At 44.7% G+C, this 72,089-nt stretch overlaps 2 protein-coding genes, 2 long non-coding RNA genes and 2 pseudogenes across 4 annotated transcripts in view; 1 reads left to right on the top strand and 5 right to left on the bottom strand.

The window, feature by feature from the left end:
* Position 1, top strand: part of LOC117857450 (phenylacetaldehyde reductase) — a 24,375-nt gene extending 24,374 nt beyond the window's left edge. Inside the window, exon 6 of the mRNA XM_034740105.2 lies at position 1. This exon is cut by the window's left edge and continues 303 nt beyond it. The gene's annotated coding sequence lies outside the window, so the exon portion shown is untranslated.
* Positions 2-24,529: 24,528 nt separating this feature from the next.
* LOC117859171 (uncharacterized) lies at positions 24,530-25,599 on the bottom strand. The gene is made up of 3 exons (XR_011898385.1): positions 25,540-25,599; positions 24,895-24,966; positions 24,530-24,802 (listed from the first exon to the last, which is right to left on the bottom strand). It is a non-coding gene; the product is annotated as an uncharacterized lncRNA (long non-coding RNA).
* Positions 25,600-39,935: 14,336 nt separating this feature from the next.
* Positions 39,936-41,368, bottom strand: LOC117858980 (adenylate isopentenyltransferase 3, chloroplastic). Its single transcript, XM_034742141.1, has one exon. It carries the CDS (start codon positions 41,190-41,192, stop codon positions 40,155-40,157), a length of 1,038 nt encoding a protein of 345 aa, XP_034598032.1. The 5' UTR covers positions 41,193-41,368; the 3' UTR covers positions 39,936-40,154.
* Positions 41,369-44,915: 3,547 nt separating this feature from the next.
* Positions 44,916-46,975, bottom strand: LOC117855071 (uncharacterized). The gene is made up of 4 exons (XR_004640437.2): positions 46,803-46,975; positions 46,313-46,406; positions 45,380-45,476; positions 44,916-45,289 (listed from the first exon to the last, which is right to left on the bottom strand). It is a non-coding gene; the product is annotated as an uncharacterized lncRNA (long non-coding RNA).
* Positions 46,976-51,436: 4,461 nt separating this feature from the next.
* On the bottom strand, positions 51,437-54,006 carry LOC140222818 (uncharacterized; annotated as a pseudogene).
* On the bottom strand, positions 53,585-55,156 carry LOC140222973 (uncharacterized; annotated as a pseudogene).
* Positions 55,157-72,089: the final 16,933 nt, after the last annotated feature.

Raw genomic sequence — 72,089 nt, 5'->3', positions numbered from 1 at the left:
CTGTTATATGTTTAGAGGCGGATGGATAACTCGATTTGGGGATGGAAATGATGTTTCCAGCCTGACTATAGCTATTCAAGGACGCTATGCCTTAGCAACCGATACATCACCTCACGATCTTATGGAGCACGATCAATCGAATCAATAGAGTAATTCCTGCAAGCAATCGAGGAACAAGTAGAACAAGCAACTCAATTGAGGAGTCGAGTAGAACAGATGGTCTAGTCGACATACGCGTTTACAAGTAAGTAGAAATGGCTAAACTTACATCTAAACAAAACTCAATATGTATGTTTGTGGCGGTTCTAATCCTTATTAATACCTAGGAGGATGATAAGGGGTCCTGGTGTCGTGCTCCAACCCTAGGACGCTTCCTTATTGGACCCGACTTGATACAAGGCTTATTGGGCCAAAATAGGGTGACGCAGCACCATAGGTAAAAAATATCTCTGGAACAAATTGACGATTGTGACCGTCTTTGAAAAGATATGGCCATGAGTCCGGATCCATATAAAAATAGACTTGATAAGGATTCCATGAAATACTTAAACGTCCCAATTCGAGTCTATATGCGACCGCGGTGACCGTCATAAGTTGGTGCTATTTTGTAGTTCGAATCCAGCCCTGAAACATGTTGGATTTCCTTGGGCAAAAAGTGACGTGGTGGCCTGGTGGAGGACATTGGGAATACTTGGACTTGGCCCCAATCAACTTCTTTGGTCCTCCATGCCTTCCATGTGTGTTTAACACTCTTTTTGATCCACGTGGTGCAGCATAAATACACATCATGGTGCAACATCAATTCATTAAATGTATCAAATACAATCATGACAAAGAATTGTTTCACCTTTGAATCAAAAGCTGCTGATGTGGTTGTATCCAAGCAAGTGATGTTCTCACCATTCTCCCTTTCTTGGCTACAAGTCGTCCTCGACTTGCTCCAATGGTATTCAGAAGTGCTTGCTTTGATGTTGGAACATGGAGCGACGGCTATACTGCACGGCCACAACTAGCAATGCTCCCCTTCTTCGAGCTTACCCTGTTGCATAAGGGAAAAACTAGAAAAAATTAGCAAAACATTATTAGTGTTAGTGCAGGCCCCTATTTGATCATGGTATTGTAGGTCAAAAGGATATTTTAGATTAGAGCAAATATAAATTTTATGCACCAAATATTCTCCTTTACTGTCATATTTGCCAATTGCATGAAGTGAACAATGATTAAAACTTGGCAAACCATAATCGAATTTAAATTTCTCTTTTAAACAATTTAGATTACAAAGAATTTCAAATTCAATATAACCTAATGTATTAAAACAGGACAGGAGTTTCAGCTCTTCCTTCTTGCTAGGCAATGAATATGTTTAGAAATGACATGTACATCATTCAAAATAGATTTAACATGTTCGTGCTTGAGTTGTGTTTGTGGTATACAAGAAATATTTTTAAACAACTCCTTATCATTATGAGAAAAGTGTTCTATTCGTGACAAGGCATCAGTAGGAAGTTGCACTAAAACCCGTGCGAGGCTAGCATCAGTAGTGGGCAATTGCAGAGTATTATAAGCATACTCACAAGGAGTGTTTTTTAGCATCGAATGTGTTGCTTTGCTCGCTCTCCTCAGATGTGGTAGGTGCTGCACAGTCATTCTTTTCGCAGTTTAGTAGTGGGTGTAGTTGCTCAATTTGCTCAATGCACACAATGGAATTGTTACCATCCTCCTGCAAAATGTCATGGACAACAAGAGAAACAAGAGAGTGCTCTATCTCTAGTTGTGGTGATGAAATCAGAGAAGACATATCACCCAATTCTTCGTTGTCACAAGGTACAAAAAGCAAATCACGTTGCAACATAGGCAAATTAGTAGCAAATTCCACTATTTTATGCTCTTGGTTAGGATGTGTAGTGGAGGAAAAATGATTACCATGAGTCACATTGTTCTTTCAAGTATTCCTAGATAATAAATTTGATTTTTAGCTTTACGAGCAAGCAAAAATAAGATAGAGAGGTGGTTATAAGTTTTAGAAATCAGCATGGTTTGAATTTCAGAACTAAGCCCTCTCATGAACCTACTCATTATATCTTATCTTACACTCGTCTAAACCACCAAACATGGCACAAATCTTAAAGACATGATGGTATTCTTTCACAGTCCTACTACCCTTCTTCAAGTTGTCTAATTTTGCAAGCAAATAATCAGCATAATATGCAGGAATGAATCCATCTCTAAAAAGAAATTTGAAATCTTCTCAAGATTCTGGAACTTTGTTGTGCCTACAAATGTGTTTCCATTCTAGCAAAGCATTTTCAGTCAAAACATTAGAGGCAATATAAATCTTTTGTTTCTCGGACAGGCCATGCTCATCAAATTCATTATCTACTTTTAGCTCCCAATCAATGTAAGCTTTAGGATCAAATTTAGCATCATATAACAACAAGTGTTGAATGATATCCTTACTATAAGGGTCTAGTTTCAACAGCTCAAAAATCTCCGTATCACCTATCATGATTAATAGAAAACAAGAAACACAAAAATAATGTGTATCCTCCTGTCAACTATTAGGATGTGTCGGTTATAATTTTCTCAAACTCAACTTGTTTAAAACAAGCCCTTACAAGTTCTTACCAAGCCAAACAGGAGGTTACGACAATCAACAAGTCTGGAACCGTGGAGCGAAGTATATCGGTGCTGCAGCAATAAACACATGTCAAGCTGTAAGTCGAATATGTGGAGCTGTAGGTGGGCTAGAGTAAGGGATAATACTAGCACCACGTTAGTCACAAAAGCAAGCTAAGTAATCGCTCAACGGCGGTACTGCGCTGGTCCTAGCGTAGACCGTGCTACAGGCGTGAGCTGGACACAAAGGAACTCGCAAAACACCACCAAAAATAAGAGAGGCGCCACGTGTTCCTTCTCGGGAGAGGATACTGTAGCGGCCCTGAGGATGCTTTGCTCTTGAGCCCTTTGGGCCTTGGATCCACCCCTTTTACCTGGGCCTTTTTAGACGGAAATCCCCAGGCATTAAGAGGCCTATCTTTTTAGCACCTCCTCAGGGAACCCCGGTTTCCTTGGTGCTGACAGTAGCCCCTGACCCATTTTTCGGCCATCCTACTCTGGTCGAGCGTGGGGCCCAGTAGATGAGGCATTGGTCCTTGATGCTTTGACTTCCTTGGATGCACTCCCAATCCATTTCGAGTCGGTTGGGATTCCCCTAGATTCCAGGCCCGCCACCCTTTTCTCACAGTGGTCGTTCCTTGAAACCGAGGCATAGCACCCGTCACCTTTAAGATCGCACAGGCGAGCCCCTAGGGCTTCCTGTTCCTCCACTTGTCACCTTTGCCTATTCGCCGTGCTCCTCTCGCTGCCTCTCCACCCATCGCCATGGCAAGGAGTGATCGATCCAGCCATTGCACCCCTTCGTCTCCATCGTGTGACCCCTGAATCACCCATCTCACGCGCTCCATTGTCGTGGCTGTGGATGCCCTAGAGCGCATCCGAGCGATGCTAGCTCCAGTGGGGCTGGACGGCAGCGGCACGGTGATCCACGGGGCAAAAGATCCGGCGAGCCCTGATGAGCCAAGGGTGGTGGTCATGTTCCTCCCCTTCTTCTTTTGTGGGTTCATCCCCCCATCCTTCGCCTTCTTCGTCTGCGTGCTGGAGGAGTACCAGGTGCATCTCATGCATCTCACGCCCAACGCCATCCTCACGCTGGCCATCGTCACATATCTATGCGAGATGTTCATAGGCATGTGGCCCTGCGTCGAGGCATGTGGCCCTGCGTCGAGGCATGTGGCCCTGCGTCGAGCTCTTCCGTCACTTCTTCTACCTCTAGTGTCCTAGCCCTGCCAGCAGTCCCCACGTAGTGTTGAAAATGTCCTGAAAAGCACTAATTTGGGGGTAGAAGTGGAAAACCAAATTTTATATAAGAACTCAACTTTTGGTCAATATGAAAGTTGTAGAACACTTGAAAAACAAACAACTTTTGTTATTTGCACATCTTCTAATTTTTAGTGGAAGGCCTTCAAATTTTAAATCCAAAACAGACAAATTTGGGGCAAATTTCAAACTAAGCCATGTTCGCCATTCTACCAAAGTTTGATCAGCTTTATCTCAAAAACTAGCCAGATTTTGCACCATAGGTTTTTGAAAAAGTTGTAGAGTATAGTGTGGACAACAACTTTAATATTTGAAAATTTTCAAGTTTCGTTCAAATTTTTGGAGAGTTTTCAGCTCAAACTCACTGCCACACATATACCCCCGCGACGCGCTCCCACCCGGTGCGCGGTCACCACGCGCTCGTGCATGATGTCGTGACGTTGTGGCCCTCCGTTCACGTAGTGTCGCTAGCCTATCGCTGTCGATGATGGGACAAGACGTCCCCCGCCACTGCTCACTCACCGCGCGCGCAATCCTCCCCTCCCCACGCCAAATCCTTGCTGCCCTACCATCGCCCGCGCGTGCGATGTCAACGGCGCCACATCACGTCGTGCCCATGGCCAGCACCGCCTGGCCAGTGGCCACTAGCGATGTGACCTGTCGGAGCGCCAGACTACCCACTCCCCGACTGTGACAACCCTGCTTCTCCGCACCAAAATCTTGCCCGACCAATCCAAGCATGGTGCCCATGCATGCCCGTGGCCCGCACGCCACCGGCGGCCAACCGCTGCAACTACCGCACCTGCGCCACTCCTTGGCCGACTTCGTGCCTGCCCCAGGCCCGCCAGCCTTATCCTGGGCCCCTTGCTCACCCACGCTGCTGAGCAGCTATAAAAAGTGGCCCTCCAGAGCTCGATGGCACTGCCCCTTTACCCGTCTCACCTGCGCAAGAGCTCCCCTGCGCCCACCTTTGTCCTCACCGCGGAGCACCACCCTCCGGCCACCCTCGTAGCCTCCTAGTCCCTCCCCTAGCTCACCCACACCCCACCGCAGCTCACAGAGCTCTCCTCCGGCCAGCTTCACCACTGTTGTCGCCGGACTAGAGGCCGCACCACCACGCCCGGAGCCTTACCATCGAGCCTCACCGCCAGCCACCCTCCGCCCTCGCAGTCTTTAGCTCTCAGCCCCAAGGTGAGCCACTCCTCGCACCCGTGCCCCTTCTTCACACCTTCGCCGCCATCACTCGTCGGAATCGCACTAACAAGCCGCCGGCCGAGCCTCGGGGGCCACATTGCAAGTCCCCTTTTTGTTTTAGGGTCTAAACCATAAAATAGTAGGGCTATTCTATGAAAGTTTAAAAGTTCCAGGGACCCCTTTGTAAAGTGCTTTTTCCTTTTTCTATTTTAAAACAAGTTAAAAGGCTGAAACTTTGAAAATGTGTAGGAATCTGTAGAAAAATGCTAAAAATGTGAAATCAATTTAGTACTGCTTTAATTTTAATAATTTTTGTAGAAGTCAAATGTATCCCAAGATCTTACAGTAGGTCACTAATGTGATTAGGAAGCCTGTGTAAAATTTTCAGAACCATATCTTATTTGATGCTGCCAGAAACAATTATTGAAGTTAATGGCTAGTTAAAGGGAAAAATAACAAATGTTAAATAGGAAGGGTAAAATGCTAAATGCTAAATTAAGTTGTTTAAAATTCAGAAACAGGATAACTTTCCAAATGAATGTTGAGCAACCCCAAAATTACCCCCACCTTTCTTTGTGAAGTCTAAAGTTGTTAAAACCTTATATGTGTACACAACCACCATCAAGTCAAGCCCGAGTTTTGAATCGCAACACACTTTACTTTACAAAGAAATCAAAGATTAGATCTTGTCTAGGTGAAATGTGGCCGAAAATACACCTATGCTTTTGTAATTAATAACAAAATGAAACCTACATCGTGAAAGTTTATGAACAAAATCTTATGCATATGCATCTCGTGTAGAAGCTAACCTCGCCGACGGAACGTACGAGCTCGGCCCGAAACGTGAAGAAGGACACCCTCTTGATGAGCTGAACGTGATCAAGGCAAACTAAGGCCCGAACCAAAGTTCGGAAGAGCCTAAGGCTGGTTTAAGGCAAGAAGGCAAGCTCCGGAGCATAACCCTAGTTTCCAAATTATGCAATAATTATGTTATTTATGTTTGTGCATTAAGTTTATAGGAGTTGCTTGAAACCTTAGTTGCATGCTCCTTGTACCCATGACTTGAATACTAGCATGATAAGTCGAGTAGTTGCTATGCTAAATAGGGACACAGTAAAAGTTGAGTGATTTTCTATCACTCGTGAGCTATAGGAGTTGCCTGTTTACTTATGTTGGAATCATAAGGTTGACGGGCGGGGCTGTTGGAATACGAGGTAGGCTACACTAGCGCAATTCAAAAATTCTACCGCGTATAACCAGGAAGAACTGTCGTATAAGGATCACGGGATTACCACTCGACGCACTACTGGTGCGGAAGATGTAGATATGCGTCGATGCAGTGAAGACGATCACGTAGTCGTACGTAGTCGATCATGTACAGCAGCTCCTCAGCAGCTCGTCCACGTGCAGCAAGATCGCCTCCGGTGCCGCGGCTCGTCGTGGCTCGTCGGCGGCTCGTCCAAGTGCTGCAGGCGCAACACCTCCAAAGTATCCACACGTGCAGGGAGGAAGCGTTGCAAGCTGGACTGCTAGATCCGCGAGTTGCAACAGGCGAGGGCGTGGGAGGCGCGGCAGGTGTGTTTCGCCAAAAAGGTGTAAACCCTAGGGCGCCCCCACCCCTCTATTTATAGAGGTTCCTGACGGGCCTCTGGATCCGAGACCCATTAGTACTTCTAAACCTAATCCAACTCGGATCAGATCCGAATTGGGCTTCCAGCCCCTTAAGTGTGTGACCCTATGGGTTCGGATACGTATAGACATGGCCCGAGTACTCCTACTCGGCCCAATAGTCGGTAGCGGCCTCTAGCAAGACGTGCCAACTCCTATACGCACACGAAGATCATATCAGACGAACCATCACAACATAATATACATGCTATTCCCTTTGCCTCACGATATTTGGTCTAGCTTCAAACCGACCGCTCTTTCTCGATCCTGTGATTCGGAATCCCTTTGTAGGTTAACTCTTAACCGTACGTAGTATGGCCATGCATTTTCGGATCCGATCACTCGAGGGGCCCAGAGATATCACTCTCAATCAGAGAGGGGCAAATCCCATCTTGATTGACCATGTCTCATAGCATGCTTCTTGACAAACCCGAAAGCTACCTTTATAACTACCCTGTTACAGCGTAGCGTTTGATAGCCCCTAAGTAGGTCGATCCACATCTAGAATACATGCGACAATCTCAGGTCTAAGGACAAAGCGTATATGTTGTTTAAAGAGAGAACTACTTCTTGTGTTGGGTCAGTCCTAGCACATGTCTCCACATGTGTCCACATTATTAGTTCAACATCTCCATGTCCATGACTTGTGAAACATAGTCATCAACTAATACATGTGCTAGTCTAATATTCATGTGTGTCCTCACATGAACTCTGACTAGGGACAACTTTAGAATAACCATACAAGTAAAGAGTTTCACATACAATTCACATAATTGCAAATCAATTCAAGTAGCCTTCAATGGATATTCAATGAACACAACATACAAATCATGGATACAAATGGAATATCATCATCTCTATGATTGCCTCTAGGGCATACCTCCAACAGTCTCCCACTTGCACTAGAGTCAATCTAGAAGGTACCTAATACCCATAGCTCTTACATGTGCATCATGCTTAGCCTGCGGGAGTGGTTTTGTCAACGGATCAGAAATGTTCAGATCCGTGTGTATTTTGCATATCTTGATCTCACCCCGGTTAACGAAGTCTCGAATGAGATGAAATCGCCGCATTACGTGTTTGTTCTTCTGGTGGTTCCTTGGCTCCTTTGCTTGCGCAATTGCCCCATTGTTATCACAGTAGAGATTCAATGGGCTGGACGCATTCGGGAACACACCAAGCTCAATGAGGAAATTCCTTATCCAAACACCTTCCTTCGCGGCTTCCGAAGCCGCGATGTACTCGGCTTCTGTCGTAGAATCGGCCACCGTCTCCTGCTTGGAACTCTTCCAACTAACAGCACCACCATTTAGCGTGAACACAAATCCTGATTGTTACTTTGAATCATCTCTGTCGGTTTGGAAACTAGCATCGGTGTAACCTGTTACAACGAGCTCCTCCTCACCTCCATAGATGAGGAACATATCTTTAGTCCTTCTCAAGTACTTAAGAATGTTTTTCACCATTGTCCAGTGACTCTCACCTGGATCAGATTGGTGTCTGCTTGTCATACTTAGCGCATATGAAACATCTGGGCGAGTACTTATCATTGCATACATGATAGATCCAATAGCCGAGGCATATGACACTCTACTCATGCGATCCTGCTCATCAGCAGTCGAAGGACACTGAGTCTTGCTGAGATGTATGCCATGTGACATAGGCAAGAACCCTTTCTTTGCCTCTTCCATGCTGAACCGCTTCAACACTTTGTCAATGTAAGTATCTTGGCTTAAACCTATAAGCCTTCTCGATCTATCTCTATAGATCTTAATGCCCAGAATATATGCCGCTTCCCCTAAGTCCTTCATCGAAAAACTATTTTTCAGTGAAGTCTTTACGGACTCAAGCATAGGAATGTTATTTCCAATCAGTAATATGTCATCCACATATAAGATTAGAAATACTACAGAGCTCCCACTAACCTTCTTGTAAACACAAGACTCTTCTTCGTTCTTGGTGAAGTCAAACCCTTTGCCACTTCATCAAAACGAATGTTCCAACTCCTAGATGCTTGCTTTAATCCATAAATGGATCTCTGAAGCTTGCATACCTTTCCAGCATTTTTCGGATCGACAAAACCCTTGGGCTGTATCATATACACGTCCTTAGCTAGGTTTCCATTCAGGAAAGCTGTCTTGACATCCATCTGCCATATCTCATAATCGAAATATGCAGCTATAGCTAGAATAATCCGAATGGACTTAAGCATCACTACGGGCGAGAAGGTCTCGTCGTAGTCAACTCCTTGAACTTGTCGAAAACTTTTTGCGACAAGTCGTGCTTTATAGATGTGAACATTTCCATCCATGTCCTTTTTCTTCTTATAGATCCACTTGCACTCTATGGCTTTAACACCATCAGGCGGGTCAACCAAGTTCCAAACTTGATTGTCTCCCATGGACTCTATTTTGGATTGCATGGCATTCTGCCATTTTTCGGAGTCTGGGTCCATCATTGCTTCTGCATATGTCGCAGGCTCATCATTGTCCAACAATAATATTTCCCGCATTTCGCGGAGCCTTGCCGACCTTCGTGGTTGTGGCGGTGCTTCTCTTGCCATGGGTATCTCAACTTATTCTGCTACGTTAGCATCACTCATTGATTCTTGCCCGATCGGCTCATCTTGAACTTCTTCAAGATGCACTGTCTTTCCACTCTTTTCTCCTTTGAGAAACTCTTTCTCTAGGAAAACCCCGTTCCGAGCGACAAACACTTTGCCTTCTGATCGGTTGTAGAAATAATATCCCAAAGTTTCCTTTGGATATCCCACGAAAATCCACTTATCCGACTTGGGTGTGATCTTGTCCGACTGAAGTCGCTTGACAAACACTTCACATCCCCAAATCTTTAGAAAAGATAAACTAGGAACCTTTCCAGTCCATATCTCATATGGTGTCTTAACTACGGATTTAGATGGTACCCTATTAAGTGTGAAAGCTGCTGTTTCTAGAGCGTATCCCCAAAATGACAACGGTAGGTCCGACTGGCTCATCATTGATCGAACCATGTCTAACAAAGTTCGATTACGTCGCTCGAACACATCGTTTCTCTGAGGTGTTCCAGGCGGCGTAAGTTGTGGAACAATTCCGCAACTCTTTAGATGATTGCTAAACTCGTGGCTCAAATACTCGCCTCCACGATCAGATCATAAGGCCTTAATTTTCTTGCCACGCTGATTTTTAACTTCATTCTGAAATTCCTTGAACTTTTCAAAGGTTTCAGACTTGTGCCTCATCAAGTAGACATAGCCATATCTACTAAAATCATCAGTGAAAGTTATGAAGTATTGGAATCCTCCTCTAGCCGTCGTGCTCATTGGTCCGCATACGTCACTATGTACGAGTTTCAACAAGTCTACTGCTCTCTCAGGAAATCCTGTGAAAGGCGTCTTGGTCATCTTGCCTAGCAAGCAAGCCTCGCATGTCTCGTATGATTCAAAATCAAACGAAGTTAGAAGTCCATCAGAATGGAGCTTCTTCATGCGCTTTTCACTTATATGACCCAAACGACAATGCCACAAGTAGGTAGGACTCAAATCATTAGGCCAAGGCCTTTTAGCACTTACATTACAGACAGGTGAACCATCAAGATTTAAAACAAATAATCCATTCACAATGGGTGCAAAAGCCATAAACATATCATTCTTATAGATCACACAACCATTGTTTTCACTCGCAAATGAATAACCATCCTTCATCAAGCATGAAGGAGACAAAATGTTTCGACTTAAACTAGGAACAAAATAACAATTATTCAACTCCATAATAAATCCTGACGGGAGGTGGAGTTGCATCGTCCCGACGGTCAACGCAGCAACTCTTGCATTATTGCCCACGCGGAAATCAACTTCTCCTCTTTCCACGCTTCTACTTCTTATCATTCCTTGCATCGAATTGCAAATATGAGCAACCGATCCGGTATCAAATACCCAAGAATTAATAATTGTATCAGCGAGAAATATGTTGTCTATAATATTAACAACAAGCGTACCTGAGGTAGAAGTACTCTTACTTCCGCCATTCTTCAACGAAGCTAGGTACTGCTTGCAGTTTCTCTTCCAGTGACCAAGTTCATGACAGTAAAAGCACTCTCTGTCTGGAGCAGGTCCAGGTCCAACTTTAACCTTGGGCGCTGGGTTTGGCTTGGACGTTCCAACCTTGCCCTTCTTCTTCCAAAAATTGCCCTTCTTCTTAAAGCTAGGCTTGTTCTGTATAGCCATCACATGACTGGTACTAGCGCTTTTCTTGATGTCTACCTCTGCTGTCTTGAGCATACCACACAGTTCATTCAAACCCTTCTCCGTCCCATGCATATGGTAGTTCGAGATGAAGTTCCCATAGTTAGGCGGAAGAGATGAAAGAATGAAGTCAGTGGCCAACTCTTTGCCCATTGGGAAGCCCACCTTCTCCAATCGCTGAGTGTAACCAACCATCTTGATTACATGTGGTCCTACTGCTGCGCCTTCTGCTAACTTGCACTCCAGAAAGGCTTTGGACACATTGAACCTTTCGGTCCTAGCCTGTGTCTGGAACATGTCCTTGAGCGCCACGATCATATCGTGTGCCTCATGATTTGTTTCAAACTGCATCTGCAGCTCGGGTTCCATGCAAGCAAGCATAAGGCAGCTTACCTCAAGATTAGCATCAAATGCCTTCTTGTAAGCAGCCTTAACGGCAGCAGATGCATCATCAGCAGGTAATGGTGGTAGTGGGGTGTCTAGAACATCTTCCTTTTATCAGCCCTGAGAACAATTCTCAGGTTACGGATCCAATCCGAGTAGTTTGTTCCATTCAACTTGTCCTTCTCAAGGACCGAACGCAAAGCAAACGATGTGGTGGTGTTGCTAGGTGCCATTTAATCTATAACAAAAGTAATGCAAAATACACTAAGACAAACGTATCCATGATAGAGCAAATTACATTAAACTATTTTAACAGAATCTACTCCCACTAAAATCAATATCCCTCTATTGAAACTTAGTGATTCAGGATCCACACCTAACAAGTCTACTAGTGAGCTTTAGCATCACCGCTAGCAAACGAGGTAGATCGGTAAGCAACTTTTGCTAATCATATCACATATGACTCCTGTTGTTGGGTGACATCTGTCTCGGTGCCCAACCTTTATGCCCCAAGGTCCTTAACCGTTAAGATAACCTTGTTAAGCAAACCAACCCTTATGCGTGTAAGTGTCCGACACAAACCCGTCTAGTCAAGGAAAACTAGTGGCACCCTAATTTCATAGACCCACCACTAATTGTACAAGACATGGGACGGTGCAAGTTTTAGTTGGGAGGGCATACTAACTTAAACTTTGTGAGGGATCGTTCTACTTCTAACATCACAGCATGCAGAAAGTAAAACATAAATAGAATAGCATTCACACAGCTGTGACACAGTATGACCTATTTTCATATGGTGATCTCCATCTCCATAGAACCTGTTCACCATGGTGATCTCCATCTCCATGTTCCATGTGCGCCATCCTCCTGGTGATGAGTCCTCCAAGAACTAGAACATGCTATTACGCCTAATAGCTAGTAAAGAATCTAGTAATGAAGATTACATAGTTGCTTGGATCATCACAGATTGGTACGCAGACCATTAAATACAATAAAGTGACAACACATATGGCTCCTGCCGTGTTGCCGTACGCGCGACACGCAGGTCACGAATGAGTTACACACATGCATCACATACACAAGGGGGCCATACTGATCACAAGATACATACATACATCCTGCAAAACAGAGTTAGGCGTCCTAACGTTCCAAACTTCGGAGGCCCGAAACTCCATCTTCCAAGCCGAATTTGGGAAATCTAATTTCGCCGAAAACGGCAAAGCGGTTGAATTTCATGTGTAACTTTTCCTGTAGATCAATTTTCATATAAAATTCGCCCCGATCCGAGATCGTACCGAAAAGTTACAGCTGATTTACCGAAGCATACGCATACGGCAAAATCCCGACCCCGGCAGTAGATCTCATCTACTATTGCACATCTAATGCGCCTGGCGTATGACCCTGGATTTCGATTCGACCAATCATATTGATCTTCGCTCACTGCAACTGGATTTACGTGTATCACTTAACTCCGATGGCGAAAACCGACCGGTAGGAGTATGTCGTTACACTACCATTGCAGCAAGGGCACGAAACCAGGACATAGATCAAACTGAAATCTCGCATATCTCCATATGCACACATCCCGAATCCAAAACTAAGCAGCTACGGCTCTGATACCACTGTTGGAATACGAGGTAGGCTACACTAGTGAAATTCAAAAATTCTACCGCGTATAACCAGGAAGAACTGCCGTATAAGGATCACGGGATTACCACTCGACGCACTACTGGTGCAAAAGATGTAGATATGCGTCGATGCAGTGAAGACGATCACATAGTCGTACGTAGTCGATCAATGTAGTCGTACGTAGTCGATCACGTACAGCAGCTCGTCCACGTGCAGCAAGATCGTCTCCGGTGCCGCGGCTCGTCGTGGCTCGTCGGCGGCTCGTCCAAGTGCTGCAGGCGCAACACCTCCAAGGTATCCACACGTGCAGGGAGGAAGCGTCGCAAGCTAGACTGCTAGATCCGCGAGTTGCAACAGGCGAGGGCGTGGGAGGCGCGGCAGGTGTGTTTCGCCAAAAAGGTGTAAACCCTAGGGCGCCCCCACCCCTCTATTTATAGAGGTTCCTGACGGGCCTCTGGATTCGAGGCCCATTAGTACTTCTAAACCTAATCCAACTCGGATCAGATCCGAATTGGGCTTCCAGCCCCTTAAGTGTGTGACCCTATGGGTTCGGATACGTATAGACATGGCCCGAGTACTCCTACTCGGCCCAATAGTCGGTAGCGGCCTCTAGCAAGACGTGCCAACTCCTATACGCACACGAAGATCATATCAGACGAACCATCACAACATAATATACATGCTATTCCCTTTGCCTCACGATATTTGGTCTAGCTTCAAGCCGACCGCTCTTTCTCGATCCTGTGATTCGGAATCCCTTTGTAGGTTAACTCTTAACCGTACGTAGTATGGCCATGCATTTTCGGATCCGATCACTCGAGGGGCCCAGAGATATCACTCTCAATCAGAGAGGGGCAAATCCCATCTTGATTGACCATGTCTCATAGCATGCTTCTTGACAAACCCGAAAGCTACCTTTATAACTACCCTGTTACGGCGTAGCGTTTGATAGCCCCTAAGTAGGTCGATCCACATCTAGAATACATGCGACAATCTCAGGTCTAAGGACAAAGCGTATATGTTGTTTAAAGAGAGAACTACTTCTTGTGTTGGGTCAGTCCTAGCACATGTCTCCACATGTGTCCACATTATTAGTTCAACATCTCCATGTCCATGACTTGTGAAACATAGTCATCAACTAATACATGTGCTAGTCTAATATTCATGTGTGTCCTCACATGAACTCCGACTAGGGACAACTTTAGAATAACCATACAAGTAAAGAGTTTCACATACAATTCACATAATTGCAAATCAATTCAAGTAGCCTTCAATGGATATTCAATGAACACAACATACAAATCATGGATACAAATGGAATATCATCATCTCTATGATTGCCTCTAGGGCATACCTCCAACAGGGGCTTGGTACTATGTTATGCAATTATTGATGCCCCATTTGTATAGAGGAAAAACTTCTAAGGTCGAAACATGTGGGAGTCTTGGTCAAGTTTTTGAACGTACTAAACACATGCTGAGAGTATGGGGAGTCAGTAAATCTCGTACCTAATTGAACTGGCGTGGACCTTTCCCCCGCTCCCTCTGGAACTGGTTCCCCTACGGCTGCATGTGGGTATAAGTGCAGTCACAGTACGATGTCGTTCCAGGACCGGTGGGGCCTTGTATCCAAGGGAAGTGGGATCTGGATAAACACCGCAAATTGACGGGAACCGTTGATATATGCGAACCCATCGCAGCAGTAGCATATGTTGTGTGTTTAGGTCCACCTTGCAAGGTTAAGAAATTCGATTCGGATCGTCTGCTTCTCACAGTTTGGGACTGCTTGATGTCTATTCGTATTTAAGGTGATGTTGAGTACACTTTAGCCGGGTTAACTTGGGTGGTTCTGCCACAGCTAGTATTAGTGCCGAAAAAGCATACCTTAGAGAAAGCAACAAGCCCTAAACACTCTTTTCAATAAAACTTGCAAGAAATCTGTGTTTGGAAAATGCGTGAGTTCGTTAAGGATGAAAGTTAGTACGTGAAGCCCTAGGGGATTATGGGTTGATCAGGTGGCTAATTAACTATTGGTTATCTTATATTGACTCTTAGCACATTTACTTTCTGTCAAAACTTACTTTCTTGCACAACGGTTGGCGCAAGGGTACGGTGATTTCTATAACATACCCATGGCATCATATGATAATATGATGGCAGGACATAAAAGTGAATACGCTATTTTAGCATATGAACGTTGCCCGTACAACAAAAATCGTGCGGGTGCCATTTCTATAGTGAACGATAATGAATGTGGATACTTTCGTGAGTGCTGGCACGAAAGGTTCAGTTTGTACATGTGATCTTCTGCAGTTACACTAACCGCACTTACATTACGTTAACGAACGGTTAGAAATGTGACTGGTTATTATAGGGAGAGTCGTATATTGTTGCCTTGCCACCGGCACTAACCCCGTAAGTCCAAGAAATTGACAGTTGTTTTGATTTGTGAGGACGAATAGATCATGCATGCATCATTTTAAAACTTGCAAAATGGAAATGAACAACATCCTTTGCATGAATAACATGTTAACGTAATGAAGTTCTCACAAAAATTCTTGCCAAATCACTTAAGGATTTTCTAGCTGCCATGAACTTCAGCTACCTACTGTTAGAATTTTTCGAGCTCTTAATTGATCCTTGTTCTAGAAAAATTCTATAAGAAAGTTGTTCAGTAGTTCCTAAATGAGGTACTGTAAAAAAACTTTCATAAAATTTGGCCAAGTGGAACTCGAGTTGTGATCAAAATAGTAACCTACTACTGCTGAAAATTCCAGAATGCGCAACTTACAAAGATTGAATTTTTCAACCTCCTATGGATAAGTTTCTGTCTAGTGTCATAAAAACAAAGTTGTAGACCACATAGCAGAGAACCTTCTGGTAAAGTTTCATGACTTTTAGATGAGTATCTTAAGGGCTATGGACAGATTAGTGATGCACGATTACAGAAAATTTCAGACTAGACCACAGTAGGGAAATCTGAGTTTAGGATCATCTTAGAGGCTGTTTGAGAAAACGTTCTGAATACACAAGTTGTAGCCAAATATCTTAGAAACATTCTGGTAAAATTTGAAAATTTTTGGATGGGTACTTCTCGAGTTATGAGCCAAACATCACAGCTTGGCCTGCTGAAAAACAGCCAGGACAGAGGTGCAAGGATGGAATTTTTCGGTTTAGAAAACACTTGAATTGGTCTCTGAGTTGAATACCAAAGTTGTAGTACACTAAATTCCTACTCACTGACCAAAGATGAGAATTTATGAGTTAGGAGATATGAATTTTCTCCTAAGGGACTTTCTGCCCACATTATTTAACTGCATTTTAAACTTTAACATTCCACACATATTTTACCTTGTTCATCTTCTTGTGAGCAAGCTTAAAAATTATGTGCCTAATGGAAAAAATTCACCCTTGAAGATGGTGCAGGGAATGCATCAAAACCCTGGTGGTTTTGCACCTAGCGGCAGTAGGCAACAAACACCACCACTACCACCCCTGCCTTCTATGGAGGTAATACTGGCTGCCCAAATAGAATTGCTGCGGCATCTTGTTCTGCAGCAGCAGCAACAGCGTCAGGGTGGGAGGAACGTCCACCAGCCCTGAGTCGCAAGTTACAAGGACTTCCTGGGCACTCAACCCTCTTTGTTTCAGAAAATAGAGGAGCCCTTAGATGCGGACGCTTGGGTTCGCATTATCGAACCTAAATTTTTGCTACTCACGACACCTTGTCCTGATGAGAACAAATTGAAGTTTGCTGCACAACAACTTCGAGGCTCAGCATGTCTATGGTGGGACCATTATCATGCCATGCTCCCGGCTAATCATGTGGTTTCTTGGGACAAATTCAAAGCTGCCTACAGGGATCATCATATTCCAGAGGGCTTGATGGAGAGAAAGTTGAATGATTTTCTAGCACTAGCTCAAGGCACGCGCAATGTGCTCCAATATGCTCAGGCCTTCAATGACTTGTGTCAGTACGCGGGCTATCATGTTGACATAGATGAGAAGAAGAGAGACCATTTCCGTAGAGGTCTCAACACAAAGCTCAGGGAACGACTGAATCCCATCAAGGTGAATAGTTATAATGAGTTGGTGTGCTTGGCAATCTCACAGAAGGACTGTATCTTGGCTCATCGGGCAGACAAAAAGAGGAAGGTTCCAATGCCATCAGCTAGTGCCCCAACTCCAAAGTTCTGGCTGGTCCAGAATACTTCACCCCGAGTTCCTGAGGGAACCCCTCAACCTGGACGTTGGGTCATCAGACCACCTCAGCAGCAGGGAGCTCCACGATTCCCTAACTTTCAGCAACAAGGCCAAAAGGCCCAATGCTCAGCAGCCAGCTCGCACTAGCAATGGGAATTGCTGTTTTGTTTGTGGGAGTCCCAATCACCTTGTTAAAAAGTGTCCAGCGAATAGGCCCTAGAACCGGGGACAGGGCTCAAATCAGAACAAGGGCAACATGCAAAAAGTCTAGCTTAAGCAAGGGAGGCTTAACTTCACCACTCTCACCGATCTTCCCGAGGGAGCACCAATAATTATGGGCATTTTTCTCTATCCGTAACCAGCCTATGGTTATATTATTTTATTCTGGTGCATCACATAGTTTCATTGGAATGAAATTCAGTGGTAAATGTGAATTGGAATTTTGTCACACAAAAGGGGCTTACATGATTTCAACACCTGGTGGTAAAATTGCTTCCAGCCAAATAACTTGTGGTGTGCCACTCAAGTTGGGTAGAAAAGTTTTCTAAACCGACCTTATTATCTTGGGTTTGGAAGACATCGACATTATTTTGGGGATGAATTAGATGACTCAGCATAAGGTCATGATAGACATTGCAGCACGGGCCGTCCAAATAAATTCACCTACACATGGATCTTCCATACTTTACTTAGCAGCCCGAGAGTGCATAAATTCGTGCGCTTATCTAACAATAGAGTCCCAACTGGAAGATATTCCCATGGTGCGCGAGTATGCTGATGTTTTTCCAGATGACTTGCTAGGAATGCCACCGAACAAGGATATTGAATTTGCCATTGAGCTATAGCCACGCACGGCACCAATATCAAAGAGGCCTTATCGAATGCTGCCTGTGGAGTTGGTAGAAGTGAAAACCCAACTTTAGGAGCTATTAGATAAGGGTTTCATTCACCCGAGCACATCACCTTGGATCTGTCCAAATCTCTTTGCGAAGAAGAAGGATGATAGTCTAAGGATGTGTGTAGACTACTGACCTCTCAATGCGGTGACCATCAAGAATAAGTATCCCTTGCTCCGCATTGATGTTCTTTTTGATCAACTTACTGGAGCCAGAGTTTTCTCCAAGATTGATCTCCGCTCTAGCTATCATCAAATTAAGATCCGACCGAGTGACATCCTTAAGACCGCCTTCTCTATGCGGTATGGACTATACGAGTTCTTGGTCATGTCCTTCGGGCTTACAAATGCTCCAGCCTATTTTATGTTTCTCATGAATTTGGTGTTCATGCCCAAGCTTAACAAGTTCGTCGTGGTCTTCATTAATGGCATCCTCATATATTCCAAGAATGAAGAAGAGCATGTTCAACATCTCCGCATTGTGCTTCAACGCCTTAGAGATCATCAGCTTTATGCCAGGTTCTCCAAGTGCGAATTATGGCTGGATATTGTGAAATTCTTGGGGCACACCATGTCCACCGAAGGCATAGCAGTTGATCCAAGCAAAGTGCAAGAAGTGATGGACCGGAAGCCACCCACTTCGGTTCATCAAATCAGAAGTTTTCTTGGTCTAGCAGGCTACTACCGACGATTCACTCCGAATTTCTCAAAGATAGCCAAGCCAATGATCGAGTTGCTAAAGAAAGGGGTCAAGTTTGTGTGGAACGAGAAATGTGAAGAGGCTTTCCACACCTTTCTCAAGTTACTGACCTCAGCAGCAGTCCTAGCCCAACCAGACAACACCAAGCCCTTTGACGTATATTGTGATGCCTCTGGCACTAGACTCGGATGTGTTCTTATGCAAGACAATCGGGTCATTGCCTATGCCTCACGAGCACTACAGCCACACGAGTAGAATTACCCAACCCATGATCTTGAGTTAGCAGCGGTGATTCATGCTTTGAAGATATGGAGACATTATTTGATGGGTGCTCATTGCAACATCTACACCAATAATAAAAGTCTCAAGTACATCTTCACTCAAGATGATTTGAACATGTGCCAAAGAAGATGGTTGGAGTTAATAAAAGATTACGATCTAGAAGTGCATTATAACCCCAGAAAAGCAAATGTGGTTGCGGATGCTCTAAGCCGTAAAGCCCATTGCAATTGCCTTTCCATTGAAAACTTCACAAAGACCTTGTGTCATGAGATGAGGAAGCTTAACTTGAAAATTATTCCTCACGGCACACTAAGCCACATCTCTGTTGAGCCCACCTTGCATGATCAAATCATCATGGCATAGCTAGAAGATAAAGAGACAAAACTCATCAAGAAAAAGCTAGCACAAAAGGATGAAGGATCTAAACATTTCCGACAGGACTGGAAGGGAGTGGTATGGTACCATGACCGACTAGTTGTTCCCGCTAGTCCTGATCTTCGAAAGCAAAATTTGGATGAGGGACACCTCTCCAAATTCCCTATTCACCCCGGTAGCACCAAGATGTACTACGACCTCTGGCAAAATTTTTGGTGGATTGGGATGAAACCGGAGATTGTTCGATATGTGTTGGAGTGCGACACATGCCAAAGGGTGAAAGCAAGACATTTAAAGGTAGCCGACAATCTTCAATTATTACCTATACCCTCATGGAAATGGGAGGATATCAGCATGGACTTCATTGTTGGTTTGCCCCATACCTCTCAAAAGCACAAATCCATATGGGTCATAGTGGGCTCACTAAGATGGCACATTTTATTCCAGTACAAACCACCTACAAAATCAAGAAGTATGTCGAACTCTATCTGGATCGCATTGTTTGCCTACACGGAGTGCCCAAGACAATCATCTCTGATCGAGGTGCTCAGTTTGTGGCACGCTTCTGGAAACAATTGCAAGCTGCCCTCGGCACTAAACTAATCTGCAGCTCGACTTATCACCCTCAGACGGACGGACAAACTGAGAGGGTAAATCAGATTCTTGAGGATATGTTCTGAGCTTGTGTCATTCAATTTGACAAGAATTGGGACAAATGCTTACCACTAGCGGAGTTTTCTTATAACAACAGCTACCAAGCTAGCTGAAAGATGGCACCATTTGAGGCCTTGTACGGTCACAGGTGTCAAACTCCGTTAAGTTGGTCCCAGGAAAGAGAATGAAAAGTATATGGGCCAGACTTAGTAATTGAGGTGGAAGAAAAGGTGAGGATAATAAGAGAAAACCTTAAAGCCGCCCAATCAAGGCAAACGAGCTATTTCGACAAATGGAGGAAACCACTGTAATTCAAAGTTGGTGACCACATATACCTTCGGGTTTCACCAACCAAGGGTGTGCAGAGGTTCGGAGTAAAGGGAAAGTTAGCTTCTCGATATATTGGTCCTAATGAAATCATAGAAATTTGTGGACCGGTTGCCTATCGAGTAAAGCTCCCACCCAGACTCTCCACTGTCCATGACATCTTCCACGTGTCTCAACTCAAGAAGTGTGTTCAAGTCTGGACTGAGATTATCGAACACAAGGAAGTATGGGTAGAGCTAGATCTTTCCTATGTGGACTTCCTGATCAAGATTCTTGATCGCAAGGAAAGAAGAAGCTGGAGACAGGTAGTGAAAATGTTCAAGATTCAGTGGAGCCATCACATAGAGGACGAAGCTACTTGGGAAACAGAGGAGTATCTCAACAAGAATTTCCGCGGTTTTCTTTTCGATCAGGGAGGTACGTGCACAGCCACACTAGTCTTTGATCACCCGAATCTCGGGACGAGATTCTTTTTAAGGGGGTAGGCTGTAACATCCCGGGTAATTAACAAGGCAAATCAAGGGTGATCAAAGTCATTAAGCAAATAAATCACCTTTTAACTCACTTTGGTCACTTGTCAAATTTCAAATGCACCTTAATTTTCTAAGTGTTGAAAATGTCCTAAAAAGCACTAATTTGGGAGTAGAAGTGGAAAACCAAAATTTATATAAGAAACTTTTGGCCAGTATGAAAGTTGTAGAACACTTGAAAACAAACAACATTTGTTATTTGCACATCTTCTAATTTTTAGTGGAAGGCCTTCAAATTTTAAATCTAAAACAGACAAATTTGGGGGAAATTTCAAACTAAGCCATGTCCGGCGTTCTACAAAAGTTTGCCCAGCTTTATCTCAAAAACTAGCTAGATTTTGGACCAGAAGTTTTTCAAAAAGTTCTAGAGTATAGTGTGGACAACAACTTTTATAATTGAAAAATTTCAAGTTTAGTTCAAAATTTGGAGAGTTTTTAGCTCAAACTCACTACCACACACACACCCCTGCGACATGCTCCTGCCCTGTGCGTGGTCACCACACGCTCGCGCACAACATCGCCACATCGCGGCCCTCCATTCGTGCAGCACCGCTGCCCACTCACCATGCACAATCCTCCCCTCCCCATGCCAAATCCTCGCTTCCCTACCATCGCCATCGCGTGCGATGTCACCGGCGCCACGTCGTGTCATGCCCGTGGCCAGCGTCGCCCGACCAGTGGCCGCCAGCAATGCGACCTGTCGGGGTACCCCGCTGCCCACTCACCAGCTATAAAAACCCCGTATCTCCATACCAAAATCTTGCCTGGCCAATCCAAGCACGGCGCCCACGCACGCCCGTGGCCCGCACACCACCGGCGGCCAACCGCCGCGCTTGCACCACTCCTCGGCCAGCTTCATTCCCGCCAATGGTCCGTTGGCCTTATCCTGGCCCCCTTGCTCACCCACGCTGCTGAGCAGCTATAAAGTGGCCCTCCAAAGCTCGCCGGCGCTGGCCCTTCATGCCTCTCACCTGGGCTAGAGCTCCACCGCGCCCGCCTTTGCCCTCACCATGGAGCACCACCCTCAGGCCAACCTCCCAGCCTCCTAGCCCCTCCCCTAGCTCACACATACCCCACCGCAGCTCACAGAGCTCTCCTTCGGCGAGCTTCGCCATTGCCGTCGCTGGAGCAGAGGCCGCACCGCCGTGCCCGGAGCCTCATCGTCAAGCCTCACTGCCGGCCACCCTCCGCCCTCACAGTCTCAAGCTCTCAGCCCCTAGGTGAGCCACTCCTCGCACCCGTGCCCCTTCCTCACCCCTTCACCATCGCCGCTCGCCGGAATCGTGCCGGCAAGCAACCGGTCGAGCCCCAGGGCCACACTACAAGTCCCCTTTTTGTTTTAGGGTCTAAACCATAAAATGGCAGGGTTGTTCTGTGAAAGTTTAAAAGTTCCAAGCATCCCTCTGTAAAATGCTTTTTCTTTTTCTGTTTTAAAATAGGTTAAAAGGCTGAAACTTTGAAAATGTATAGGAATCTGTAGAGAAATGCTAAAAATGTGAAATTAATTTTGTTAGACTCCTAATGCACATTACTAACTAGGAAAAATACTTACTTCTATAATATACATGTTTGACCTTGCTTAAATAAATGCATGTGGTTTAATGTACTTTTTATGTGATAAGTAGTTTTCATGCTCATTAAATCCTGGAAAATTTGCAGTAACTTCTGTTAGTGTTGGTAACCCTTCTTTGTAGAACCAGACCGGTGATTAAGATCTAGTTAAAAATCATTCCTCAAGTTTTGTAATTTAGTACTGTTTTAATTTTAATAATTTTTGTAGAAGTCAAATGTATCGCAAGATCTTACAGTAGGTCACTGATGTGATTAGGAATCCTTTGTAAAATTTTCAGAACCATATCTTATTTGATGCTGCTAGAAATAATTATTGAAGTTAATGGCTAGTTAAAGGGAAAAATAACAAATGTTAAATAGGAAGGGTAAAATGCTCAATGCTAAATTAAGTTGTTTAAAATTCAGAAATAGGATAACTTTCCAAATGAATGTTGAGCAACCCCAAAATGACTCCCACCTTTCTTTGTGAAGTCTAAAGTTGTTAAAATCTTATATGTACACAATCACCATCAAGTCAAGCCTGAGTTTTAAATCGCAACACACTTTACTTTATGAAGAAATCAAAGTTTTATTCTTGTCTAGGTGAATGTGGCCGAAAATACACCCTATGCTTTTGTAATGAAAGTTTATGAATGAAATCTTATGCATATGCCATCTCGTGTAGAAGCTAACCTCACCGACGAAACGTATGAGCTTGGCCCGGAACACGAAGAAGGACACTCTCCTGCTGAGCTGAATGTGATCGAGGCAAATCAAGGTCCAAACCAATGTTCGGAAGAGCCCAAGGCTGATTTAAGGCAAGAAGGCAAGCCCCAAAACATAACCCTGGTTTCGAAATTATGCAATACTTATGTTACTTATATTTATGCATTAAGGTTATAGAAGTTGCTTGAAACCTTAGTTGCATGCTCCTAGTACCCATGACTTGAATACTAGCATGATAAGTCGAGTAGTTGCTACACTAAATAGGGTCACGGTAAAAGTCGAGTGATTTCCTGTCACTCGTGAGCTATAGGAGTTGCCTGTTTACTTATGTTGGAATCATAAGATTGACGGGCAGGGCTTGGTACTATGCTCTGCAATTATTGATGCCCCATCTGTATAGAGTAAAAACTGCTAAGCTTGAAATGTGTGGGAGTATTGGTCAAGTTTTTGAACATACTAAACATATGCTGAGAGTATGGGGAATTAGTAAATCTTGTACCTGATTGAACCGGTGTGGACCTTTCCCCCGCCCTCTCTGGAGCTAGGTTCCCCTACGGCCGCATGTAGGTACAAGTGCAGTCACGGTACGGCATCGTTTCGGGACCGGTGGGGTCCTGTATCCAAGGGATGTGGGATTTGGATAAATGCCGCAAATTGACGGGAACCGTTGATATAGGCGAACCCGTCGCGGCAGTAGCATATGTCGTGTGTTTATGTCCACTTTGCAAGGTTAAGAAATTCGATTTGAATCGTCTACTTCTCACAGTTTGGGACTGTTTGACCTCTTTTCTTGCATTGAGTAAGAAGGTGAACAAGGATGATGCTTGATTAATTTGCTTGTTCTACCATACTTGCTTAGAATAGGTGCTTACCTAGAAGAGAAAATTCCCTATTTGACATTGGGAAAATGATTTGTTCCTTTCTTCGCCCTGAAATTTTCTTCGTTCCTTATTTGACACTCCAACTTTCATCCCTAATATGACACCGTAGTCCATTCCATTAGCTTAACAGCGTTAAGTACTTGTTGAAAAGATCGTTTTGCCCCTCCTCATCACTGCTGCCGTTCAGGAGCAGAGCGCGCATGACTAAGGGCGTTCAGGAGCCCGTTAAGTGCCTTTTTTTCATGCACGCTGGGCGCATGCATGACTGCTATTCAGCTTCCTTGTTTTTTTCATTATTTTTATTTTTTTCATCATTTTTGTACAGCATTTTTATCAGGCTGTTGTTTATCATCATTTTTTCAATATTTGTACAACATTTTTTATAACATTTTTTCCCAACCTTTCTGTAATGCATACATTCAGTGTAAAACTACAGCGTCGAAACCAGTGTATGTATCTTGACCAGCTGTGGCCGACCTCTTTGCATTGGTTGGTCGGATCAGATGGATGCTAACTTACTTTTATATGTACAAAATGGTTACAAAATCTAGCTATAGCCCCCCTAAAAGAATCAACGATTGTCCTGCTAGCTCTGAATCATGTTGTGTACATATACAGTGGTTGTTTGCACAAAATGTCTAGCTGTTAGTGCGGTGGTGGTGGGGCGAAGAGATTCCCAGGAAGAAATCTGCCAATTGAATGAAATATCAATATAACTCCCTTGAACATAGAACATGCACTGAACCAACCACTAGAGTTTCTGGGTGTAATGGAACTTACCTGTAAGTCAATCCTTGCTTGTTCAGTAAATTATCTGGAACTGGTCCAGATAAAGAATTGTTGTACAAAAACCTGAGTAATCAAGAGAAAAACATCAGCTGAAAAGTGGTGCGTTGCTATAAATCAATGCAAAAGCATGTTTACAAGGTGCACGAAGAGATAAACATCAATCTAGGATGTTCCTATGTCGCAGAATCAACATCCAGAGTATAAGGTGCACGAATAGATAAACATCAATCTGGGGCGTTCCTATGTTGTAGAATCGAGATATAGTTGTGCTCTATCACCAGCATAACACCCCAATCATGTGGGCCTTGCAGGGTTATCCTTGTCATTCCACTTTATGTATAATAACAAAAAAGGGAGGACTTCAAATACAGCACTAACTCATGTAACAGGTCTGCATCAAGGGTCAACCTTCTTGTGTTCTTCAAGTATGCACCTCATATTTACTTGTCAGAATATAGTAGTGTACCAATTCAAAGCAAAAACTACTGATGCATTGGAAGATTAAATATTGGTTGTTTTATGCCATTCATAAACACACTATGCAGGTGCTGATTATTTGTTCAACAAGAAAGATATGAATACTGAATTATTGAAATGACAATAAGAAATTATAAGCACAGAGTGAAATCAACTCACAGTTCACGCAATGTGTTGATTGTCCCCAATGTCCTAGGTACTGATCCAGATAGATTATTTTCTTGCAGGTGCCTGCAAGATAGAACTTTCTCCTAAGTAATGTATAAATACACATAACTTTAACCATGATCTTGAGAATTGCATAGCTAAGGGTCTTACAGCCATTCAAGCTTGCTTAGGTTGCTAAGATCTGGAATCGGTCCAAGCAAGCCGTTGCGTGCGGTCAGATTCAATCAGTGCTATAGTCACTAAATCTACTCAATTCTAGCAAGTCACTGAATCCCCATCGAACATTTCAGCACTAGCCCACAAAGGGGCACTTGAATTGAATTGAGGCCAGCCACTAACCTCTCGATTTCGCCAGTGGAGCCAAATTTGGTGTGAGCTATAAGGCTCATAGCGCTGGTTCTGAAATCCGTGGTGTTGTACATGGAATCGTCAAGCTGGATCACCTGCAGCGCGGAGATGAACGGGCCGGTGTTGGTGTAGTCCAGGTTCACCCCGAGGCAGAAGCTCATGTTCCTGCCGCTCGCGGGGAACACACTCTCGTAGGACGATGACGCGCTGGCCAGTGTGTCATCAGTGGTGTTGAAAGCGGTCCAGAAGGTGCCATCCATGATCAGATCTAAGACGGGCCTGCGCAGCCCACACGACGGGGCTGGCGGTTGGATCCAAAGCCGCCCCAATGGGCCTCGCAGCCACCGCATCCTCCACGCCTTCCATGTGCACCACTGACGGCCACCTAGCACCATAGAATCTCCTGGTGCCGCCGATAGTCTAGGGTTGAGATGAGGGAGAGAAAGGGACGGGTGAGCGTCGCGGCTCCCGCCCAGAAGCAAGTGGTGGAGAACGTGAGGGCAATTTTGACCTCCGTCGAAATATATGACAAGTCTCCTGAGGCATCTAACAGGATTGCCTAACGGAATGGACGGCGGTGTCATATTAGGGATGAAAGTTGAAGTGAGTATCAAATAAGGAATGAAGAAAATTTCAGGGCCAAGAAAGGAATGAGTCATTTTTCCGGTGTCAAATAGGGAATTTTCTCTACCTAGAATGGTTAATCAACTAGAATTTGATGCTAAAACTTGAAAGCAAGGACCTACTTTAGAAACTTTTAGCAAAAACAAACCCCTCAGCTAAAAAGCCTTGCATGTCTAGGAGTTGGTGGATTAGATACCACCTGACGGGTAAGTCTTGCGGAGTATCAGTATACTCAGTCTTGCTTGTGGCTATATTTTTAGGTAATGAGGTGGATGTGAATGTCTTGGTTGCCAGTTTGACTTGGCCGTCTCAGATCCCTCCGGGATAGACGGTCAGCGAGCATCGTGGTGTTTGATATCATGGCCGGCTTCACCATGGTATTTGTATCAATGTTAGACTTATCTTTTTTTTGTTTTCCGCTGCTTTGAACTCTGGACACTACTTTATGCATTTGAACTCTTAAGTTTTAATAACTTAATTTGGGACCTATAATAATTTATCTGGATTGTTGTAATCTCTGGACTCGTCTTCGTGCGAGTATGCTTTGTTTCGATCCGAAACTCATGGTTGCATCGGATGAAACCCGACAGACTGTCATTTTAATTCGATTAAAGTGTCAATTCGTATTTAAGGTGATCTTGAGTACACTTTATCCGGGTTAACTTGGGTGGTTCTGCCATATGCCCGCCCCTCTAGCGGCATTTGCATCGAAGGGAGCTCAGATGGGCTTCCATGAGCGGCAGTGTTGAGAGGCGAGTTGAAGTGCCGGCGGTGTTCTTCCCTGATCCTGGTGGGATCCTCCTCGTCATCTCTACAAACTTCTCCTTCGCGTGCTCTGCCTGCCCCAGGGCAAGGGTTGTCATCCGTGGTGGTAGTGAGACCATTCAAGCGCCCGAGGACGGGGGTGGCCATGGTGGCCTACACGTTGTGATGGCTCTACACAGGGCCCAAGCGCAGGTTCGGTTCTTCCACCTTCTCTCTTTTTCTCTTTTTTTGGTTTTTTACATTGCTTCTTCCTAGGGGCACCAGCAGTTCACTGGGGCTGACCTCGCCTAGGGAGACTGGAGACAGGGCCCCACCGTCTTCGCTCCATTCTGTCCGGTGATCCGTCCCTGCGGGGGGTCCCTTAACCGTGTGGCCGCAATCCCCTATGGGTGGGGCACTAACAGGTGCGAGCGACCCTAGTGGGTCCTGCCTGCTCTCACCGTCAGCCCACTAGGGTTCGGGACCCTCACCGATGGGGACTCGAGCGCCCTCGAGCAGCCGCGCGAGTCTCCTCCTGCCCTAGTTGTCATGACAGCAGCGGTCGATGCTCCGTCAATGCTGGAGTTCGCTGGCGCAGGCGTAGCTCTGACGCCCGCGCCATCCCCGACAGGCGCCGCTATCGGCGAGGAACCAGCCACCATCCTTCTCCGCGTCCGGTGCACCTTGGAGGCAGCCCTTGAGGACGTCCAACAGGCGGTAGTGGACCCTAGCGAGGAACCCTGTGCTGGTTGCAAGGCAGAGTTCCGAGATCGCGACCAATCGCTGCACTTACTAGTGGTCGACGTCACTCGTCACGAGGACCAGGCCCATCTCTAGGAGGTAGCCTAGTGGTGCGTGAGGAGGCAGCTACCACGCATGACCACACGGCCGCAGCGGCCCACGAGCTCGAGCTACAAGAGTGCGCCACCCAACTTCAGCGCTAGGAGCAGGAGCACCGCCAAGCGGTGGCTGCCGCCCACGTAGCTGCTCAGAAGTGGGAGAGGCAGCTAGCCCATCATGCTCACAAGCTTGATCTTCTCACGTGAAGCTTGGTGCCCCGTGTGCAATCGCTGGACAACCATGAGCGCGAAATGACCCAGCAGGCAGCCAAGGCGGCTGCCATGAATCGACAGGTGGCAGCGGTGCGAGCGGAGGCCAACAAGGCTATCTAAATGGAGCCTTTGGCGACAGCCGCCAAGATCTGTGCCGCTATAGATGCCATCAACGCCTAGCTCATCGACACCCAGGGACGGGCTAGGGAGGCCAAGAGCGCTCGTGCGGCGGCTCTAAGGTGGGCGGAAGAGGCCGAGGTGAGGATTACCGGCATGGTTTCTCTTTCGCATGGCTTCCCGGTGGAGCTCATGCAACTTCGATCTTCTCATCGGACAGCCACCGAAGCTTTCTGTGACTTTGCCCTTTGTTTCCGCGACGTGCTCTCGGACGACGGACAGGAGTGCTTCTCCTTGCCCAGCCTGGTGGTTGATTGCGGGTTGGAGCACCTCCTTCCCACCTTCACCAAGCTGGTGGAGCATCTGGAAGTGTTCCGGTTGGCGGTGGATGTTGTCACGGCACAAGAGGCGTGCAACATGGCTCAGAGCATAGCGGAGCACATTCTTGCCTGCCTACAGGATCAGTCGGCTGACCTGCCCGCGGAGGCGCTGCGTGAAGTTCTGACCATCGAGGAAGAAGAGGTGGCACGCACTGCTGTTCGTGATTTGGCCACCGAAGTGATGGGCTACTTTGTTCCTGTTCCGACCGACGAAGGGGCTAACGATGAGGAGAGAGAAAATCCAAGCGCTGCTTCTGTGACCTCTGTGAACGAGGCTTCCGACAGCTCATCAACGGCTTCCATGCCCTAGCTTCCCTCGGTGGGCCCCTCATCCTCTTAGTCTTTTTGTAACAACTCTACTTAAACTAAACTTGGTTAAGCTGGAATAGGAGGCTTAGACACTAATCTAGCAGGTGAAAGGTCCTTTTTGCCCTTAAAAGCTTAAGTTTGGGGTTAAATCAAAACTTGAAATTTTGAATAGAAACTTAAAGTTTTGCCAAACTAAAAAATGTAGAGTTTTACATTTCTAACAACTTTCCTTATTAGCACTTTTGCCAGTTTGGAGTGGAAGAGGTTCAAAAACTAGAATTAAAATCAGTAGCTTTTGAAAGTGCTGAAAACAGTGAATTTCCTCAAATTTGCAGCCCTTTTTCTCAAAATTTCTAATGTAAGCTCAAGTCAAATATTATATAAAATTCTTAGTGCTATAAGTCTTTGGCAACTTTGATTATTGGAGTTAGGCCAAAATCTGCACAAAAGCTTTCAAAAGTTGAGTCAAAGTTGACCAAAACAGTCAACCCAGCCAAAACTGCAGTTCAAGGTATGTATCTTGGCAAGCAAGTTACTCACAAAACTTACACTAAACTTAAGAAAAACCCTTTATAAGAGTTTTAGTACCTAGTCTGTAAAACAACTTTTTCAATAACACTTTGGCCTAATTCAAGCGGAAAATTGTTCAAAATTCGGGTCAAATATAGCTAAAACCCTAAAAGTTTGGATGACCAGCGTTCTAGCAAACTTTGGAACCCCATAACTTCAAATCTTTTTCGATTTGGAAGTGATACCTTTTGTAAGTTTTAAACATTGACTTAAGGGCTACAAATCTTAGAAAGAGGAAGTTAAAGTTTAGTTCAAAAATCCTGCTTAAACTCAGCCTAAACCTTCGCCCTTTGGCCTGCCTCGCGAACGCCCCAACGCCAGAGCGCGCCCAGCACGTTCGCCCATGCGCCGCCCGCCGTGTGGCTCTCGCTTACCGGCGAGGTTGCCGACGGCCAACCGGCAACCACGACAAGATGAATCGGTGCCCCGGCTGCCTAATGCTCGCCCGCGAGCATCTCCCCCTCTGCAGCAGCATTGCCTTTGCCCAATGCCACGCCGCGCCTCTGCCACTTCCCTCCGCCACGCCATGGCAGCCCACTGGCCAGCTCCAGAACGATGACGTGATGATACGGAGTGCCCGGCCTCGCCAATCGACTTGCCCGGCTAAACGGATCCGCGCACTTGCTATCTTTCTTGGCCAATGGCCGAGTGATCCTATCCCCGGAGCTCGTGCCCCTCCGCCAATGGCGCTGTCGCCCAATACACTAAGCGGCGGTTGATCCCCTCTCCCCTCCGACCATGCCAGCACCACCCGTTGGCTCCGTCCTCGCCCTCCACACCTCCTCGGCCTTATAAAAGGGGTCAATGCTCCGCTTGCGCAGCTTCCCGCACTCGCCAAGCCCCGCCGTCCCTCTACTCTAAGCGTCGCCGCACCACCCCTCCGTGGAGCCCCCTGCTCTGCGCCACCCTACGCCTTGCCAACACTGCGCCCGCTTCGTCGGAACCACGCGCACCTCTCCACATCATCCGTTGCCCGCAAGAAGCCCCTTGAGCGCCGCAATGCCTCTAGACTTCGCCGTCGCCCGAGCCTTCCTTCCCCACACCGTTCCGCCATCCACACGCCACCTCCGCATCCTCAACTGCCGCCAAGGTCCTCACGGTGAGCTACCGCACCTCCCCAGTTACTTCTCCCCAATGTTTAGGCTGGCCATCGCCGGAATCGAAGCCGCCCACCGCCATGACTCCATAAGGGCATGGGTGTGATTGGGAAAGCTTCGCAGGGCCTAGTTGTTAGAGTTAAGGGCTTATTTGCGAGACTTTGAAAACCTTAAGGGCCCTAGTGTAAAACTATCCTAGTTTTTGTGTTTTAAAAAAGCAGATAAATGAAGGAAATTTGGAAATGCATTGAAAAATGTAGGAAGCTCAGAAAAATGTCAAATAAATTTTTTTGGACTCACTGAAGTACCTAGTTTCATGGAAAAATAACCTTGCCCATGTTACTGTTAGAAATAATGCTCTATAGTTTTATCTCTTGGTTAGGTCTTTTAAATCATGGTAAATCACAGAAAAATGATAAATCCACTTCTAAGGTGTTTGTTTCTTTGAATAGAAGCTTGGAAAAATAGTTATGAACCTGGTGTAGAACTTTGAATCACTGTTTTAACTTTATCTTTGAAATCTAGGGTTCAATCTTTCTTTTTGCATAAGTTTTAATCCAAAGTAGAGAAAAATGTGAAACCACTTGGAGTAGCTTAGTTCTAAAGTATAGTTCTTAGGGAAAATATGGAGCACTAAGTGTAACTTGGTGAGATGTGCCTTTCCGTTTGTAGAAAGATAAATAGAAGCTAAATATGGGAAATAGTTGTCCTTCACTAAAAATCATGAATAATTCACTCAAGCCTCTGTAACACACTTTCAACCCACTGTTAAAGTTTCACCTTCAGAATCATTGTAAATTTTGAGATAAAAATGGTTAAGTACATGCTACCTTTAGGTAATAAAATAGTTTTAATTATTTTTGTATGAATCCAATGGATCCAAATTTTTATAGTAACTCAGTGATGACCTGATTGAGATACTGCTAAATTCTTAGTGTTGTATATTGTTGTTTGAATATGGAAACAAATTTTGGAAGATGAACCAGTTTAAATGAATAAAGAAAACGTTGAGTCCTAGTAAGCTTAAATGGTAATTTATGGAAAAGGTACAGAAAAACATTCAGAAATAAATAACTTTCCAAATGAACCCTGAACAATCCTAAAGGTGACCCCCACCTTCCTGTGAGATCTAAGTTGTAAGAACCTTAAATGTGTACAGAATCACCATCAAAGTCAACCCCGAGTTTTATTCACAACACACCTTACTTCATGAAAATAATGAAAGTCTAGAACCTTGTTTAGGTGAATGTGGTTGAAATGCAACTTACACTTCAAAAATAACTCATGTCTTGCATCCTTCATGTGGAGGCATGGAAATTTTGAACTAGCTGCATATGCATGTCATGTAGAAGTTAACATCACCGACAAAACCTACGAGCTCCACCCTACGCCGGAAGAGGAACTCGTCGCAGAACTACATCACGCGGAAGCTAAGCCTGAGCCAGATCAAGACCCCGAAGACCAACTAACTTTCTCTGAACCTGAAGGCAAGCCCTGGTGCATGCTTCCCTGTTTTAAAATTTTGCAATATGTTGGTGCTTATGATTGTGCATTTACGTTTATAGGAGTCAATTGAAACCCTAGATGCATGAAACTTAGTACCTTGATCTGAACACTAGTTGCTAAAGTCGAGTAGTTGCTGTGCTAAATAGGACTCGGTAAAAGTCGAGTGATTGCCTATCACTTGCGAGTTATAGGAGTTGTTTGTTTACTCATACTACAACTATAAGGATGACGGACGGGACCGGGAATGGCTCCAATGTGGTGGTTTGCCCCGTATGTCCAGTAATGAACTTGTTAAGGTCGAAACGTGTCAGCGTTCGTGATCAAGTGTTTGAAAGTACTAATCTCATACCTAGTATGGGATGGGGAAGCCTAGTATCTTATTAAACTGGGGCGTGGCTTATATTCCTATTGTCCTTGGAACATCATTCCCATGGTGCATCATGTGGGTGCAAGGGCGGTCATAGTACGGCAGAGACTGGGACTGTGGAGCATTGCATGCCAAAGGAAGTTTGGACCAGACACGTACTTGGGGATCGATGGGGAAAGCTGACAAGTGAAGTGAACCTTCATGGTGCGTGGATGTCATGGGATTAGGTTCGCCATGCATGGTTAATAAATTCGAATTGATTCGTCAGCCTCTCACAATTTGGGACTACTTGATCGCTATGCTGCACTGAGTAAAGATGAAACATGATGATGATTTTAATCTTGATGCTTGTCCTTTAAATTGTTTGGAAACTATGCTTGCTTAGTATAAGTTGCTAATTTAGACTGCTTAATGAACTTAGAACCTGAGCTAAAATATTGAAAGTAAGGACCAACTTTAGTCGCTTTCAGCAAAAACAAACCCACAGCCAAAAAGACTTGCATGTCTAGGAGTCGGTGAAGTAGTTATCACCTATCGGGTCAGTCTTGATGAGTATTAGTTGCTCAGCCTTGCTTGTGGCATAACTTTTCAGGTAATGTCGATAGTTTGGCTGCTAACACCACTTGGCCTACCCAGCTCCCTCCGGGTTGGACAATTGAGTGGGATCCCTCCTCGGACAGTGAGGACAGGGGTCATTGATGTCATGATCGGCTTTGTCATGATATTGTGTACTGACATTTAGCTTCCGCATGTTTTACTTCTTGTTGTTTACAACCTTGCATTTCTGTCTGAATTTCGAAAACTCTGATGTAATAAAATTTTAAACTATGTTGATGTGATGAGAATGTTGTAATCTCTGTACCCACTCACCTTCGTGTCGGCAATGCTTCTCAATCCTGAGTAAGTGGTTTATCGAATGAAATCCGACTGACAACCAAGTTGACTTGCTTAAAGTGCATGATCGCATGTCAGGCGACTTAAGTGCATTTTTGTCACGTTAATTTGGGCGATTCCACCACATTTTTTTATCAGTCTTGTTCTCCTTTTGCACTGGTCCTGCCTAAGTGTGGCACCTGAACTTTTGGGGTATTGTGTTGTGCCCCCCCACTTTTGTAATGAACCAGACTTTGTATTTTGGCTTTTGTTCCCTTTCTTGGATTTCTTTTTCTTTTATTCCGGTCAAAGAATCTTTTGGCTATCTCGCAGCTCCAGAGGGCCCCATGCCAGCCCATCCTATCGAGAGCGCTTGCGTGTCATATTGGCCTCGCTCACGTCGCACATCGTGACTCTCGTGCTGTAAGAGGAAACGTTCGACCCCTTGCTCCGACTCGCACTCCTTTTAGGAGAAGCAGCACTTGGCGACCGCCCAGCCAAGCACCCTTCGGACTGATGGGCAGCGCACTATCCTTGGGTAAATGGGCGCCCCCGGAGCAGGGCAACCTTATCAGATGGAGGGGTTTCCCTAGCTATAAATAGCTTCTATGGCTACCCTTCTTGTCTGCCATTATCATCATGGAGCTCATAATTTGCTTAGTTCTTCTGTGGGGGGGGAGGGTTGGCGGCTTTGCCCTTGGGCTTGATCCTTCCCATGGTGCTTCCTCTTGTGAGGATGCTTTGGGCGAGGTTGCCACTCCATGCAACTTACCCCACCTAGCATAAGAGCGCTGCGTTGAAAGGGAACCACGACCCTGGGAGTCATAGCGCACTAGGAGCGGAGGTGGAGGAGCCGCGGTACAACGACAGGTGGGGGTATGGTGCATCGGCCCTCATGCCTCTGCACCTATCCTACCTTCATTCCCTTTTCTCACCTAGCGTAGGAGACTTGGGTTGAAGGGTATGGAGGTCCACAGCTGGGTGACCCCATGGGCGATCTCCACTGGACCCATCGTGTAGTTTTGCTTGTGGATTTTGTCACCCCTGGAGTAGCCCTCGCGCTGCCTTGCCAATAAGGTAGGCCACCTAGAAGGGTGGAGAAGTTGATGAAGGCTACTACCCATAACTGGGGCAGGTAGAGCCTGTCCCAAGAGCGGATGTGGTACACATCCGTCGAAGCCTGCTTCTTGTGCCGCCTCACCGCCGAGGTAGACCACCTGGCTGGATGCCCAGCCTGAGGTACATGGGCAACCTCCCATAGGGAATTTTCTAGGGCACCCATGGATGTTTTTGCTCCAGCATGAGCCGGCTTGGCGTCCCTAGGGTTAGCCAAATGGCGAGGGTGTCGTCAGTGAGAGACGCCCATGGTGGGGTTGCTCTACTGCTTTGCTGGCTTGGCGTCCTTCTTCCCTGGGAGGTTGCTGATCCAGTCCCTACGATGGAGTTGGGGGATTCTTGGTCGGCTTTTGCTTGGACAATCAGCTTTTGGCAGATCTTCAAGAATAGCCCTGGGCTGTAGTCCCCTAGCCTCCTCTTGGACTACAGCGACGCCATCATCCCTGTGCGCCTTCGGTTGCCATGGTGGATACCATTGTAAAAAGGGGCGCCACATCTATGCATCCCCGTGCACGGCGGATGCTATTGATGTGCTACGCATGCGAGGCCGAGATGTTGGGCATGCTACGGATGCACACCAGGGAAAAGGTGCCCGGTGCGTGTCTCACAGGTGCTTGACGTGGTTGTTCCTCGCCGGTCACTTTCCTCATAGGAGGGTGGAGCGTCCACGAGGGATGCGGAGATGCTCCTCCTGCTTGGTGTAAGGATACGAGGTAGGCTACACTAGCGCAAAACAAAATTTTTCTACCACGTAAACCAGGAAAACTGCTGTACATGGATCACGGGATTACCACTCGACGCACTGGTGCGGAAGATGTAGAATCGCGTCGGGGTAGCGAAGTCGATCAGCGTAGTCGAACACGTAGTTGATCACGTCGATGTCGAGCAGCTCCTCAGTAGCTCATCCACGTGAAGCAAGATTGTCCTCATGCCGTGACTCATCGTCGGCTCATCGTGGCTTGTCGGCGGCTCGTCGTGGCTCATCGGCGGCTCATCCAAGTGTTGCGGGTGCAACACCTCCAAGATATCCACACGTGCAGGGAGGAAGCGTCGCAAGCCGGACTGGTAGATCCGCGAATTGCAACAGGCGAGGGCGTGGGAGGTGCGGCAGATGTGTTTCGCCAAAAAGGTGTAAACCCTAGGGCGCCCCCACCCCTCTATTTATAGAGGTTCCTGACGGGCCTCTGGGTTCGAGGCCCATTAGTACTTCTAAGCCTAATCCAACTCGAATCACATCCGAATTGGGCTTCCAGCCCCTTAAGTGTGTGACCCTATGGGTTCAGATATGTATAGACATGGCCCGAGTACTCCTACTCGGCCCAATAGTCGGTTGCGGCCTCTAGCAAGACGTGCCAACTCCTATACGCACACGAAGATCATATCAGACGAACCATCATAACATTATGTACATGCTATTCCCTTTGCCTCACGATATTTGGTCTAGCTTCAAGCCGACCGCTCTTTCTCGATCCTGTGATTCGGAATCCCTTTGTAGGTTAACTCTTATCCGTACGTAGCATGGCCATGCATTTTCAAATCCGATCACTCGAGGGGCCCAGAGATATCACTCGCAATCAGAGAGGGGCAAATCCCATCTTGATTGACCATGTCTCACAGCATGCTTCTTGACAAACCCAAAAGCTATCTTTTTAACTACCCTGTCACGGTGTAGCGTTTGATAGCCCCTAAGTAAGTCGATCCATATCTTGAGTACATGCGACAATCTCATGTCTAAGGACAAAGCGTAAATGTTGTGTAAAGAGAGAACTACTTCTCATGTTGGGTCAGTCCTAGCACATGTCTCCACATGTGCCCACATTATTAGTTTAACATCTCCATGTCCATGACTTGTGAAACATAGTCATCAACTAATACATGTGCTAGTCTAATATTCATGTGTGTCCTCACATGAACTCCGACTAGGGATAACTTTAGAATAACCATACAAGTAAAGAGTTTCACATACAATTCACATAATTGCAAATCAATTCAAGTAGCCTTTAATGGATATTCAAGGAACACAATATATATCATGCATACAAATGGAATATCATCATCTCTATGATTGCCTCTAGGGCATACCTCCAACACTCGGGGATGAGGCCTTATCTGTTGCTACTGCCGTTGTTGATTGGGGGTGTCTCCTTCACTCTCTTTCTCATCTCTAGCAGCAGTGGGCTGCTCCTATCCCCGAGCAGTCCTCCCTGCTCGTGGACTTCCCCCTTCTCCATGGCACGGAACCTCACGTTCGCGGGCCGCGGAGATCCGTCCATCCTTGTATAACTTTTTCCTTTTTTGGACGTGACGGCCGTGTACCTCCCTGTGTACCTCCCTGTGTAACGCTAATTTAACCCTTTTTTGGACGTGACGGACATGACAGCCATGTACTACTTTTTTAGAGTACTTGGCTCCTCTTTCATTCTGCGAAAGGTTCCCGTGCAGGGAATATGAATAAAGGATGGTGTTATCTTGTTTTTTTCTTCCCGGTATGACACCACCTTCCGTACTTGTCACTACAAGAAATCTTCTGACCAGTGATGAACCAAAAAGTGTCATAAATGCTTTTTTTGGGTCATAAACCATGATTTATGATGCGGGAGTGACAAAAAACCTTCTTCATTAGTTGAGCATCGTAAATTGCAACTAGTGATGTTGCTTATTTTGGTGCGTCACTAAGATAATGATGAATGAAAATTCATCCCACATGTCATCATAAAACTATTTTGGAGGTTGCCCCGCGTTGGACAAGAATCCAACGTGGCTCCAATGTGGCAGGGGTGTTATGATGATTTCGGTTCATCACAAATTCAAGCATGGTCCATGTAAGGGATTTTATGAGCCCAATTTTGTTGGGCCATTTTTAGCCCATTTTAGATTTTCGCGCTATTCTTTAGGTCGGAAAATGTTTGTTGCACGCCGTATTAGGCCTTTTTTTCTGAGCCCTAGCCCATTTAATGAAGAGCAATTATTACATTTCACAGTACCATATTGGACCCTTTTTTCTGGGCCCTAGCCCATTATTGCATTTCGCAGTGCCATATATTCAATTTTGGCTGTTGATCACCATTGCCATCATAGATATAAAAACAGCTCATTTCCAACTTCCATATTGTTCACATCACAATCAATGAATAGTTCACCAGTAACAATAATGCAACATAGAACAAGTTCAACATCAAGAATGCAACATACAATAAAATTACATCAGCAACACACAACAAGTTCACATGCAACATACTTCAATCTAGCTTTGACTGGTGCTGAAGTGAATCAGGCTAGAAATCAGAGTATGCAACTACTCTGTGGTGTTCTTCAAAGCTTCGAGCTCTTCTGTCTAAGACTTCAATGTTGTTTCTTGCATTTTAGTCCTCAATTTCAGTGCACCCATCTCAGATTCCTGTTCACCAATCTTTTGCCGAAGTTGTGCCCTCCCTTGTTTCTCACTCTCAAGATCAGCTTGGATTTCTTCTACCTAGAGCGCAGTCTAAACCCTAGTCCTTTTCTTTAAGGGTGGGTGAATGAAAGCAACCTCCCAAAATATCCTAGATTGGACAACTTCATCCACTGCTTCAGCAGCAGTGTTTGGTTGGTCATCTCTAGGTTGGGCAATAATTTGTTCCATCTGAGCTGGTTGAAAAAAATGTGGCAATAGGGCTAATATAGTTGCAAAAGGTACAAATTACCACAATCGGGATTTGGTTGCAAGCCGTTGCAATTATCTTTGTGGTAATAGGTGCATTGCAACCGTTTTTTTGTTGTGTTGCAATACCTGGTAATTGCCATGCAATTAAAGTGTTGCAATAAATAGTTGTTTCGTGGCAAAAATAAATTAGGAATCAAAACAATAATAATTATTTTGTGATGGAATTGAACCCATGACCTCCTAGACAACTAAATATACAATCAATTACCACTACACTAAAAAAACAACTTTGTTGTATATATCTCTAATAATGATGTTTAATCCCTCTCTTCAGAATGATATGCACAAAAAATGTGGCAATAGATAAAGAACGTTGAAATAGTGTGCATGTATTACAACAGTACTTCCCTCATGGCAACCATTTATTTTTTTCGTTGCAATATAGACCAAGATTTTGCAACGAAAGTTAAGATTATTACAACTTAAGAAAATCGTAGCAATATTATTAACTAATCGCAACCCTTTTGTGAATAGTGGCAATAATCGCTACCTTTTGCAATGAAATTCGAGATTATCGCAACGGAAGATATTCGTTGCAACTTTATTGTCATATTGCAAACATTTATCAAAATGGTGGCAATAACACCTATCTATTGCAACAAATTTTATTTTGTTGCACTGTGTTCTGTGGTAATAGAGTAAAAATCAAGTAGTGCCCTTACTCACCTATAAAAGGAGGACGAGAGTCCTCTCAACACACAATAACGAAGAAGAAGAGGAAAAGAGGATCTTCTCCCTGCCATGCTCGCGGGCTTCCCATCTGTGTCACAACCTCACTGTCTGCTCTGAGAACCGTGTGGAGGCTGCAACGCGGCCGAACTCTGTAGCCCCGTCAAGGTCGACATGATCCTGTAGTAAATATATTTTTTAATTTATTTGAAAAATATCGTTGGCGATAATTTATTTTGTAATTGTAAATATTTTTATGCTTTATTTATTTATTAATATTATCTAAATTAATATTTATTTATTATAATATTTTTAAAAAATATTTTCTGTGAATAATCTTTGTCTACATGTGTTATATATTACCCATAGTTGCAATTGTACGAAGAACAACGATTTTGTTCTTCCAAATTTATCAATAAAATGAAACTGTACATGCTAATTGCTATCATACAAATTAAATAGATATCCAAATAGAAATCGAAATTCAAGCTATATGAATCTGAATTCGCATTTGACAACATCCGAATCTGAATTCGCATTTGACAACATCCGAATCTGAATTCGCATTTGAGTAAAAACGTGATTCCATCCTAGATGCGAGCCCAAACCGCTGCCGCGCCAAGCTCACATTGACACCTAGTTACTCGTATCGCTCAGACCTAGCACTGCCTGCACTTATTAGTTCTTCATGCATGGCAGTAGGCCTGGGAAGAAGAATAGAAGCAAAAGAGAAAGGCCTAGTCAACCAGCTGGTCCTGGCCCACGATCAGAAATTTTCACATTGAAATTCCTTTAATCAACAACGGCAAAGATGCATAATCATATCATAATATAAGAAAGACGCTGTTACCAGATCTGCAAAAACAAAAGAGTGGCTGACCTCGTTTCAATAAGCACATGTTCAAGCTGTAATAGTCCATGTGAAATTTCAGATCACTTAACTCTTGAAATTAATCGATGCGACAGCTTATTCGATAAAAAAACAAACGAATTAACTACAATTAATTAAACAGATTTACTACTACTATTTAATTACATGCATACGAATCTCACATTAGTTCGACAAACCTATTTCTTTTAAAAAAAATATTAGTCCAAACGTTTGGTCAGAGCCAAGAGGTCACATATAGCTCAAACCGCCGCAGCAGCTGCCTTCATTCCAAGGAACACACGGGCACGGCCCGGCACCACCGCTGCCTTCTCAAGCTGCTGGCCGCACCACTCCGTCGTGCCAGCGCCCGCCATGGCCACCTCTTTGGCCGCTGCCGCGACCAACCCAGCCTTGCCGTCTGTCGTCTGACCATTACGGCCCAGAAAGGTGGCCACTGCCCTCGTGGCAGGCCCCGCGACGTCCGCCTCCCACGCGGCGCGCTCGGTTTCGGGGTCCCTGGCCACGCTTGTCTTCAACATGAGCACCGCCGTGGCGTCGAGGCGGCGGAGGCTCCACCTTGAGATACCGAGGAGCCGGCGAATCTTCCGCAGCTGGCGGCGCACCAGCCCGCACGTATTGGCCTTGATCTCGTCGACGGCTACAGAGAGCAGCTGCGCACGCAGTTCGTCGTCATCACCGTCCAGCTCCCCCACGGCCTCCAGACGGAAGTACTTGTCCATCTCCGGCACGCCGATGGCCCTCCGGATGCCCCGGGAGTAGTCGGCGTCCGGCTGGAAGATGCCCCGGACCTCGTCTACGAGCCCCTGCTCCAGCATGCAGTCCACGCGGCCGCGGATGTACCGGTCCAGCACCGGCAGGTCGCCGTCCACCCAGAGGAAGCAGCATTCGTAGCGCCGGCGGAACGCCGGCTCCCAGTCCAGCAGCGCCTCGAGGTACCTGTTGGAACCGCCGGCGATGATCGGGATGCGGCCCCTTGCGTGGATGGACCCCACGGCGCGCGTGGCGTCACGGCAGAAGTCGGCGGCGGTGTAGTCAGCGTCGGGGCTCACAACACCGATGAGGTGGTGTGGCACGCCCCGGCACTCCTCTGCAGTCACCTTGTTGGTGACGATGGCGAGGCCGTCGTGGACCTGGATCTTGTCGGAGTTGACGACCTCCCCGCCGAATCGCAGTGCGAGGTCGACTGCCAGCTTGGACTTACCGGTGGCCGTGGCGCCCATCACTACCACCACCTTTCCCTTGCCACCGCACGCCATCGCTCCATTTGTGCCGTCCATGGGTGCAAACAATCCTTTGGCAGCGAGTAGTAATCTCCTTGTTGTAAAAGCTGAAACTTAGTACGTGAGCGCATGCGGCACGCACATATACAAACCAAATTGAGATGGGTCTCGCTTTTATAGGCGTGCCTACGCATGGTTCCAAGGACATGCAGTCGCTGCCGTAATGCTCATCACTTCATCAGCGCGGCGCGTGGGTTCTTTCTCTCGCGCTGGGGCGTCACACGATACGTTCTGCAGAGAAACGCTTCATGCATCATCACCGGAATAGTCGCTACCTACTTGTTGGATGGGACTCCAACAACGATGAACGTTCATATAAAGTTCCTTGGGGTCCAATTCAAATACTTTTCAAGTATTCTCTTCGTCCTTGTGGTATGTCGACTTTTTTTTTTTGAGACCAGTGCAGTGTGTCAACTTGTAACGTCGTCCAGTGGTGTTCTGTGCGGAAAAAATACCACGCAATTGACGAGTTTATACTGCTCGTTCCTCGGGAGCTTTGATTTGTCGCCGTGAAAAGGACCGGAGAAGCTGCCGGCTTGGTACGTTGCAGAGGACAAGACCAGGTCTCGGAGCAGTTGTGATAGCCAGCAGTTCCTGTAGGTTGCGTTGGCTATTTCTTCCTTGCATCAGCATACCTAGTCTAACTTGGTCGCATTGTGCATCTAGATGCAGGACCATCGATGGAATACATATTGATGGGGCTCTGGTTCTGAATTTCATGCATCTATGTTGATGGTGTTTTTGTTCATGGGCTTTATTTTTGGAAACAAACATAGTGGCGAAGAAATAATTTGCTTGCGGATGGGTCAGAGGATCGAGGGTAGGTAGCGTATAGTAGACAACTTTTGTCAACTCTTTGACGGTGTGTTTGCCGCATATTGGCCAGATATTTCAAGGGTCATTGTAAATGTTAACACAGTCTCAAGCTTCCGAAATGTGCACAAAAGAAATATCGGCAGTTTAGGATGTATCAGTGAATATGTGATGATGGCTAAATTATTAAACTTGTTATGGAATGTCTACTTTCATGTCACTAGTTCACAGCTATGATAGATGGTCAATCAGTGCAACTACCCCAAAACATATGGTGCATGATGGGATTTCATTATTACTTCTCAAAATAAAACATAAAAGATAACTTCTATATATGACAAAAGGAGTCTTGAAAATATACTCTAGTCACTCAAATAGCAGGGTCGCTAGAATAATTGTGCGGTTCATCATGGAGTTCATTTCATTTAGGCCATGTTTAGTTACTCCCAAATTCCCAACTTTAGCACTATGCAAAAAGAAGATTTCCCATCACATCAAATTTGCGGTACATGCATGGAATACTAAATGTAGATGAAATCAAAAACTAATTCCACAGTTTTGTTGTACTTTGCGAGACGAATCTTTTAAGCCTAATTAGTCAATATTTGGACAATATTTCACAAATACAAACAAAATGCTACAGTTGCGCATTTATGGCAAAATGTCAATTTTGCCACTCCCAAATTGGGAACTAAACAAGGCCTTACATTCTACCAATCCACTTACTCCCTCTATCCTGAAATACAAGATATCCTAAAAAAATTTACAATATATTAGCAGGGTAGAAAAAACGCATGTACCCATAAATTATACAAGGGGAGTTATGTTAAATGGCTCTTTTAATGGCAATTGCATATAACAAGGAACTTGAACTTATTTTAGTAATAGTCCACAAATCAGCCACCTTATCTTATCAATCGGGAAAAAATTACTTGAGCAATCATTCAAATGTGCCTAAAGTGCCTTGTATCTAACGACAAATTTTGAACAAATTTTGAACGCTTGAATGCTTTGTATAGCTACGTTACGGAGCGGAGGGAGTATGTCGGTTCAGAGTACACGTACTCTGCGTGACATTTTTTTTTTTTGACCGGACCCGTGGAGGAGTTCCCTGCAGCGACATTTGTATGCGACGACTATTGGTGGAGCTGTTTACTAAATGTTCCTTGTATTTTTCTTTTAGTAATTCAGTATTCTATATACGTCAAATCAGTCTAACGGGTCCTATGCACGTAGTTCCGAACCTTGTTACCTTGGTCACTCCGCTCGCCAGTAAAATCTAGAGCTCGAGCTCTTTTACGGTGCACTACTACCAGACGGTACTATATTCTTTTCTGACATGGTACAATTGTAATTAGCACGATATATATTATTTGGAGATTTTTTTTCGGCAAGCTATTTTCCCCGCGCACCGCCACTCCCCCGCGATCCATTTTCCCCGCGCGCCGTCGGTCCCCTGTGCACAGCCGCCCGTCGCGCCGCGCCGCCACCACCGGCACGCCGCCTCGCTCCCCCCCCCCGGACACCATGCCGCGCCTCCACCACCCGCTCGCCGCCCCGCCGGTCGCGCCACCACGCCCTCTGCCGCCCCGCCCGTCGCACCGCCACCGCCGCCTCGCCGGTCGCACGTCGCCCCCGCCCATCGCGCCGCCACCGCCAGCGCTCAGCCACCGCCGCCTCCGACTTCTCCAGGCGGCCTTGGGCGGCTCCTCCTCCTCCTGCTCCCTTCCCACTTCCCAGCCCGCCGCTGCCGCCTCCAGCTTCTCCACGACGTATCGAGGGACTAGGCAGTCGCTTGCTTGGTTTCCAGATTGGCCCTAAAACACCTTGCTCTGAGATAATTGAGATGATTTTTACTGTCCTGTCATAAAATTGCAATGACTCTATGCAAATATGACCCCTGCTGCGCATGGGTAGAGTGCGCAGTGCAACACTGACATTGTTTGGCAGTAACTTTGAAGTTGATTATGGGTCCGAGGAACAAGCCTTCATAGTCTACAAAACATTAGCAGTTGGCAAGGAGGTAAAGTAGCCGTATTCTACTAGCACTTCTTAACAAATGATGATCTTTGACTCAACTGACGTTTGTGGCTTTGTATTGCAGTTGCAGCCTGACAAGGTCAAGAGGGAGATGACTCTATCAGGCAGCAAGCTTGCCGTGTTAGTATATCCTGTTCTGGCATCTCTAACTGATATGCATTGCTGTACCAAGGCTAAGACTGAAGTCCCCTCATTTATGAATTCAGGCACTTTGCAGCAGTAGATGCCCGGTTTCTGCGAGCATCCTTCAGCGCATTTGTTGATCTGATGGGACTTGCGACGAAGCTTGTCGAAGAATATGGTGTGGCCAAGGAAGGGCATTCTTGAGGAACAATCTCATGCACGGCACGCTTGTGAGCACTTTGGATAATCTGTATCAGTGGAAATGCTTTTAGGTTTGGCAAGCTAATGTATCAGTGTATTTGCTCTTGATTAGTCCAGCCCTATTTAGAACAGTGAAATTTTTTTCTGCATATTCATGTGAATTCAACTTTACAGCATTAATGTGAAATCCACAGATAAGAACAGGTCACATCCCGTTGTGAATATGCTTGTGCACAATTTTGTTCTACTTCGTATAGAAATTTCAAATCATGATATGTTCTCGATAGGTAATCATGGATTCTGCCTTGTGCAGTCGTGCCTTCGATCAGGTTGCCAATGGCCACCCAAAGTTTTAAGTGAAATCGTTCTAACAGGACGAGACAGTTCAGGTCTGCCCATTATCGTCGATGTGAATTGTGATCACGATGAAATGCGCCCTACGTTCACGGCATGTTGAATACTTTGCTTGCTTGTGAGCATGGTTGCTCCCTGCAACTAGTGGAGGAGCTGCGAACCACTCGAAAGGAGCTCTGTTTGCACATGTACCGTGTAACCGTGATAATATTTGACAGCTATGGATGATTCTAATATATTACATTTGGAATCCCAAACCAACAGCAGTATGCAGGGGCGCTGGTACAGCAGGAAAGCAGAACAAAGTGTGGAACTTTATGTACAGAGAAAAACTGACTTTGTAGATGCATCAACATACAACGAGGATGCCTCAGAGGCATTGTTATCCTGATTCTGCGTTGCTGCTACTTCAATCCCGAAACTATGATGTCGCGCAGCCAGAGCTTTTAGGTAGCAGCTAGTGTTCTTCATGAAGCCACCATCTAGCTCCAATAGTTGATTGCATATGAGCAGTCCAGTCCCTCAGTCATCTTCTAGATCACTGAAGGATACATCTTCCTCACCTGCGCAACAGAAGGAGCATGCACCACCTTCATTTACTAGTTGTTTAATATACCAACAATAAGATGTGAAGTGGAGTGTCATTTAAGTACCTTGTTCTTACTGTCCTGATCAATTAATGGTTGTGTTGCTTCTGTAATAGGTTAGTCCTCGATGAATATATTGCTCTATGCCAGTTGGCACCCCCAGCTGCAATAATGATGGATCAAAACTTTAATTAGTAATTATATAGGCAAGCTCATGCAGATAATTATTGTATCATGCAGATAGTAGATGCACGCATACATGACATGCGCAGGACGATCCCGGACGACAAACGGATGTTCACAAATGGCTTAAAGAAAAATCCATTTAAAGATTACATTTCATTTTTTTCCGTGTTTACTTCATTATCTATGATGATCGAATATTCCAATCCAATCACGTTCTTTTCATTTCTATGTGGACATCACTTGTTTAGATGTTAATAGGAACTCACTTGTTTAGATGCTACTATTCATCCAATCATGATTCATTTTATTTCTTCATTCGGTCTTTAATATTCATAGTAGAGAAGGCTCTTTCAACTGTTGTTGCCACTGGCAAAATCAATGCAAGTTCAATGGGACGATACACCAAACTTAGCAAGACCAAAATCTCCAAGCACATCACAGTATGTCAGGTCAGACTTTCAGTTTATCATCCTAAGACCTAAGTCAACCACCCCAAAAGTTTTAGCAGATAAAATGAAGATCTTGTGGCTCTGCATCCCATTGCCATATGAAATGAAATTGCTACAGCCTACATGTTCCTTCTTCTCAGAAGAAAAAAAGAATCTGCTACTGAATTCACACCAAGCGAAACAACACTGTACCTACTAGATAGAAATCAATCCCCTTTTCTGGACAGGAACTAGGTTTGCTGCCAGATCCAATTCTCTCTATTAGTTTGATATCTAATTCGAATTACTTCCAACCACCAATTAAGCAAATCGCAGAAGCTAAAACGGATCAATTACCCAGAGATACAGGCTTCTGAATCATTACCAATACTCGCACCAGAACAGGAGCTGGTCAGCCCGGCCGGGCCGCTGCTCGATCGCCTTGAAGCACTCCAGCGCCGGCGTATCCGACCAGCAACCTGCAGCCACACAATAAGCAGATGAGCCCGGCACAGCCCTCTTCTTCCAGGAACAGGGACCAGACACAATAGGAAGCACCGCACGACGTCCAGAAATTCCACCAAATTTCAGGCAAGAACAGCGTGGGGGCGTGGCCGCGTGGGCGCGCGGCAGGCGGGGGCGCGGGGCCCGGGGGGTGAAGGCGACCGGCGAGGCGGCGACCTGGTGGGTGGCGGCGAGCCGGCGACCGACGACGACGAGTGCAGGGGAGGGGCAGGAGGCGGCGCGGCGCCGACGGGTGCAGTCCGTGCGGCAGGAGGTCAATTCGAGGCTGCGGGGTGGAGGGTGACGTGGGTTCAGGGAGAAGGAAGGTGCGGAGGGACTGGTCGCGCGGACGGAAAAGCTTGGGGCAGTACCGACTGTCGAGTAGAGGACGGTCGGCGCGGACGGAGGAGCTTCGGACGGCGCTTGACTGCCCAGGATGGAGAGCGGAGGGTTGGGCGAGCCGGAGCTCGAGGCCGCCCGCCGGAGTCGCCGCCGCCGCCGCAGTGCAACCCTAGCGAGCGATGGGATATGAGAAGAGAAATAAAAAAGAAAGAAGATGATAGTTATAAAAGATTTGATATTTCAACAATATCATTTTACATCTTTCCAATTATATCCTTGTACTACACATACTACTTATACATACTAGATTTTAGCTGTCGGATTCTTACATACGAATCCTTTACGAATCCTTTTCGAACAGTAATATAGAGTAGTATTGTGCATCGTAAATAAGAGACAATCCTTTTCGAACAGTAATATAGAGTAGTATTGTGCATCGTAAATAAGAGACAAGTGATTTTTTACTTTGCGTGTTACCGGACACGTCTCATCGCTATTACACATCCGGCCCACCAGTTCTTTATCAGCTTCTCTAGCTATACTTTATTTATTTGATTCTTTTGGACTGAAGTGGGTATTCTCGCCCATTCATTATATATGTTATGGTAGAGGTCAGACATCTTGCTAAACTGCCTTCACATCATTCTTTGAGTTAAACCAATATATTTACGAAATTCGAGCATTTCAAGCAGGAACCCAAATTTATAAGCTGATAATTTGTATTTAACATGGAGTACAAACGTACTTAACGAGATAGCGGACCTTTAATATTTTCTTGATTGCACAATTCAAATAACAAAGAATGAGAGAGACCATATATATTGCTCCAAATAATTTATCTGCTGGATTGCTTTTCTTCCTGCCTTAACGAAATAAAATACACAGGTACTGGAATGGCAGGAAACTGTAATGCCACAGAAGTAACAGTAGAGTCGATCCATACACAGTAATCACGGATGGAGTGAACGATTTGAGCAGCAACGTAGACCGAGCTACCAAGTACTTTGGTGTGATGTTCCTGTTCCTATGGTTGTTTGCCCCAGAATTGTCGTTGTGCTTGTAGCAGGGGAGGATGGGAGGCCCCTGGCTTTTATAGACCTTGTTTATATGCATGTGGAGCGCTGTAGTGCACCGCCAACTTGATCTTTTCACACGCATTCAAAGCTTATACAAGACTTGGGCCCTGTCACAAGGACGTCCAGTGCTCCGAACTGAAGTCACAAGAATCAGGTACCACACAATTGTTTAGTCTAGTTTTAGCTTATTTCGCTCACGGTGGACAGGACATTTGGGTCGAATGAAGTGGATCATATTAGAGGAAGCGACTGCAGTGAGAGGTGATTCATAAATAAAGAGTATAAAACACCTAACAAAGAAAGAAAGAAAGAAAGAAAAGTAGATCAAGCACAAACTTTAAGTTTGTCAAAAACTAGTTAATTATTTACAAGCAGTCGCATTAAATGTACATTATATGAACACAGATAGTTGAAGAAAATTACTCTGCACGAGAACAGAGAGCATATATAGTTGCATACACTGATATAGTCGGCAGTTTTGCGTATAGCATCTTCAAAATGCGGTGACGATAATAGCACTTGCACCAATATTAATAAAAAAAACTTGAGAGCATGGATGCTTAGCTTGATCCCGTGACAACGTTCCGTATGTGGACAGGCAGGGGGGTCTTTCCGATGTTGGAACGGCGATGAGGGACCAACCAAACTGTGGGCTTCATGGCTTAAAAGGGTTTGGTCTGGCCGAGGGAGTTTCTGGCCGCGCGCGGCGCTGCTCACAGAACCACGTTGGCATCCCGGAGGAACCGCGTGGGATGAGATACGCTCCGACATCCTCCTGCTAGTAGGATCTTGAATTGTTATTGGGCTTGTTCGCTTCAGCTTATAAGCCGGCTGAAAAGCTGAAACGGCTGATTTGTTGTGAGAGGAAAACACTGTTTGGTGGCTGATAAGCCGGCTGAATAAGCTGAAGCGAACATGCCCATTAATGTTTGTTGAAGCCAGGGTACAGCTTGAACGCGCGAAAGTCATGAGACCATGACTGTATATTCTCGCGCGTGTTGTCGTTATCGCAATCCTGCACTACTAGAAAACTCCCCTTTATCTACGCTATAGTAGTAACACACGCTAAAAGCGTCTCTACATTAGCATATAAGATGCTTTTTGATACAATTTCAAAAATATGTCAGAATATTACGATATTAGACACGCTTATAGTGTTATTAGTCATATAATGATATTTTTTAACACGCTATTGAAGTCGTCTCAAAATGACATGGAGTTAGACACGCTTTAAAGCATCATTATCCCTTAAACACGTTGTAAAGCGTATCAAATAATTGTCTATAGCCAGGTAAAGATGCTTTCTGACTTGATTAGAAAAACGTATCATATTGATACAAAGTTTGACACGCTTTAAATAAAAAAGTATTAGAAATGTTGGTTGATCAATAAAAAAAATAGGAAAAAAATTTAAAAAGGGTGGAGCACAGGGATTGAACCTAGAACATCCATCTCTATTGATGTCACACAAATTATTGAGGTATTTGTTGTTTTGTTAATTTTCTTGCTTTTCAACATTATTATACATAGTCATAATATAACTTTAAACATGTTTAAATTTCACATTTGTTGTTTGAATTAAGTGATTCTATTGTACCTCTAGAGTGTACCAAAATAGCACACCAAAATTGAGCTGATAAGGTAGTTGCATATAGTTGTGTGTATATGTTTCGGATCATTGCAGTTGGGTAAAGAGATGAGATAGGGTATATTAAAGCATGATTTGTTTACTGTTTTTACAATCTGGTACTTCTACAGCAGCGAAGTTGATGAGAATGTGCACCCGCAGCCGAAACAGTCTCAGCACGGCAGCAAGCTAAAACGAACCAAATCTACGGACCCCCTCCTAATGAGTATGTCTATCCTTTTTTTTTGCAGTTGCAATGCTGCCTCACTAAACTTTCAGGAAGCTCTCGAGCAGATGGTTGGCAACCCGGTTTCCTTTATTTGCAGAAGACCTTTCCACCAAGTGTCATTGAACAGTTTATAATGCAATACCTACCAAAAGCATTCTTTCTCAGCAAATATGAACACAGCAAAACAATAGCTCTAGGGTGAAAAAGGATGCATGAGAGAATGGCACATGATCAGGTAAAATTCAGGTAACAGTATTAAACTTAATTTGATTCACCAAAACTTTCTACTGAAAATGTAAGATTTTTCAGCTCTATCACATAGCAGATGCCAAGCACGATAACATCCATAATTCCATACCAATGGTGAGGAGAAGGTTTACTTTGAATTTTCTGAAATTACCTGCATAAATGTCGCAAAGACATCATCATCACGTAGTTTTGATACCTCAACAGATCAGGGTGCCTCTTCAGAGAATAGTCTTTTCTGTCTCTGTGCCTACAACAATATAGTGTCTATAGAAAAACCTCTACCACATCCGACACACATTCCCAAGCATAAACTCTACTTGCGTTTCATTTATTCCCTGGTGATATGGAAACAGTAAGCATGTCGTAGGCGGTATATCCAAATAAAAGGAAGAAATTGAGTTAAAACATACTCGAAGTGTACTTATGAGGTTTGGGATGTCATCTTCTTGTAGATGGACCGCAAAACTGTTGTAGTTAAGCACACTTTCATACAGCATAAAAATTCCATCCTACAATGCAAGCAAGAGAGTAGATAGGTGTGAATAAGACACCGCTTGATGAAATGTTCTATCATGTCAACACCCAACAGTCTATTCATATACACATTATATTGTCCCTTGATATGCAACACAAGGAAAATGATGTTGTATACCTGAATTATGACAGGAATACATCCTTGAAGCATGCTGTCTTCCATACGCCCACTCCAGCTATCCCCTAGTAGGACACCACAGAAAACAGAGCTTGCTAGTTCCTCATAATATTTCTCAGTTCGTAAATAGTTCACTGCCATATAGAAATAATCAGCTTCATCCCTATTAAGAGTGCGGTGAGGGCTAGCAAGAATGCTCTCATAGAGTGCCATCTACATGGAAATAAAACATTGGTCAAATATGCTTGCGCTGGTAAATTCATATCACTGTGAACATGGAACAGCAAACATTAAGAATATCTGCTAGCATCCAAGATTAAAAAAACAAACCTGGGCACCATACAATTGCTGGGTCCACAATGTTTTGTTTCTGCCATCGTAAATTCTATTCACACACTGAAACTTGAAATGTCGTCCCTATCAAAAATAACATATTAATCTCAATGCTGCAACAAAGCTTAAAGAACACACACACACAAAAAAGAAACTTGCGACATAGGCTTACTTCAAGAAGATGATTGTCAAACTCAGCTGGTAAATCATATACATATATTACTAGCCTTTTTTTTGAACAATGGCCTTAACATTGATGGAGGTACTGCTTACAATTTTCAAGTCTGGTAGCAGACTGAACTGTCTTCTACAGAATTACAACATTGCCGATATAGGATCCAACATAGGAATGCACAACAAAACAAATCTTTGTGACACTTGTGTTTGTCTTGGTTGCAGCTAGGCTGAATAGAAGTTACAGAATGGTTTTTTGCAGAATAGGAAGAGCACCAACAAAATAATACATGATGTTCAGTAGTACAAAAGACTATATTGTTCTAATCTGTTTCATCAACCAACAATTGAGCACCCATGTCAAAATTATCACGTGGGATAACTCTCATCACGGTGTGCCATGCTTCAGCTTTTGGATCTTGAACATAAAAGACTTGCTGCACTTGTGAAGAGAAAACAAAAGGATCATACTCTAATTTTTGTCCTGTGTGTATCTTTCGAGAAAAATTCACAAGGGTGAATCCAAACTCATCTTGTTGTAACCCAGCTTGATGATGAACATCATACCATTCACCTTTGAAAAGCACTACCTTGTACTCTGCATATGACAATTCAATTATATCTGACAATCTACCATAATAATTCACACCATCATATGTGATGTTCACTATGCCACTATTTTGTGTCAAGCGTGCAGCCTCACGGCTCATAGTGTGGAACCTGAAACCATTAATACTGTAACCACTGCATCTCACACCACATCTGCTAGGTTTTGCAGCCAATGCTCTAACCTTTGTCGGGATACTTGTTCCATCCCCTAGGATAACCTGTTTGTATAAGGAATGATATTAGATCCATTCCATCTATTAATGGTATGGCTAAAATGCATCAATTTAAGATTTACACACCTTTTGCTCCAACCAATCAGGAAAGTGTTCATTGATCAACTTCTCTATGGGACAAGGTGTCAAATTAGATGATGGATCCATTTTGCTTTTTGTCTCTTCCAAGAATTCTCTACAACAATTGAATCAGTGTCATGTCATCAAGTTACTACAAAAATAAACATAATAGGGAGCACTATATGAACAAACCCGTGTAAATCCTCAAGTTCATCGCAATGTCGCAAGACATATCGATGCACCTGAACAAGAAGATGCTTATCAAGGTTGACAACGGTACGCTTTCCAATTGGTTCACCAGCACTATCAAACAAATACATGCCCTTTGTTTCATCAGAAGGTTTAGGATTTCTAGATGGCCTAGTAAAACGTGTAGTTCCTTCTAAAAATCTCGAACAAAAGTCCAGGCACTCCTCCATGCAATATCCTTCAGCAATTGAACCTTCTAGGTGAGCTCTATTCTTCACAAGTTCCCTTAGCTGAACAAAAATCTATATCCAATTATGGACATATGTAAGTTGCAAAAATTATTGAACAATTATTGACAGTGCAAATTAATGTAGTTGCATACCTCTCTATGGGGTACATCCACCGGTATTGAACATGACCACCAAGTTTAACTTCTTCTACTAAATGCACCATCAAATGCACGCTCACAGTAAAGAATGATGGCAAGAAAGTTCTCTCCATATCACATAGTGTCATCACAATACTCTCTTGAAGCTTTACCAACTCATCCACATCTATCACCTTGGAGCACAACATCTTGAAGTAATTAGATAATTCAACCACTATCCTCATGATATCTTTGCTAGGGTAACAGGATCGGAGCGCCACTAGAAGAATGTCATGTAGTAAAACATGATTGTCATGACTCTTTAGTCCACTCAATGTAAAGTCTTTCATGTTCACACACCTAGATATGTTTGATGCATATCCATCAGGAGTCCTAAGGGTTTTTAATTACTGAGCAAAGGATCTCCTTTTTCTCTCTAGACATGGTAAAAGGTGCATCCAAAAGCGACTGCTTTCCTTCATTATCTACAACAGGATGAAGATCCTCTCGAATTCCAAGTTCAACTAAATCTAGTCGTGCATTAAGGTCATCCTTTGTTTTATGACAAATAGCCAACAAAGTCAAGATAAAGTTGTCACTCACATTTTTCTCTAAGTGCATTACGTCTAGATTGTGTCTTAATCTATTGTGTTTCCAATATGGTAGCTTGAAGAAAACTGACCTCTTTTTCAACCAATCTTTAGGATTCTTCTCCTTAGCACCACTCCCATCTAACTCCTTATTTTGTCCTTTTATTTTACACTTGCATTTCGTAGCACTTTCAACAGCCACTTCCTTATTCTTGCCTTTCTTGTTGTCCTTATTTGCTGTGCACACCTTTTTCCCTAGCACAAACTGATGAGGACATCAACCCCTACACAGGACCTGCTACTCCAACGGAACCAACACCAACGTCACTTCCCACTACACCAAATCCAGAAACGTTTCAAGGTCCAATAACGCGAGCCCGTGCACGTGACCTGAATTATGTGATCCTTTTAAGGAATGAAGAAGAAGATTCTGTCCAGGAATGACAACCTGAACGCCATCTATGGAAGCCAATAAAGGGTGCTGCGCCACCTATCTTTTGGAAAGATTGTTTCCATGTAATACGTAGCTATTTTAGAAAGGTTAGGTGGGGATTTCAGCCAAAGATTCATGCTGGACGAAATTCCCTCCCCACCTTTCTCCTATTTAGTCCTGCTCACGCCCCCTTGGTTTGGCGGGTTTTCTTTGATAAGTTTAGCCATTGTGCAAACGTCCTGTACTGCAGTTGTGCTCAGCAGCCACCTGTGGACAGCCATTGTGAACCCCAATTCGTGAGTGATTGATATTCAGTTTTGCCTTCATCTTGTTCTTGCTTGTTCTTCGATTGCTTGCGGGAATAGAACCTCATGTTCAGGTTGATCTTGCCATCAGCAAGGTCAATAACCATTTGGAGTTGGTTCAGCGATTGCTAAGGCGCCACGACTTGTTCGTTTGTAGTCGGATCGCAAGAGTCACCTCCTCCACAAATCGAAGTTATCCCTCTCACCGAAAGATCGGGCACTCCAGCTCTATCACAAACTTTTTCCCTTCTAACATTTTAACAACAGTAGTGGCACTCATTGTTTTAGGTGCAAGTTCAGTCTCTATCGAGCCATCAAACTGCATCCTTTGCCTTCGGTATCTATGATTTTCTGGTAGCCATCGACGATGACCCATATAGCACGACTTTTTACCATTCTTCAGGCGAACTGATTTTGTCGTTGGACCACAAGAAGGACATGCATATGTACCACCTGTGCTCCATCCATATAGGTAAGCTAATGCTTGAAAATCATTTATAGTCCACAATAGTGCAGCTCGGAGAGGGAATTCCTTTTTCGAAGAGGTGTCAAATGTTTCAACTCCATCCCACAACATAAAAGCTCATCAATCAGGGGCTGCAAATATACGTCCACATCATTACCTGGAGAACCTGGTCTAGGGATGATCATTGGCAACATAAAAGATGTTTGCTTCATGCAGATCCAAGGTGGTAGGTTGTAAGGAACGAGCATTACAGGCCATGTACTATGCTTTAAATTCTGATTCCCAAAGGGGTTAAATCCATCACTTGCAAGACCAAGGCGTACATTACGAGCATCTTCTGCAAATTCATGATGCCTAGCATTAAAGTCTTTCCAAGCTTCACCGATCTGCTGGATGTCATAGTTTTCCATCTTTCGTATGGCCCTCCTCATGCCATCGCATATCATCTGAAGTTTTGGTAGTTGAAAATAACCTTTGGATCCTAGGTATCAATGGAAAATACCACAACACTTTTGCTAGTTTCCTTTTCCCCTTAGGTTTAGCTGATGAGCCATTCTCCTTAATATCTTTCCAACGAGAGCTCTCACACACATGGCAAACATCCTTTTTGGCATGTTCACCTCGAAATAGCATGCAATCTTTGGGGCAAGCATGGATTTTCACATAATCAAGACCTAATCCACGGATGATCTTCTTCGCTTCATAATATGTCTTAGGTAGATTTGCTTTAGGAGGTAGCGCAGAAGATAGTAGTCCCAATAGTGCTCCAAACAATTCTTGTGACCAACCATTTAAGCACTTCAAGTGATATAAGTGCACCAAAAATGACAGCCTTGAGTATTTACAACCAGGGTATAACGTTACGTGTGCATCCTTCAAGAACCTTCCATATATATTCTGATCCCTCCTCGAATCATCACCATGAGCTGGATTCACAATATCCTCTAGGGCATTATGTTCCATATCTGCAAATCCTGACTGAAAATCATCTGCTTCGCCTTGAGGCAAACCTGCGGCCCTACCAAATGCAGCATGTAGCAGTTCTTGCATGCTATCTGATTCTCCATCCCGGCGACCTTGTACTATACCCGAAGCAGGCAACATTATGATATTTGGCACATCAACAAATGCAATTGATGGTCTATCATAATTCTCACCATGATGAACCCAAGTAGTATAACCTTGAAGAATACCGTCACACCGATGTGTCCTAACTTCATCACGACTTTGGGTTATTCTATTCTTGCACTTTTTACATGGACACAATATCTCACTATCACGTGGAAGGTCCCAGTAAGCAAAAGCCAAAAATTCTTCAACACCATCTTCATATGCGGTCTCCCATCTTGATTTTTTCATCCAACTTTGATCCATCACCCTATGTAAGGAGCTGTTAAATTTAAATAAAACATATCAGCTGCTTTAATTTGCAGTAATACGAAATTCATGTACATGCTTCACAAGCCCATATCAGTGAAAAAAAGACCTGAATTCTGCTCACCATTTCCTGGAGGTCACTGGGATATACACAAACAATTTTGACTTGTCTTTGAATACAAAGAATGGTTTCCCTGTCAGTAGTAGAGGCCAACAATGTGGCAAAAAAGCAGGATCTCTTTTATGCATACAAATTAACCGATGAGGATAAGGAAGAGATTGAGAAGTTGTCAATGATCCAAGGATTGAGGAAAGGGTTCGTTACTCAAGATGTTAAGTAGTAAAAGTCCAAGGCTCCTAATTTATTTACATTAAGGATGGCATATTACCATATCAACTTTAAAATAACTGAATATAAAAAATTTCAGTATATTGCCACACTGCCAATAATATGCATGCATTGAACTGGAGTTCCATCTTTATGCAAGACAAAATGTATACATAGTAATTTGAGCATCATGCCTGATGTCCAAACAACAAGACCTTGTACAATTCAACACTGAATAGACTAGTCTATAGGAACTACCAGAAACTTACTCTTCAGGAGAGCCCGGGAATTGATCCTGGTTTTGCTACAGTGAAAAGTCACAGGCACTAGACAACATATAATAGCTCATCTTCTCTGGGAAAAAAGAAACGAAATTCATAGATCATCTCTGAATTTGATGAATCCAAAACCTATGCATGCATTTGTCCCCTCCCAATTACCAGAATTTTGCGTCGGCAGTTCCAGGGGCGGCATCGTAGGCGGCTTCCAGGGGAGGCGAAGCCGGCTGCTTCCAGGGGTGGTGGCGCAGGCAGGAGCTTGTAGGGGCGAAGCTAGCGGGGGCTACCTGGGGCGGCGCCGGCGGGGCCTCGTAGGGGCAGCGACGCTAGGGAATACTAGGGGCAGCACCAGTAGGATCTTGCAGGGGCGGCGCGGGTGGGGCCTGGGGCTAATAGGGGCAATGCTTGGGGCTTCTAGGGCAGCGACGGCGGGGGGACATCATCAAAAAAAAACTTGGAACAAACACGTCTAGGACAGGCTAGGATAGATGGCCAATTTTTGGCCATGGGTGCCTGGGCGGGTTTTGTTTATTTAAAACAAATTGTATTTAAACACTTGACAGATGTACATTGCTAGCTCAATGGTAAGCTTGCAAGACTCTCATATTGGTAGCTACAGTTTGATTCCTAGGAGCCTCGAGTTTTTCCTTTTTCTTTCTTTTTTCTTAAATTCTATTGTACACTTTATTCCTATTTTTTTTTATTTAGCAACCAATGTTTCTAATACTTCTTGGCATAATTAAGTTGCAGTGCAATTATTCCTTGTATCATATACCCCTTTTTTTAAATTCTGTTAATACACTTTATTCATGGTTTTTTTATTTATCAACCAACATCTAATACTTTTTTGGCATAATTAAGTTGTAGTGCAATTATTCCTTGTATCATATACCTATGCATCGTGAGTTTCTGAGTAGTCTAGAAACGCCGTCCATTGTTTATCGTGGATGTATTACATGAAGATTAGTTTTTGAACGATCAAGACTATACATGGCTCGGTAGGGTTATTCTTTTATCTATACAAAGTAAATAATTGTTTATAATTGGACACTTATCTAAATTTCTAATTAATTACTCCCTCCATCCTAAAAAGACTATTCATTTAGTCTCCAAAACTTATCCCACAAAGAGTGTTTATATAACTTTCAGACCATCTAACAAAGACCCTCATAAAGCTTGATGTAGTTGTTGCGTGGCAGCAATAAGATAGATTTTACTACCATTTTTAGTGGTGTCAAGTCATGATTTCCTTAACTATAGCAGAGCTTAGCCTCAGTGAATAGTCCCTTTTTTACATCAAATTTGTCTTGCAGCACAATATTAGACAGGGTGATCACAGTTGAATAGTGCCTTGCTAGCGCTAAAAGTATGATACAGTCCTATTCTTGTTGTGATACATCTACTTTGGCCAATCTAGTTGTCTACAAACTCATACTGCTATCTACGCTGTGGCTGCAGGAGGCACATATTCTGAGTTCTATTCATGAAGTTAATGGTAATGCAGCCACAAATTTTTCATAGGATCCCATTTTGACAAACATGGTATGTCTAAGCTAACATTGCAATATTGTTTATAATGAGTGAACTTGCTTTAGTGATGCTGTATTTTGACTAATATAATTCCTGACTATTCTAGAGGACTTGAAGAGTTAAAACCCTCAGTTTGTGTCGGTCAGAACCGATACGCTTCTATTCCGCTTGTTTCTTTTATAGTTAAATTAGTTAAATGTACAAAACTCTTATCTTCATGTTTTGCAAAATGGTAGAGCCGTTATCCAGTCTATCTTCTTTCACTAAGAAACAAAAGAAGCATTGTGGCCAATGCGAAGTTAGCGACTACTGATGCCAAACGAGACATTGGAGGAAGCGTGCTTGGAAAGGAATATGTCAGGGTTTATGTTGAAGGTCTTGAAAATGTTGACAGTAGAAATAAAGGAGAAGAGCTGATACCTAGACCTGTTTCTAACATTCGTACACTAATAGATGCTATTGGCTATGTTATTGCATGGCCCCATTTCACATGTTTGTTTTTTTTCAAAGATTAAACCTATAGTTTCATAATATCTTCAAATTGTGATATTCATCTAACCTCATGCCCCCCGTTGCAGGTGAAGAAAGCTACAAGTACAAATCTGAAACAACTTGGTGATGTAACTTTTCAAGGGACAAGTGAAGCTGCGATGGAGAGAGGGGCAAGAACGGGCAATGAAGCATAGATTTTAGTTGTTATTGAAAAATTTAGAAATAATTGTATGATATTGTCACTTTGTTTGTGTTTCTTTATCAAAACAATTATCTGGTTGACAGTACTTTAATTAATGTACTTGTTGGTTCTTGAATGAATTACTCAATTTTTTTTTGGTGAAGTAAAGAATTGATTGCCAATGCAATGTCATAGATACTTTAATTAGACATTATTAAACTATTTGAAATAAAATGATATATTAAATTTATAAATGCAAATAAAAGAATCATTATATATCAGTACACACGAAAATAGATGTATCTATAAATTGTCTCTACATTTCTTAATACACAATGTAGTGTTACTATAAAACGTGTCTATATCCGTACACACGTAATAAAAATGTATCTACGATATTGTTTCTACATTTGTTAACACGCAATTTGGTGTTACTATGAAACGTGTCCCCGCCACGTTACCGGCCACATCACCCGCCACAACATCTGCCACATCAGCTGCCACATCATCTGCCATGTCACGTGCCACGTCACCCATCACGCTGTACTAAATTGTCTCTATACTAATCACTACGCAATAAGACATCGCTATAAAATGTGTCTATATTAGTAGGCATGTTTTGTATATGTATCTATAAATTGTATCTATATTTATTAATATGAAATGAAGCGTTACTATACTACGTAACTACACAGCTAGAGACGTTTTATACGTGTGTCTGCAAAATTGTATCAATATTTTTAGATGTGCATCTAACGTGTTTATAAAATATCTCTTTCTTTCATAGCAATGCTTAAAGGATTCGTCTCTGTCGATCCAGAGGGCTAACATTTCAAGATTCATTAATTAGTACATAGTAATAATGAATATGAAATTATAGATGGGGTAAAACAATGGAAATGATATATACCTCACTGGAACCTTCCGTCAGGGCAAGGTTTTGCTCGGGCTCGGGCTCTTCATTGCCATCACCAGACATGTTGAGGAACATGTCCTCTTGGCTACCCTCTTTGTCAGTGTACATTACGGGCAGGTTAGAGCCATTACCACCAGCAATAATCCGCTCCATTAAATACCTTGCATTCTGTTCGTCTACCATCTCAACTACTTTAAACACACATGAAATCATAGGTACATTAAATTAAAAATTATATCAAGTAGTACAATTAAGGTATATACATGAAATCATAGAACAACCATGAAAAAAATAAACTGATTGAAATATACACATGAAACCATACATTAAGTTATATATACAACACTTCTAACAAATTTATTACATGAAATTTACATGAATGTCTTCAATGAAACTTACATGAAAACTTACAAGAAATTTAACATTAAAAAGAATCATGCAATTATATACAACACCTCTAATTGTATATTTTCACAAATAATATTCTTAAATTATAGATACAACACCTCTACCAAATTTCTACTAAATTATACTAATTTTCTAAAAATTTCTACTAATTTCTACAAATTTCTACTAATTTATAAGAATTTCTACTAATTTCTAAGAATTTCTACAAAAATCTACTAATTTCTACTAATTTTTGAAGCATTTATACTAAATTATACTAATGTACTAAAAATTATACTAAATGAATACTAAATTATACTAAGCATTTGTACTAAATTATACTAAGAATTTATACTAAATAATTCTAAGCATTTCTACAAATGTCTACTAATATTTAGTAACTTTCGAAGCATTTATACTAAATTATACTAATGTACTAAAAATTATACTAAATGAATACTAAATTATACTAAGCATTTATACTAAATAATTCTAAGTATTTCTACTAATTTCTACTAATTTTCGAAGCATTTATACTAAAGCATAGTAATGTATTAAAAATTATACTAAATGTATACAAAATTATACTAAACATTTATACTAAATTATACTAATTTTCTCAGCATTCCTACAAATTTCTAAGTATTTCTACAAATTGTCTTAGCATTTCTACTAATTTTCTCACTAAAAAGGTAAAAAAATGCCCTTGCGTCAGCAAACCACGGGCTTGCGTCAGCAAGGGCCCCGGTCGGGGAGGGGGGGACGCGCCGCGGCGGCCTGGACCGTCCGATGAGGGTTCTCCTGGTGGGGTGGGGCGGGATGGGGCGGCGGGTGACGGCGGCCGTGGCGGGCAACGGCCGGACGACGGAGTTCGGAGGTGGTGGCAATGCGGATGGCGGCCGAGGCGGCGGGCGACAGAGTGGCGGGCAACAAGGAGGACGGCGGGCTGGGGCGAAGGAGGGGGCGGCGAGCGAAGGAGGTGATAGAGGCGGCGAGCGACGGAGACAGAGGCGGACGGGCGACAGCAGTCGGGGTAGGCGACGGTGGCCGGAGCGGCTGGTGACAGAACAGCGGGTGACGGAACAGCAGGCAACGAGGAGGATGGCGGGCTAGGACGACGGCAAGGCGGTGACGGGGCGGCGGACGGAGCTAAGAGACAACGACGCGATCTTGAAAAAACGACTAAGTGTTGAACAGGGGGCAGGGGAAACGAGGGGGCGCTTTTAACCCCCTAGTCCCGGGTTTACTTTGTAACTGGGACTAAAGGGCCTTTAATCCTGGTCGCAAAGTCCACCTGGGACTAAAGGCCCCCTAGTCCCGCAACTAGGGGGGCCTTTAGTGCCGGGTTGGAATTGTCAACCGTTTTTGAAAATTTTCAATTTCCGCCTATTTTGCAAATAGATTTTATAAATGTTTTTCACTAGTTTTAGGAAGGAAAAAAATAAGAACTTTACATATTTGGAACATGAAAAAATATATATTAAATTAGCAAGTATATTAATATATGTTTGAATTAGTCATTAATTCTATACTAGATGTTTTAGTTTATAAAATAATTATTTTAATGCATCACTATCATCAACAAACTATTCAATTAAATAATTTGAATGTGCAAAAAATTCAATTGATGTATGTGGTTAACATTGTTTATATTGATCGAATAAATATTTACCTCAACTAATTTAAACACACAAATTTATATATGTTTTCCACTGATTTTGTTAAAGAAAAAAATAAAAACTTTACATATTTCAAAGTATATTTAAAATAAGTTTGAATCAGCATTAATTCTATACTAATTGTTTAAGTTTGTAAAATAATTATTTTAATACATCACTATCGTCAACAAACTATTCAATTAAATAATTTGAAAGCGCCAAAATTCAATTGATGTATGTGGTTGATATTGTTTATATTGATCGAATAAATCTTCACCTCAACTAATTTAAACATACAGGAAATCATAGATATGTTAAATTAAAAATTGTATCAAGTAGTACTGTAACATCCCTAGTTAAAGAGTGCATGTTTAAAGGCTAATTAGAGTGTTTAAGAGTACATTTTGCACTTAGGTTTTAAACCTGCCAATTGTTTGAAATGCAATTGCACTCAATACACGAAATGTCACCAAAAAGGGGCAAATTTGAGCCAAACCAAGTCAAACATAAGGCTAAGTATGAAAAACACTCATACTAGGTTGGAAATGCAGGAAGCATCTGAAAAATCCAATAGACACATTTGAATTGAAATTTCAAACCCTTTAAATGGCTAAAAATGCCCTAAGAAAGATCTAATAGGGGGCAATTAATGATTTCAAATTTTATATAACAACTCAGATTTTTGCCAATATAAAAGTTGTAGAACTTTTCAAAACAAAGAACTTGATTATTTGAGTTTTTCCTGATTTGAAGTGGAAGAGGTTCAAAATTTGGGTTTAAGTTCAGTGGAATTTCAAAGCTTAGTTCAAAACTCCCTAAGTCCTTTAAACCAGCGTTCTTCCAAACTTTTCAACCGTTTATCTCCTAGTATAGATCAGTTTTGAACCTGAAGCCTCTATAGAACTTGTAGTTTGAACTTAGGATAACAACTTTTGTATATGAAAAAATTTTGAGTTTGGTTTGAAAATCTCACGCAAAATCTCCTCAAACGTAGCTGCCCCCGCACACCACGGCGTTCTAGCGCGCCAGCCATGTGCACGGTCACCCGTGCCCGCGCCGTGCCACGCCACGTGACACCTCGGCGTTCGCGCAATGCTGCTTCCTATCGACGCCAGCGACAAGACCACACGACCCGCGCCTTCGCCCAATCCTCGGCGCGCTCCATCACCACCCTCTGCCGCGCATCTCCACTGGCCAGTGGCCTTCACACAACCCACATGCCCCCGCAAGCCATCGCTGCCACGTCACGCTGCCACACTAGCACTCGCCGCCCGGCCAACCACCGTGCTTGAAGTGACGGCACAAGCCCCGCTCCTGGTCAATCCCCCACGCATGACACAGAGCATCTTAGAGCTTCACTATCTTCCGTGGCCAATGGCCGGAGCTCGCCCACAAGCGCCCGCAACCCTGCCACCAACAACTGTGCCCACTCGCTGCTTTGCTAGTGGCGCTCCACCCTGCTTCCCTCCTCCAATCACCATCTAGCGCCTGAGGCCTCCTCCTAGCATCCCCTTCACACCCCAACGCTATAAAAGGCACCCCAGGGCCCTCGCCAGCGCTACACCGAGCCCCCTCTCCTCTCCACCGGCAAAAGCAGAGCGCCGCCGTGCACCTCCCCGGGGAGCCCCACCGCCTCCTGAGCCCACCAGAGCACCACATGTTCCCCACCACAGCTCACCGAGCCACCTCTTGGCCGCCCGCACCACTGCCGGCGCCGGAGAAGCTTCCCTACCGCCGTGATCGAAGCGCCACCATGGACAACCATCGTCAAGCTGCCTCCACCCTCGGAACCTTCAGCGCGCCTTGTCACGGTGAGTAGCCCTTCGCGCCCGTGCCCTTCCTTTCCCCTCTAGCGCTGCCGCTCGCCAGAGATTTCGTCGGAGAAGCCACCGACCACCCTAGGGATTACATTGCATAGCCCCAAATCTTTTTAGGGTCCCCCGAGTAAGAATCCAGGACCTAGCTACGAAGTTTAAAAGTTCAAGGGGCCTACACATGAAACATTTTTCTATTTCTGTTTTATTTTGGTTTAAATCAGCTGAAACTTTGAAAATGCATAGGTAAATTTATAAAAATGATAAAAATATGAAACCAACTTTGTTAGACTCTGGATGATAAGTAGTTTAACTAAAAAATGATTTTGATCCTGTCACTATTATAAATCTTTCTCTAGATTTTATTTTGTGTTTAAGCCTTTAAATGCCCTATAAATCACACAAAAAGGGTAAAAATATGAATCCACCTCTATTAGTTTACTTGTGTCATGCTTGTTCTAGATATGCATTTTGTGACACTATTTTAGGTGCTGAACACACTGGTTTAAGACAAACCTTGAAATGCTAGGCTAGATCTTGTTAGTAACACTAAAAATGGAAGAAAATAGATAAAAATGTGAAACCACCTTTGTTGAGTTCCTGATACCATTGTTTCCCTAGGAAAAATGCTAGTTTATATTTGATACATGTTTCACCTTGCTCACACAAATGCATGTAGTTAAATACACTTAAATATGATAATTTGAGTTGTTTAAAAATTCAGAAATAGGATAACTTTCCAAATAAATGTTGAGCAACCCTCAATGGACCCCACCTTTCTTTTGTGAAGTCTAAGTTGTTAAAACCTTATATATGTGTACACAATCACCATCAGAGTCAACCTCGGGTTTTAAATCACAACACACCTTAGTTCATGAAGATAATGAATGCTCGGCATCTTGGCTAGGTAAATATGGTCAAAATGCAATTTACACTTTTGCAGTAATTCATGAAATGCATCTTGCATGTGAAATCGTGAAACTTGAATATTGCATATGCATCTCATGTAGAAGCGAATCTCACAGACAGAACTTATGAACTGCTCCCGATGACCGAGGAAGTACCTGTCGAGCTGCATCATGTCGAGGCCGAGCAAGAGCCCAGCCAAGCGTCCAATGAGCTTCCCACTAACTTAGAACAGGAAGGCAAGCCCCGAAGCATAACCCAGTTTTCTAAATTATGCACTATTTATGTTACTTATGTTTGTGCATTTAGGTTCATAGGAGTTGCTTGGAACCTTAGTTGCATGATCCTAGGTACCTATGTGCTAAATACTAGTATGTTAAGCCGAGTAGTTGCTATGCTAAATAGGGACATGGTAAAAGTCGAGTGATTTCCTGTCACTCGTGAGCTATAGGAGTTGCCTATTTACTTATGTTAGAATCATAAGAATTGACGGGTGGGGCTGGGCTATATGGTTCTGAATTGGTGGATTGCCTCGTATGTCTAGTTATGAAAATGCTAAGGTCGAAATGTGTCAGTGTTCGTGGTCAAGTGTTTGAAAGTACTAATCTCATACCTAGTATGGGATAGGGAAGCTTACTACCTAATTGAACCGGGGCGTGAATTTATCCCTACTGTCTCTGGAATAGAGTTTCCCCTGCTGCAGCATGTGGGTACAAGTGCAGTCACGGTACGGTGTCGTTTGGGATTGTGGGGCATTGTATCAATGGGATGTAGGCCCTGTCCACGTGCTCGGGGTTTGATGGGGACTGCTGACAAGTGAAGTGGACCCGTTGTGGTACGCGGATGTTGTGGGGTTAGGTTCCCCTTGCAAGGTTTAAAAACTCGATTCGAATCATCTGCCTCTCACAGTTCGACATTGCTTGATCACTGTGCTGCACTGAGTAAGAAGTGAAACAAAGGATGATGAATAATACTGATGCTTGATTAAATTACATGCTTGCTTAGAATAGGTGCTAATCTAGAATGGTTAATCAACTAGAACCTGATGCTAAAATTTGAAAGTAAGGACCTACTTTAGATGCTTTTAGCAAAACAAACCCCTCAGCCAAAAAGTCTTGCATGTCTAAGAGTCGGTGGAGTAGATACCACTTAACGGGTAAGTCTTGTTGAGTATTAGTATACTCAGCCTTGCTTGTGGCTTTGTTTTCAGGCAATGAAATAGATGTCGATGAGTGTGCTGCAAGTTTAACTTGGCAACCTAGCTCCCTCCGGGTTGGACGGTCAAGTGGGACCCATCCTCAATCGGCGAGGACCGTGGTAACTAATGTCATGGTTGGCTTCACCATGATGTATCTGCTTTGATGCTTAGTTGATGTTCTTTTTCCACTACTTTGAACACTGAAACTTTTACTTTATGCACTTTTGAACAATGGTTGTGTAATAATCAAATTTGGATCTATGTATTAAGTACCGAAATGTTGTAATCTCTGGACTCGCCTTCGTGTGAGATGCTTTTCGTTTCGATCTGAGACAAGTGGTTTATCGGGTACAACCCAACAGACTACCAGATTGACTTGATTAAAGTGTTGGTTCGCATGTGAGGCGAAGTTGAGAACACTTTAGCCAGGTTAATTTGGGTGGTTCTACCACAAGTACAATTAATGTATAAACATGAAATCATAGAACATTACAATGTAATTCACCATAGAGCATTACAATATAATTCAAAGGTTCTAATGGCCATAGAGCATTACATAAAGGTGAACCATATTTAGTGCATTACAATCTAACGTTAAAAAACTTTTTCTTGGCAAAAGTTTGGTAGAGAAGCAGATGGGAAAACACCACACACCCTAATGAGGGGGGGTGACCTCTGTATATATGGCCAATATGGCTTGGAGTACAAGGAATACATTAAGTGTACAAGGATAAATACATCATAAAATACACATATACTTCCTAATACCCACCCGTAGTCGAAGCGGGAGGATCATGGACGCACAGACTGGACCTAAACTCAGTAAACAAAGGAGTTGGTAGGCCCTTCATCATGATGTCCACGAACTGATGAGAGGACGACACATGGAGAACCCGGACCTCACCCAAAGCCACCTTCTTACAGATGAAGTGAATATCAATCTCGATATGCTTTATGCGCCGATGATGCACCGGGTTGGCTGTCATATAGACAACACTCTTGTTGTCGCAGTAGACAACAGTGGCCAAAGCAAGCGGGACATAAAGCTCCTGAAGAAGTTGACGCACCCAGCAACACTCTGCCACAAGCCCAGTACTCCGCCTCAGCACTGGAACGAGACACCGTGGTTTCGAGCTTGGAGGACCAAGACACCAGATTGTCATCGAGGTAGACGTAGAAGCCGGAGGTGGGGCATCTAGAGTCTAGGCAGCCAGCCGAGTCGGCGTCGGAGTATGCAGTCAGAGACTAAACAGGGCTAGTGCCAATGTGAAGCCCGAAGGAGAGCGTGCCCTTCACATAGCGCAGGATGCGCTTGATCAGGGCCATGTGGGGCTCGCGTGGGTCATGCAGTAAGAGGCACACCTGTTGAACCGCATACGCTAGGTCAGGTCGAGTTAGAGTGAGGTATTGAAGGGCCCCAGCAAGACTCCGATACTCAGAGCTATCTTGGAGCTTGGTGCCGTCATGTGCCGAAAGCTTGGCCTAAGTGTCAACGGGAGTCGCTGAAGAGTGACACTCAGCCATGCTAGCATGCTGAAGAAGATCCAGGGTGTACTGTCGTTGAGACAGGAACAGGCCCTTGGAGGAACACGTGACGGAGATGCCAAGGAAGTGGTGTAGGTCGCCAAGATCTATCATGGCAAACTCAGAGTGAAGACACCCCATGATGTGCCCAAGAAGAGTTGAGGACGAGGTGATGATGACAATGTCGTCGACGTAGAGCAGCAGGTAGGCGATACTCGGCCCCTCTTTGTATATAAAGAGGGAGGTGTCGAAAGTGGAGGCGATGAAGCTAGGCTATCGAAGGAAGGAGGCGAACCGTTGGTACCACGCCCTCGGGGCCTACTTCAGTCCATACAAGGACTTTTGTAGGAGATAGACGTGATCGAGGATGGTGGGGTCGACGAAGCTGGGAGGCTGCTAGCAGTAGACAGTCTCCGCGAGGTGTTCGTGAAGAAACACATTCTTCACATCCAGCTGGTGGATCGGCTAGGTGCGAGAGGTGGTGATGCTGAGGACGGTCCGTATCATCACTGGTTTGACGACTGGACTGAAGGTCTTGTTGTAGTCGATGCCGTGATGCTGGGAGAGGCCACAAACCACCAGCGCGCCTTGTGTCGGGAAAGGGACCTATCAGCATGGAACTTATGGTGGAAGATCCACTTACCCGACACGACATTGGCACTAGGCGACCGCGGAACAAGGCGCCAGGTGTTGTTGTTGATGAGGGCCTGAAACTCGTTGACCATGGTAGCACGCCAGTTGGCATCAGCTAGAGGACTGCGATAGTTCGTCAGAATCGGAGAGGGCGAAGAAGAAGTCGAGGTTGTCATGCCCTGGTAGTGGACCCGCTGGATTGCCCTAGTCATAGACCGAGTGACGGGGTACAGAGGGGTGGATAGTGACAATGCCCGACCGGTTGGAGCGCTTGCAGGTACGGTCGGGGCGCTCGCCAGTGCGATCAGGGTGCGCGCCCGACCGGTTGGGGTGCACGCTGGTGCGGTCGGGGCACTCGCCTGACTGGTCGGAGCGAACGCTGGTTCGGTCGGGACGCTCGCCTGGATGGTCGGGGCGCTCACTGGTGCGGTTGGGGTGCTGGTCCGACCGGTCAGAGCGTGCGTCGGTGCGGTCGGGACACTTGCCTAACCGAACGAAGCGCTCACCCGACTGATCAGAGCGTTCGTTGGAGAAGGAGCGTGCATCGGTCCGATCGGGAAGCTCGCCTGGATAGTCGTGGCGCTCATCGATTCGATCGGGGCGCTGGCTCAACCGGTCGAAGCGTGCGTCGGTGCGGTCGAGGCGCTCGCCCGTGCAATCGGGGTGCTCGCCCGACCATAAGGAGCATTCGTCGATGAAGGCAGCTCACCTGCAGACAGAGCGAACTACATGGTCGGAGCGGGGTACACGGTCGGCACGGGGTACATAGTTGGGAGCGCGCCCACATGTGCTGCAGTCGCAGTCGAGGTTGCTGTGGTCGCGGTCGGGGCCGCACCCACGCGTTGCAGTTGGAGCAGTCGGGCGTGTTGTGGTCGCGGTCCCGGTCGGGGCAATTAGGAGCGCGCCTGCGCTTGCCATGGTCGCAGTCGGAAGCGCTGTAGTCGTGGTCGGAGCAGTCAGAAGCGCGGTGGAGAGTGGTGACCCACCCGCAGACGGAGCGGGGTGCACGGTCGGCCCGTGTAACAAGATGGCGGGGTCGTCGTTAGTGAGTTCCTGCAAAACAATGGGTGAGGGCTGTGGCTTCTCAACGTGTGACGACGGAGCGATTGAGGTGGAAGCAGGAACATCGGAGGGGCTGGACAAAAGGAAGTTGAGCTACGACGGGTGAGTAGGGTGGGAGGAGAAGGGAAAGATAGACTCATCAAAGACAACATGGTGAGAGATGATGACTCGATGAGTGGACAAGTCAAGGCAGCAGTACCCCTTGTGAGACGAGGGATAACCGAGGAAGACACAGGCTGCAGAGCGAGGAGCAAGCTTGTGGCATGCCGTGGCTGAGAGGTTGGGGTAGAAAAGACAACCGAAGACACGTAAGTGAGAGTATTCGGGAGGCTCGGGGGAGAGAAGGCAGTAGGGGTTGTCATTCTGAACGGCAAAGCAGGGGCACCGGTTCAGAAGATAGGTGGCGGCCATGGAGGTGTGAATGAGCAAGGTGCGAGTCATGTTATTGAGGGTGCGGAGGACATGCTCGGCTTTCCCATTTTGGGAAGAAGTATAGGGACACGAGAGGCGCAGGTGGATACCCTGAGAAGTTAAGAAATATGTGAAGTCTTATTGACAAACTCGGTTCCGTTGTCAGCCTGGATGCTGCGAACAGGAAGACTAAACTACGTATGAGCATAGGCGCAGAAGTCGGTGATGTGTGAAGCGACTTCAGACTTGTGAACTAGAGGAAACGTCTAACAAAAATGCGAGAAGTCATCCAAAATGACTAGGTAGTAGCGATAACCAGAAACGCTAGCTACGGGAGAAGTCCAAACATCACAGTGAACTAACTCAAAAGAAGCAGAGCTGCGAGAGATAGAATGTGAGCAAGGTAACCGTACATGTTTCACTAATTGACATGAGTGAAATAGAGTGTGCCTATCTTTATTGCAGGCAATACATGAAGTTTGTCTAAGTGTAGCAATGGCGACAGGACCAGGATGTCCAAGATGAAGATGCCACAAACTGGAGAAGATGGCGAGGCCAGCATGGGGTGCTGCAAAGCTGGATGCTGGAGGCATGGTGTAAAGATCGCCGACGCTATTGCAACGAAGAATCACGCGTCTGATTGGAAAATTCTTGACAGAAAAACCAAAGGTGTCAAACTCTATGGTGCAGTTATTGTCCTTAGTAAACTGACGAACAAAAATTAGATTACGAATTAAAGAAGGGACAACAAGGACATTGTTAAGGTGAAAGTGGGAGGTGGGGGTGGTTAGGGTGGAGTTGCCATGACACGTGACGGGAAGGGTGTGACCGTTACCGATAGTAATGGAGGAGTGAGAGGGAGGGAGGCAGGAAAGGAGAATACCATCTGAGGATGACATGTGACCGGATGCACCTGAGTCAACAACCCAGCAACCGATCTGCAGCGCCATCTAATTCAAGGCGGCTACCACGCACACCTCGTCCCAGGTTGGCGCCTGAGGTGGCGCCTGAATGGGGGCGTAGGTGGCATGGGCCTGCGGAGGGGGGCCGAGGAGGCCAAGGGCGATGGCACGCCAGCCGCCACCGCCCCAACCGCCGGCCTGCTGGAAACCCAGGGCGCCGTAGGAGCCAGCCCCTGGACTGAAGCAGAACCACGGGTCGGTGGGCCGTGGGGGTCCATCGTCGTGGAGGCCACCGCCGCCAGGGTGCGTCTGGAAGCTGCTGCCGCCCTTCTTTTGCTGCCACTTCTTCTTGCTGCCGCTGCCATAGTCGGTGCGGCCGCTGCTGCTGCCGCCACGGCCACCACTACTATTGCTACCGCCGCCGCCGATCTGGACAGAACCAGACAGCAGACGACACCCGCTCGCACAGCCAGAGGATGGAGACGATGAAGAGTTCCTGGCAAGGAGGGTGGTGGAGTTGGAGATCTTCTCCTCGTTGGTGAGGTGAAGTTTCTTCAGGGAGAGCATGTCCTGCTCCTGGGCGAAGGACGGGAAGCTGGGGTGGAGTTGGCGATGTCGTCGGCGGTGTTGGAGAAGTATGGGTTTAGGCCGCAGAGGAGGTTCAGGACAAGCTAGGAGTCCTGAATGGGATGGCTGACGTCGCGGATGGCGTCGGCGAGGGTCTTCATGTGGCAGAACCGCCCAAATTAACTTGGCTAAAATGCACTTAAGTCATCTGACACTCGATCATGCACTTTAAGCAAGTCAACTCGGTCGTCCGTCGGATTTTATCCGATGAACCACTTACACAGGATCGAGAAGCATTGCTAACATGAAGGTGAGTAGCACAGAGGTTACAACATTCCCATCACATTAACATAGTTCAACATTTATTACATCCGAGTTTCTGAAATTCAAACAAGTTTGCAAGGTTCAACCAGACGAAGCAAACAAGCAGAAGCTAAATGACGATACATATAGAGCAGGTTCAGTTACGATTTGTACCTGGGTCAGCGTAACAAAGTCAGAACACACTCAAGGGACTACAACTTTTATTAAAGGTCTGACTTGAGATTAGATAGGAAAATGTGAGATAACAAGTTGCAAAGTTGAAGAAAAACTTGAATTCCAGGACTTAGGTTGTTTGCAGGGTTTTATAACACTCCTGTTTTGATTCTTGTTTTTGACCTTCTCCCTCTCCGAATTAGCCAAAGTGTCTTTGACAAAAGTTGTTTGAAATTAAAAGTTTTACAACTCTTATTTGGGCAAAAGATTTAAGTTTGTATATAAAAGCTCATGTTTTAAATTTAACTCCAAAAAGAGATTTTTAGGGTCAAAAAGGACATTTTACCTCTTTTGCTTAGCGACTAACAACTTGTTTAGATTTAAGTACACCTAATTAAGGTAGAGTTGTTACACTTCATGCGACTGCAGTACTCAGTGATGGAGGAGTCACCCTGTGTCATGGCGTGGAAGTCATGGCTGAGGAAGATCACCCGGGACTACTTGTTGGCATGAAAGAGGCTGTCGATGGCGAGCTAAAGATCCTAGGCGGTCTGATCATCGTCGGTCATGGCGAGGTCAAGAATGGAGTTGTCGATGGAGCCGAAGAACCATGAGCGGATGCAACAATCCACTCGATCCCAGTCAGGGTCCCGGGGATGGGGCGCCACCACGCCATCGATGTGCGACCTGAGGCCGAACTTGCCGCACATGGACTTGAAGAAGGATGCCAATCTGGAGTAGGTGTTGGATTTCATCGTCAGCATCATGGAGATGTGAGACTTGACATAGATGGTTGCATAGGGGTAGACGGCGGGCAGTGGTGCCAGGTACACGATGAAGCCACCGCCACCGTTGTCGGACACGTCGCAGGCAGGACAAGCTTGGGGCGCACCGCCAAAGGAGCTGCCGGTGCCAGGTGGCAGCACAGATGCACCGCCGTTGGCAGCAAGGGGTGGTCCAAGAGGTGGCATAGGATTAACAGCAGGAGCGGTGGTGTCGCTGAACACGGAGGAGTCGGCGGAGGACATGGCGCACGACCGGGTGGGAGGAGCCAGTCGGAGAGGTGCAGTGGAGGGTGGGTGG

The sequence above is a fragment of the Setaria viridis genome, chromosome 5, assembly GCF_005286985.2.
Source record: "Setaria viridis chromosome 5, Setaria_viridis_v4.0, whole genome shotgun sequence".
Lineage (NCBI taxonomy): Eukaryota > Viridiplantae > Streptophyta > Magnoliopsida > Poales > Poaceae > Setaria > Setaria viridis.
The sequence above is the reverse complement of the archived record's forward strand: the minus strand, read 5'-3'. Positions and strand labels throughout refer to the sequence as shown.

Excerpts from the sequence above, each read along its gene's own strand:
- LOC117858980 (XM_034742141.1), bottom strand. The coding sequence starts at position 41,192 with ATGGACGGCACAAATGGAGCGATGGCGTGCGGTGGCAAGGGAAAGGTG.